The sequence below is a fragment of the Gavia stellata genome, chromosome 9, assembly GCF_030936135.1.
Source record: "Gavia stellata isolate bGavSte3 chromosome 9, bGavSte3.hap2, whole genome shotgun sequence".
Taxonomy (NCBI): Eukaryota; Metazoa; Chordata; class Aves; order Gaviiformes; family Gaviidae; genus Gavia; species Gavia stellata.
In genome coordinates, this window is record NC_082602.1 from 14,066,427 (window position 1) to 14,138,515 (window position 72,089).

Here is a 72,089-nt window from a genome sequence, read left to right on the forward strand (position 1 = left end):
AAAATCAGTAGATCAGGTGTTTATTTTAATATGTTTCCAACCTAAAAGCCTCACGTATGCCAAAGAAAAACCAAGCTCACAACTCTATCAGCATCTTACTGCAAGAATGCTAAAGCCAAAGCACTTATATGGAAGCTAAAATTCATAGTCACACATCCAGAAAAGTGAACAAACTAAGCTTTGCTCACCAGCCAGAAGGTAACTGGATTAGCAACCCTAAAAAACTAATTTCAGAATATATAATATTGAAAATGTGAGCCTAGTAATGAAGTTGTTCTTGGAACCTTCATCATGCTTTCCCCATTCTAGTATTTCCTCATCGTTACTCTAAAGCGTTTTGCTTTCAAATGATGAAGACTACGTTCCTGAGAAAAACTTTTTAATTAAAAACACAGTTTAACACCTGATAATGTAAACAAGCTTTATTTTCCTTGCAAGGAAACTCTGTTGACTATGTTGACATTGTTGAATACTTAAATTTACACATCAGATCACAAGCAAAATCCCTGCTGTACTGGAGTCAATCGCATTTTTGGCATTGACTTCACTACAACCCAGATTGCAAGTGTTGGCTGCATCAGACTGATAGTTTTCAGAGCCTCTATGTTTTTTTTCTTATACTATTCTTTTAAAGCACAAGTAAGATGCCCTGACATTCACGGCGTTAAGAGAAAACACAAACTGTTAATTTTAAACACAGTGAAAAAGTTAATCTAATGGTCAAATCAGAAAATAATTTTTGAAAAGTCTCATCATCATTACATGTGAATTACCTTTGACGAAAGTCACATCGTAATATTGTAAAGGCCTTAGTTCTCAGTCTTCCACAACCTATCAAGCGACTGCATCTTTCTTGAAGAGATTTCAATTGAAAGAGAGGCACAGGAAAGAAGCAGAGACCTAATCACGACTTGCAATAGCCACCCCAGAACTCAGTAGCAGAACCAAGCACATACCTTATTGTCCTGCCTACACTGCTTCCCTTCATATTGCACTCATCTGTGCAATGTTAATGGCATAATACATATTAACGGCTCTGTCAGAATCCAGTGCTACATTTTATACTCTCCCAGACAGAATGTAATAATCTCTTGGATGGAAATACTGCATTTTGATGCACATAACCCATGACTCGGGGAACCTCCACTGCTTTTCAGATTTTCCTGAAAGCAGATACTCATATAAGTATAGCTGAGTCAGGGCTAGGGAGAAGGGCAGAAAACAGTAGCAGCACATCTTGCAGAAGCAAGAAGGGTGCTCCAGGGTAAAAATCCTTTTGTATTACCTGCGTATTCCCCACACTCTGCTCAATACGGGCATTCGTCCCTAGCCTACATTCAAGAAAGCATTGTAATATATTAAAGAATATACTTTTCAAAAGACTTTTTAAACCCTCCCAGAAATTTCTACAAATGTTATGTTACAGCACTTTAGCACCAGTACACAGGTTGTGGGTCCCAAAGAAAAGCTAGCTTATTTAAACAGAAGGACTACATATGATTTCAGATGACTCTAGATAAAGAATCCAGAAAAGTGTTCTGCCACAATGGTATTCCCTGAAATTAAGGGACAGCTGCAGAATTAAGCATTCACTGAAATTCTTTGCTGTGTGGAAAAATAGCTAAAGAATTATATATATTAAAAAACAAAAACCAAACAAACACAACCAACCCCACACTGCCTATCTTTTTCACCATAAGTAGCATTTGTAAGCAGACCAACAGACTCCAATTCTTGGCTTTCTGCCAGATAACTTTTTAGGAGAGAAACATACTGCAAAAGCTATCTCTGAAGGTTAAAAACAAGCTTGACAATAATAGTCAGATGGCATTTATTTGCACAACAAACTCAGTTACAAACCATCAATATTTATTAGATATAAATCTCAAGCTCTCTTGCAAGTTATAACAAGTTATATAAATTAATCTTGCTCAAGATACTCATCAACATATTTTCTAACTTTAACATCATTAAAACAGCATTCACCAAGTACCCCTTGTCATAGTCAGCAGCTGTTTGCACTTAGCTTTCTGCACCTTAATCTTTTATTTGGCTAAGCTAACAAAATTAATATTCTAGCTTCCTTTCTCTTCTCACACTTAAGCTCCAAGGCAAAACTGCATCAAGTTGGAAAATGTAAATAATAATTTATTACTAACACGTAGAACTTGCACAGATCAGAGGAAAACAAAGCATTTGCAGTGTAAAATGCACTGGAGGTTTTTTAAAAAATGCAAGAAATTTGGAAAGGGCTTTCAATTACAATTTAAACCTTTGGATCTTCCAAAGAACAGCTGCACAAATATTTGAGAAAAACTATAGCAAGTGGTACCTTTAGAAAGCAAGAATAGATTTTTATAGTGCTCTTTAAAACTTAAATATTGAGTTGTACAGTGATCTGATATTTTCACCAGTAATCAAGTCACTACATGAAGAATGGAGAGCTGCAGACCAAGTTCCCTGGCTTCCCTTAAGCCCAAAATGAGACAGCATGATATACTTAGAAATTTCTGCTCTGGTCCTAAAATTCTTCTGCCACCAAAGATATTCCTATAGCAACCTCCTGTTAGGAGGTACAGAGGCTGCAATAAAATTAAGCCAGCAGAACACCTGAGAGATTTCAGAGTTTAATTCATCAGCTGATGATATTTAAGCATATGGTCAATGTAAGCATTTTTCTGAATAAGAAAAAATTGAACATGTGCGTGACTGAACTTGAGCTCAAACAGACTTAAAATTTGACTCAAAACTGGCTGCATTCACAGTCACACAAAACAGACTTGAATACACTCCGGCTCTTTCTACATACTTAGTTTTTAGAGCAAGCAAAACACTTAGTCCTGTCTTTTTTATAGGTTACCATCAACACTCGCCGATTGCCCCTACTGATTTAACGTAGAAATGTTTTTGAAGAGACCCACACATTTCCCCCCCTCCCAGATGACCCGATATCGAGGATTTATCTCCAAGCAAATGGCTCAAAGGCAACAATACTCACTTCATTCTTCCCACCCAACACAAAGGCTGCAATCTGTGAGGTGTTTCTTCCACAGGAAACAAATCCAATCAACCAACTAGATTATTCTAAGCAGTTTTAAGAGAAGTTAGGTAAGCTTTACTGGTTTAGTATCACAGTAAACCTTATTAAAGAAATAAATTCTAAACTTTTGCCCCATATATCTTCTGATGGCTGTAACTGAAACACCGTTAATGCACTCCTCAAAGACTTCTGGAAACAGTATAGACATACACACATATATGTTTTTTTAAAAATATAGTGTATGGGAGCATGTAGTGGCTGGAGGGCAACAGCATCATTGTGCAGTGCCAGTAAGCTCAGCGAAACAATTTAGACACATAAGTGTTATCTTCTGCTTATCAAGAATGATCATTTAGCAGAGTTTGTCATTCCTGAAACACCTAGAGAAAACTAAAGCTAAGTTCCAAGTACAATGATTAAATGATGTATTTTCAAAAGAGAAACAAGACAAAGGCAACCTCATCTTATCCCAGCCATTCTCCTTCTTGGAGAAATCTGAAGTTTTAAAAGCTCCATCTCTTTGCTTGTTACTACTTTGTCTTTTAATCTCAAAAAGATATGAAAATCGGTTGTAATTCAAGGCTAATTCAGTCTCTAATTAGTTTGAAATCTTAATAGCCCTGATCCTATGTGTTAAAACTAATTTTTATCATGTTTGATACTTCACGGATGTGTCATGTTCTTGCTAATCTGGATCAGTACTTTGGCAAAATTTTATTATGAGTAGTATGGAGGCAAGAAATTTCAAATATCAGATCATCTTGGTGACAAGGCACCAGAGAGCAAACAGATGGAAATAAAGCAGCTGCGTTTATTCAAGGCATAGAAGCCTTCTTCCCAAAAGAGAATCTGGGAAGATAACCTGCAGTCCTTTCAGAATTCTGCGTATAGGTTGCCTTTAACCTTAGGAAAGGGAGAGAAATACACATCAATACAAAACTGTTCACTCTAGCAGCTTTTCTTAGATGCTGCGCTTGAGAACTATACAAGTAAAACAGAACAGAGATTCTCTTTACTCTTATACCTGGTTTCTAATCAATTGCAGTTTACAGAATAGCAGAGGTAGATTAGAAGAGCATGAAATAAATGTTCTACTGGAGCAAGTCTGTTTTTCTTGACATGACGGGTCTATTTGTTGTGGCTGTCTCACTGGTAGAGAATACACTCAACCCAATGAGATGCAAAATCTTATATTCACATTACATACTCTCATCTTCTGTCATCAGCAACTACATGAAAAGCAGCTTCGAATTTACTCTGGTCTGAGCAATTTGACTTGGATACATTTTAAGATCTAAGGATGTGCTCAACTGATTGGTATTATCTCAGTGTAGCAGTGGGTCAGTGTAGTGGCAAACCACTTTGCCTCTGAAGAAAAGTTTCTTTCCAAGATGTGACTGGTGGAAGCCAGCTAAACAGCCACATGTTCATCAGTCCCATTACAAAACCACCACAAGGCTTGGCACCAAGTGCAGCATTTCCAGGAAGGAAGCCAGACATATATTAATACGGACAGAAGTAGCCAGATTAAGGAACACAGGCCAAGGCAGTAGAGATACATGCTCTGCATCACCCCTCATTAGACCTACCTCAAAAGGATGATGTTCACCCCATCCTTCATATCACACACTGAGAAACTAGAACCTGGATACAACCACTACAACCGAGGGTTGAAACCTGGGCTCCTGTTTGCTGCTCTGCCCTGGCGTGCCTTGAACCCCATTAAAAAGATCGACTTCAAGTATCGTACAGGCCAGAGATTTGACTGACAGATTTTATCTCCACTGAAATTATCATGCCATTCTGAGGCACAACTTGACACGGTCTAGGTCCATGCCACTGCAACAGACTGCATAAAATTAATTTCTGCATCTCTTCTAATCAAATCATTCATTTTAAAAGAATGGTTCCACAAACTTCTATGAAAGGAAAGCAAGAGGACAAGAACATATTATTCAGTCTAAGCTGAATTTGTTATTATGAACTGGACTCCATGCTTCCTTTCACATAACACTCAGCCAACTACATGGTTTTACAAGGTGCCGGAGGAATGTATTTCCTGTTATCCGAAACACATCACTTCTAGAGCACATGAACGACAGTTTGTGTCGAGTTTCTACAATAAACTAAGAGGGCTGTCAAGTTTGATGGCATATTAGTTTGTCACTTGTAACAGGCAAAGCTGTGTGAGCAGATTAGACAATGCTACATAATTTAATAATTTTATCATCTATTCTACCTGACATTACCAGCTATTCTTCATGATTTCATCTGCCTATGAGACTATGTGCCAGATGCAGAGCCTTTTTGCTAAAATTAATATTGTCTACCCATACACAAACACCACTGTTTAACTCATAAAAGGCAAGCTTAGCTTTCAACACCAAAAAAACTCCCTCCAACTTTAATTCCTGGAAACTCACATGTACAAGTTCAGAGCAGCTCTTCTAAAGGGCTAATGTGGAATGAGATCTATTTAGGCAATCCTATTCACATTAAAATATGTAACGTTTACTTACAGACCTTTAATCAAATTCACAGAAGCAAAGCCTTAAATAGTGACCCTCTGCAGGGGCTGAAGTGTAGAGAGAAATTGAAAGGTTAGAGAGAAAGAAGAGGAAAAAAAATTAAAATCATACCATACCAAAAAGCCTCTGACAGAGTCATTTTAAGAAAATCAAATACATAGATGGTATCAGAAGTACTACATGTATCTATATATGTGTCCAATTAGCCTGAAATAAGGAAATAGTTATCAATGAGTAGAACAAGGGGAGGCACCTACATTTAAACCAGCAGTGGTGTCTAAAAAACAAGTAGCAAATCAGCCACATGCACGTATTTGCAAGAAAAATTTAAGCTTGCATTGTAGTTTTCTTTCTAAACACAGGTTCCAGTTCTAGGGCTCCAAGGAAAGTGGGAACAGATAGGTTTAGGACCACAGGAGGAGTTAAAGACACACTGAGTATACTAGTTACAACTGGAATGAAAGTCTTCCCAGGAAATACTGCTTCCAGCATCCTTTACTCTCCGTATTACTCATTTCAAACAGCAGAAGGGATAAAAATAAAAATCTTCAGCTCTGCTTCTTGTGCACTTGGCCTATGATCTAGGAAACAAACAACTTAAGTAGTCAAATATCACTGCTTTCATAAAATAGCTAGGGGGAAAATAAAGTCGGCGGGGGGGGGCTTTTTTTGTCCACAGACGAGAATCCTTCATTTTACACTGCTGTGGGATGCTCGGCACCAATATGCACTGCAAATTCCTGGGACACATAAATTACAAGACCATTTGAGGCATTCAACCCATGGCTTACAGGTGCAGCAACCCCTGTCAGTGCTCGGAACCAAATCCTCTGTTCGCCCTGCCCAAAACTGCCAGCACGCCCAAACCGTCTTAAGCATTCACAACCTAGAGGAACACCACTAAGCTACATTGGGCATCAGTGAATCAGTAGGCATATTACCCTTGCCTTCTCTGCAGGTGTTCAGAACTAAAAACTGCTTTTGTACAGATGCAAGCAATCCCAAGGCAGCAAAATGGGCCAAAAGACTTTTACTCAAACTTCTGCCAGTTGAATCATTGTAGCTAAAATGGCAGCAAATCCAGGAATGCGGATAAGGCATTAGCCAATGACAAACTACTGAAAGAGAGCTGGGTTACACTGAAAAAAATTCCTCTTTAAGTCTCATATCTGCCCACAGAGAATCAGCCTATCAATTTTTTAAAGGGCATTTCTTTTAAATAAACCCCTGTAATATGTTTTATGCAGGATTACATTACTAATAATTTCCATGGGATTTCAGCCATGAGAAGTACCAGTTACATCCTCCCTGGAAGAATGTGTGGAGGTAGGACAAGGGAGAAATCATTATGCTTCAGAGGTTTATGTACAAAGCATCTGCCCACTCACTTTTTTCATGTCAAAAATCCAAAGAAGAAAAACATTTTCCCCCAAAGTTTGCTGAGATCAGAAATTAACAACAACTCCGTGCAAGCAGGAGTACCCCACCCGCAACAGCACAGCTCAAAGTGCACACACTTGTCCTACACTGCTTGCAAGGAGTTACAACTGGGAAACTATTTCAGCCAGCTTTGGCCCAGAGCCACCCAAAGCTATTGCTGCTGTGATGCAAAGTCACAAACTTACCCCTATAATGGGCAAGGGCTTGCTTTGTGTTTCTGGAGACCTCATTTTGTTGTAAGAGTGTGGAAAGAGAAAACCTCATACCCCAACTTAGTGAACATGTAAATCAGTGTAGCCCATGACGAAAGCTTGTGTTCCTCATATTGCAGAAGTGGATGGTGTTCAAATTCAAATGTTCTTATCACTATTTACTCTTAGCAAACTAGTTTGTTTATTTTTCCTTTATGTTGCAGATATCTGTGCCACTTTCCAGCTGTTTATGTAATCCTGACCTTAATCAACGTTGACAGGGATTTGCAACATACCCATTTGATTTTTTCAAGTAACTGCTCTAGGTCTAGGAAGTCTTTCAAATGGGTTAATCTAAAGATATGGAGAAATCCTGATTTACTAAGCAATTTAAAATACAAACATGAAAAAACAGAGTCAGAAGTACTGGAAAAGCCACTCGACTGGTTCTGCTGATGCCTCCCTAGTACAGGTTGTTAATTAGGATACTAACTGCCTTGCTGTTGTATTCGTGCAAGTTCCTTGATCACTAGTTCTGCTTCCAGTTTCCAGCAGAAGTATTATCATGGCTAATAAATTACTAACTGTATAATAGCTGATTACTGCATTACATTTCTGATGTGATGCCACCATATACCGAACAATGTATTTAAAAGTGAAGCTGGCTCTTCTTTTAACCTCTGTCTCTATTACTAAACATCAAAAAGGTGCAGTTACCATTTCAGCCACCAGCAGAAAGTGCAAGGAAGACCACATATGTAGTGAGCATAAGAGACAGAAGTGACAGAAATTGATAAAAACTTCATCACATGGCTGACACCCCATATATCAAAGCCTTAAATCTCATTCTCTGCTTGCCTCCAATTTCCATCAAAGCCTGCCAGCTGCACATTTATTGAGAAGTTTGTGATCTGACAGCCACTGTATTACCAACATTAATGATGCATCAGTCTCTAGAATTACTGGGGAAACAGTCCAATTGATTTTATTATTATACAGAGTTCCTCACATTTCATTTCAGGCAGCTTCCTACCACAAATTTTAGCAATAACTAAAAATGCTACACAGCTGATGCACAAAATGCTAGGGCAAAATATGGTTACCACAGCTTCATGCCACTCTGCTCTCCCTCCAGGAGAGCTCCAAATCACTCAGACACCACTGTGTAACCCATGAGTTATTGGTCCATAACTAAAAGGACTTACACATTATGGTGCGATAAACAGTGCACCACTAATATTCACTAATTAGGCCAAGAAAGCTACAAACAGATACATGATGTCTTCAGCTCCCCCCCCAAAAAAAGCAGTTTTCCCAAAGTCTTATAAATCCCTGCTATTGACACTAGATAAAAATTACCTTGGGGGGGGGAGAAAGAAGGTAACTTAAAAATATATTGTCATATAGACTGAAATTGTTTCCACAGGTACCATAAAGAATGAGTACACACCATAAAAAATGAGTACACATTTTCTTTGCAGCAAATGGCCCACTTTAGCCGGTCCTTTTCATCCTACAAGGCTTTCTTCACGTAAACAAATTACTATCACAGCTACTAAAAAGATACAATAATGCAATACAACAAATCAAACTTGTAAGAGCTTTTTTGAATCATAACCAAGTATTTTAAATACACACATAAGTTGAAATTTCCAGTATCAGTTGGGAAAGGATCTCCATGAAATATCCAGCATCTCTTCCCAGAAGTCCCCAAAGTTACTATGTCTTTTTTTTCTTTCAGCGAGCCTGGCAGTGACACCTAACAGAGAACTATTCCTGTCACTTTCTAGTTTTGAAAGAGAACAAATAAATGCTGTCATAGTTTTATGAAACATCATTTCAAGGCTCCATATCTCCCAAAAAAGCAAGAGAGAAATACAGTTTTCCTTCTCTATTTTTAATCTCTTAACTTCAACTTTTCCAAAGGTCATAAACAAAATGTTTTCAAGCACTTGTATTAACAGTGGTTTACTCACTTATTTTGATAGACAAGGTCTGCAACACAGTGACAAGAGGAATACATCAGATGGAACAAACAAGAACCGTTGCAGAAGTAGAATGAGATCCTTTCCCATTTACTTTTTTCTTTTTTTGCTTGACAGGAGCAATTTAGTCATTTTGAGTTTTGTAAGAAATGAATTTGAGTTATTAGAGGAGACAGATTTTCAAACGGATCAATACGAATGCTTTAAAAAAACCTGCTACATAAGTATCGTATCTGCTTCTATAGAAACTCCTAACTCCATAGCAAGATCTCACATTACAAGCACTACAGAAAAAAAGCTAATCACTAGCAAATGCACTGAGAGTAGCAAGCTGCTTCCAGATGTGTAATGCAGCCCAGACCTTACACAAATAAGTGGTAGAAAATGCTGCTCCATTTTTCTTTCTTGTTTTCTTGCAGTCCACTGTTTTAGAGGCATGCAACATATTCACCCTTGAGGAACATACATGAAGTTGGCTTAGCCTGCATCCTACTCCCAGGCTCTGCTGCTCAAGCAAAGAGCAAACATATCTGGACAGAAGAATTACCTGTATTAATTACAGTATCATCTAAAATGGATCCCAGTCTTAACTGTGCTCCAATTCACAAGTTTAGAGGTAGAGCCCTGCTCCAGACTGCCCACCTGACGCGTGCTGGAGGGACAGTTCATCTGCTATTAATCCCTTAGAGATCACTGCCTGCAAACATGAAGGGCAAATGAAACAGGTCCTCATTCACTTCAGTACAGCAAATGGTTCAGCAGCTCCCGAACAGGAGCAGAAATGTCAGAGGAAGGGGCAGAGCAGACTGGCCCTTCGGAGCAGGAAATCTAACAGACAAGCCCAAAGCAAGAGGTTTAGTGTAGGTTGTTTTTTTTGTTGTTGTTGCGGGGTTTTTTTTTTTGTTTTTTAAACGCTATCTACTTATCCACTTAAACATGTATAAAACTTTCACCCATACTTATATCTGGCATCAAATGTAACAGGTACTTAATTAGCATTCCCTTTTAGGCTATCCAAAACAACAAGCAAACCAGGCAGGAAAACACAATTGGTTTGAGGAAGCAGAACTTTCCAAGTATCTTCCTGATGGCAATGAGCATAAATTTAAATATCCACAGACAGTTTAGAGGACAGTCACAACCAAGCCCTTTTTACTTTACTGGCACAGCTTACATTTACACCACACACGTTAAAAAAACACAACATCACAATCATTATTTCGCAATACATGCAACAGACTGAATGCAGGCAACTCTAATAAGGAATTCATTAACTTGGGAACAAACAGTTCCTATAATTAGTTACCAGAAAATATTCAACATGCATTTACAGGTTTATTCTTGAATCACTAAGTACAACTCTAGGCACTGAGGCTGAATACCCGGGGTGGGGGAGGGGAACAAAAAACCCCAAGTATTTAAACTACCATCAGTTACTCCATTATTCCCTAGATCAAGAACCATGTGACACTTACACTGTTTATTTGCGCATACAGCCGGTCCTGTTTGTTAGAAAGCTGTTTTCCAACACGCAAATTGACGACTTCTGTAGGTTGAACACTAGCATGAGCCAGCTGATAAAAATCACGTCAAACTGGGACTTTTATCTCTCTCATACAGCTGGTGTAGATGCAGGCAGTCATACTGCTATTAATGTTTCAGATTATTAGAAAGACTGCTTAAGTGGAAAGTACTTAATATTCATGAAGTCTCTTTAGCATCTGATTAGGTTCTTGCCCTTCCTCTGCCTCATGCTTCATTTATTACATTTTTACCCGGGCCAAAAACGCAACTATGGGACCACCTTTATTCTGCATTTAGCAGACACTGAACATTGTTAAATTGAAAGGGATTTCTGTCCTTCTGGAAGCTGGAAAGGAACATTTATTCATCAGAGAAACATACCCAGGCTTTCACCTTAAACCAACAAACGCTGTTAATGTACATTGACTTATGGTAAAAGCAAGTTACACTAACGTAATCTGGTCTGATAAGCCATTATTACATATTATTATATTAATAATTAGGCTCCTGGGAACGGGCAGGAAGTACATACTAATGGAAGATGGGCCCTGGGAGGCTGCACTGACCAATGGCAGCCCTAGACCCTGTGTCCTCAAAGCAAGGGTTCACGACTACCACACACAGATTACGTGATGTCAAATAAATCATACCTTATGCCAAATAAATCCCCGGGGGGACTGACGACAGGAAAAACCCATGCCTAACAATGCAGGCCATGATTTGACCAGCATGTCACAGCATGGTTAATTTTATTATCATAGTTCACGCAGCTTTCTGAGAGCTTAGTAAGTGCGTAAGTGTCCTTAAAGTACTAACCTTATTTCCTAAAAAACCTTGCTCCGTCAAACTGCTCCTTAAACTGTGCCTCCAGTAGGCCCCTGGATGAAAATGGGCTTGCCTGCAAGTGAAAATGCCAAACCTGAGCTGCGTCCCCCGCCACGTACCCCTTTAAACCTCTCCAAAGGTCCGATCCCTGCCTTCCCCCCGCCAAAGCTTAAAGCTTTCTGCCATTTCAGTTCCCGAGGTGAAGGCAGGGCCCTTCGCACCCGCAGGCCTGAGGCATCCCGAGCCCCGAACACCCCACAGACGTCGTCTGCCCAGCCCACCACAGACGGCTGTGTGCGAGAACAAGGCCTGGGCCGGGGCGCTGCCGAAACCCCGCCGCCGGCGGGAGGCCGAGCGCGGCCCAGCGGCCCGCGCCCTCAGGAGAGCACAGCTCTTGCTCTTGGTTTTGATGTCCGTGGGCCTAATGTCGACCGCCGCATACAGCGTCTGATCCTTCTGCACAACTTTTTTTAATTACCTCCATTGCTCTCGCTCCAGAGGTGCCGCGGGGAGCCCTTGCGCCCTTGCCACACGGCTCGGAGGGGCGGGGGTGCCCCAGGGCATGGGCGGGTGGCCATGGGCAGCCAGCAGCCATGCTGCAGCCCACACCACCCCCAAGAGCTGGCTCATCTTCACCATCCCTCCATTAAAAGATGAGCAAACTTTAAGGTCTTTTAAAAAAAAAAGAGGTCTCAATTTTAAGAGTTAACAAAAAAAAAAAAAAAAAAGAGGCGAAGTAGCTTTAAGTTCATCTCCTGAGTGGTAATAAATAAGGCCTAAGCGTGGAGGCAAAGTTAACCACAATCCTGGGACTCCATCCAAGTCTCCCATGACAATAGGAAAACATTAGAACTATAACATTCAAAATATTATTTAACTTTTAAAGTCTTAGCACAGTTCAAAGTCTCCTTTGTGGAACAGCGCTTTTGAAAATGTCGGTTGCCTTCCAGAGACCATTTCCTCCTAATCAGGCCCGGCATTATTTAAATAGCGAGGAATACCAGCAAGAATAGGAATCGCCTGGCTGAGCCAGGGAGGGGGGAAGTCCTTAAAATGACTGCAGAATTCTTAAAAGCTGGTAAAAGGCCTAATCCTATATAATGATTTACAAAGTGACAAGGAAAATAGATTTACTGTGACAGTTTGAAAGGAGACCAACATAAATAAAATTACTGCTCACGTGGTCGCAGAGTCCCCGCCGCCCCCTCGGCAGCACCCACCACGGGAGGCCTCCACCGGCCTGCGCCGAATCTTTTCCACCTACCCGGGCCTCCCTCACAGCCAGCACCAAGGAAAAAAGGAACAAGCAACTTAAAAAGCAAATTACTTGCTCCAAAAGTCAGAAATTCTTTCCAAGGCACAAGCTTATTGATTACCAGTGCAGCAATTCACCTCTTTGTATGGTAATCCCAGATTTAAAAAGAGAAAAAAAAAAAAAAGAGACAACTAATTATCCCTCTCTCACCCCACAAAAACAACAATATAAAAAACTTATACCCAAGAGCTTTGAGCTTCGGTTTTATTCATTAAGTTCCTGACTGCAGCACCGCAGCTGCAGTACACAGAGGCAGAACACGGTGCCAAGTATTTGCAGACCAAGCACGCTAAACATTTCTCTGGCCAGTAAGTGTGATGTGGGTCAGGAAGGCCTGGTACTACTTATTTATGGCCTTTTTGATATATAGAAGATGCACAGCCACATTTAACTATTTCTTCACTGAAGGGCAGCCAAGGCAGCGGCAGGACTGCCAGCCTGTGTCCCTCCCTCCCCGCACCAGGCCCCCCCTTGCCGTGCAGCGGTCTGCACAGCGCCGTTACACGGGTGCTGAGGGGCAAGCTTTCCTCCGCTGAAGCGAAGCCATTCAGCTTCCAGCTGCGCAGCAAAAAAGCACCCGAGTGCACTGGCCAGGGACCAGCTGCTCTTCCCTGCCTCCACGGCACCAGGCAGCTGCGGTGCCACCGCCACTGCACGCAGACCCCCCAACATCAGCCCACGCCGTGCCCTCCAGCATCCCCCCTGGCTTCTGCATCATGTGAACTGGGGGGGGAACCCCCCTCCCCTCTGAAATGGAGGCACACTCCTCCTGGATGCAAGGTCCCTTTATACCGCTTTGCTCGCTGCCTCCTCGCAGCCCCATAATGTGAAATTACGGAATAAATGTGACAAATGCGTCCTCCCCACCAGAGCCATGCCAAAGACTGTAAGCAGGTCATTAACTGCCAAGGTCATCTTGTTTGTGAAAAAGAAAGGAAAACATGACCAATAAGACTAATACAGTAAACCAGCAATGACAGCAACAAGGAAACATAATCTTAATGCTTCCTTTAACCCTTGCTTAATAACACATTTGAAGTCATCCGATTCAATCATATGACTTTGCAAATTGCCATTCATTGAGAAGATTTTGGGTAGATTCAGCTCAATTTCACACTTACACCATACACACACCCCAATATTTTGTGCAGGATCTCTTGTTAAACCTTGTCTCCAAGCAGAAGGCAATGAATTAATCCGGCATTTCAAAACTTGTCATCAGGAGAGCCACCCACCCTCTCCTGCTCATCAGCTCTTAGGGCACGCTACTGCCTCTTTGAACGGCCGTGTGGGACCCACCTGGGTGCAGCAGCAACACCCCTGCCTATCCAGCAGACTCCCCAGCCCCCCCTTTCCTGCAGGGAGCATATAAATTTTTCTCCATCTGAGTCTTAACTACTGTTTGTCCGCAGACTTGTAAAATACACAAAGAAATGCCTAATGAGACACTGATCTGGCATCCAAATGTTCTCCCCCATCCATTTCCCCAGCGGGCCATTGCCTGTGCAGCACACGCGTTGAGGCTGTAATTTGTTTGCCAGCTCTCCAAGGAAGGAAGGAAGGAAAGTGGGCGGGTGGGTGAGAGCCGGAGTCGGCGCAACATCAGCACATGGCTGGCTCGCACATGTTTTCAGTCGCTCACTACTAAGAAAATATATACGTACACACACGCACAAAACACACTCTGAAGGCCCAAATGAAGACAGCAGGTTGCTAGGATAACATTGGTTCCTTCACACCAGGAGCTAATAAAATAAGTAAAAACCACAGCTCTCAAGAGAAAGACTGATACATGCTGAGCTTTTGAGACCCTACAAAAATGCAACACTTCCAATTTCCAGGTAGCCCAACACCTGTACTTCCAGGGACCTCACAAATTACTTAATCTTACAGTAGCACCGAGAAACTAGCTTCTGCGCAAAAACTGGGGAAGTCCACGCAAGAGATGGAAGATGGTATAATTAACCCCGTTTTATTACTGGGACACGCAGGCAGTCGGAGTCTAAGCAATCTGTTCAAAGTTACTTGAGAAGTCTGGAGGGGAAGAATTAGCTGAATCAGACAACCACAGCCCCGAGTTCAGTGACCCAAAGCCGAGCCTCCTGCCCTCTAACTAAACACTTAACTCTTGCTGGAGAGAGCCCGAACATGTAGACAAAAGACTCCCGCAGGTTGGTAAGCCAGCTGTTACCCTGCCTGCTGCTGCCCGGAGGAGTTACCCATGCGGCTGAGTTTACATTCTCTGAACACATCTTGTTGCGGTACTGGGCCTTTAAGTATTTTTTTTTTTTTTTTTTTTAAGAAAAGTATTTTTGAAATTAAATATTTTTAAAACCTGAAATAGGTTCCAGACCGCAAATATTTACACACATTCTTAACTTTACATACAAGGAGTTCAACTAAGTTTAAATAACCATTTTTATGTCTAACCTTAACCATGTACATTAATATTTACAGAATCGTGACTGTGATTTTCCTCCCGTGTGCTCAGTACATCACCTGGTTCTTGAGTGGCTGGGGTCAGCGAAGCGAGCTGCTTTCTCAGTTTCATGCATTATCTCTACCCTGCGTTGCCTGGCTTGCTAACAGAGGAGGAGCAACATGGAAATGCAAAACCTAAAATCCCAAGCTGCTTTTAAGTGGTTAGTGTTCTGCAAAAACATTATCAGAGACTGAAACTCGAGTAACTGTACCTATTTCCAAATCTCACACAGATGAATTTGAGCAGGGTACTAAATGGATGCTGTAAACATATTTTACTCTTTTCCTACAAAAACCTACATAGGAGTGAGTTACATCAGAGTTAGAAACAAAGGCAGCTCATGTGCCTCAGTGGTGATTTCCCTGGTGTGCACACAGATAAATCCTTGATCTCTACAGGCAGGGGAGTTTAAACGAGTTTCAGGATTAAAAAAAAAAAAAAAAAGAAAAAAATCAAAAACTTTCTAACTTGGAAACATAAAAAAGAAGTTTTGGGAGCAGGAGCAGCAGTATTCCCTTCCCAGATCCCCAGAGTAGAGCACAGCACTTCACTCCCAGGAAGCAGGGCTAAGCCTGCTCTTTGCCTTCCCCACCTACTTGTGGAATACAGAGGAGAAAAAGAAAAAGAATAAATAAAAAAAATTGGCTGTATGCAGCTCAACTTTCCAGTTGTTGAACATCATACTTTCTAGCCTCCTTTTTCTTCAGCATCAGTCATAAGAAACATTTAAAAGTATTAACTTAATGATGTTAATATGAACGTTACTTTTAGAGGTTTGTTTATGCATTTGATAGTGCTTGTGCTTAGCTACTTTGTTTCCTCCCATACACCAGCTCATCTGCCAGTTTCCTCTGTTTGTGTAGAGCCTTTGATAGTGAAATAGGACAGAAAAAAAATTAAATGCTTTAAAGCGTACACATTCTGGCTTTAAAACCACAAAGCCTGGCAGAGTGATTCACTAACAGTCAAAATCCCCCAAACAATTTTCTCTTTAAAAGAAAATTCAATATTTATTTTGTGCTTCAATATAAATAGTGTCTTCTATAACTTTTTATTATTTTGTAATACACCAAACTCTCACCATTAGTTTCCAAAATCTGTACAGTTCTTGCAGCTACCAGAACACAGCATCCCGTCAAATTCTAGCCCAAATTTCCCTAATGTGACATTAACGGATGCAAACAATCTCTTGCCTTGGATAAGGCTAGAGGAGGGAAATCAAATGCCTGTATACAAACTGATTTCAATAATATGCTATGAGAGTTTAATGTATTAATGAAAAGGATTTTAAACAATACAATTTCACTAAATTCAATCAGTGCTGCTCAACAGATACAGTTACAAAATATCACAATAAATATTAATGGAAGAGGCTTATGCTATGTTACTCTTAGTATCTTGACGTGAAGAAAGATTTCAGTATGGTGATTTGTTCAGAATTTAATTAAAAGTACCAATCACAAAAGGAAAAAGGAAAACCTCTACAAAAATGAATTTATATCCTTGCTTTTTAAACTTGAAAAACTTCAAAGCATTTAAAGATTTTTGGATGCCTCACTTGACATTATTTGAAAATGTCAATTTTTCAGAAATAGCATGCATTGCACTTAATGGAATAGGGGCCTGTTTCAGGCATTTTCAAGAATCAGTTGCTTTAGAAAAATAAGCATTTTTCAAGAATTCAGTTTTTATATAAAAATAAAATTTTGACATAAAATGAAGGCAAGACATGAGGATACTCACAATCTGTTTTCAATGATAAATCATTTTATTTTTTGCTGAGGTCTGAGAATAATTTTGATTTTTAAAAAAATTCAAAAACTTAACTGGAGCTATTGAAAGCTATTTTACAATAAAGGTTGGCAGTACAGAACATCTACATACAAAGTTATCAGGTGTATTCTGATTTGAACATGATTTTCTTCATCAAAATCTTTATGCTGTATTGTACCCCAAACAGCAATCTACTCAAAATCTGTTCACAACATAGGGACAAAGCCTAGAACCAGGTCACCTGTATGTGGATGTACTTGTTAACTTCAAGTATTACGAATGTTTCAGAATACTTCACTGAGATTACTTAAAGCATCCACAGTTAAATGCCCACAAATACTGGCCAGTTTAAGGTTCTCACTTGCTTTTATTTGGGGAGGTTGTCTCCAAAAGCTGAAGACAACTGTTCTATGCATTTCTCTTCAACAGGTCCGTGGCACCTCATTCGTGTAAAGAGAGAGAACATCCTTTAATAACTAACATGTGCCAAATAATCAGGGACATTTCATTCCCTCGGACCATAAGGCACCCCACAGATACAACTCATCTACACCCACGAGCCAGCCAGAGCCATTTACTCTACAGCCCCCAAGGCGATACGGCCACTTGCGGGCTGATCCGTTAGCTCAAGCCCCCACACTTGGGGCTACAGAACAACACTAAAAACAGAGAACAGAGAAACACGGCACACCATGGTCCTTAGGGAACATAAGGAAAAAATACTCTAAAATCGCAACTGGCATTTAGACAACATGCTTAGTTTACTAGTAAGGGTTATCTGTAATATCCTGGTGCCCAGGAGATCCAGCCACCAGCCAGGGCTCCCATCACACTAGGCACTGCACAACGTGCGAAAGGCACCATTTCAGTGCAGCTCCTTCTGCAGCGCTTGGGCCCCCCAAACACGACTCTAAAGCTGCAAAAATTGAGCAGGGAGCGGGAGAGGCACGGAGCCAGGGGCTGCTGCCAGCTGGCCTCGGCAGAGGCCGCAGCTCCCGGAAGGGAGCCGCCTGCGCTGGACCGCCTGCCCCGCAAGGGCACCAAGAGGAGGTCGCCCACCAGCCGCTGGCTCCCTGCAGGAAGGGTGGGAAGAGCAAACTAGCAGGAATACTTCAGCACTGCAAATGGGAGCCTGGCTCCCCCTTCCAGGTTGTAGCCTTTGATCTTACTGTGCACTTTATGACAATACATTGCAGCTTTTTCCACCACGGATGGCTGTGCTCGAGCTATCCCCTAGCCACACCAACTGCAGGGGAGGATGGGCTTCAAGCTTAGTGCTACCTCCTGCCAGATTGTACAGTGTAGAGTTCCCATGACCTGGTTTGACAGAAAAGGAAATAATCCATTTCAGTTGAAAAGCAGTTTGAAAAAAGAAAAAAAAAAAAAAGGGGAAAAACCAGCACGACCTGCAAGATCCACATTAGGGCTTCCAGTCTATGGAAACCAGAGTCACCTTCTGCAAACATTTCTAAGAGCCACACGGCAGGGGGGCTTGGTCCAAACTGGAGGAACTAGCCAGCGGGACATACCACAGCTGGTTTCAGTGCCAGCTCACACACTACCTTCCACCTTGCAGGAGGTACAAGGGAGCTTCAAATGGCTCAGGTTTTCCAGTGATCCCAGACTACCCATCCCAACCCCAGGAGAGCACCAGAACAAGAACACTCCCACACAGTCCGGCCGGGCACGGGGAGGCACAAGGCTGCTGGGGGACTACTCTCTGTGGCGGGTAGCCCTGGCCCTGCCACGCTTCCCCAGTGCCCTCAACCACAAACCAACAATACAGCCGGAGACTGAGCACTTCCAGCATCACTTCACTTCTCCAGGTCGCATCGCTGGAGATGGCAGAGGCCTTCAGCCTCCAAAGCTGATACGCTTGATGAAGGGCTTTAGGCAGGAACAAGCTGGAGTCAGCCAGGGGCACGGTCCTGCAGAGCTAAGCTCTCTCTGGTTGGTTGGTTCTTGTTTTCAGGACTCCTGACCACTTCTGGGGGCTGTGCTAACAGACAACAAGTGGTGCCTGATGTAAGGTTACATACAATTTATGTTTTAATTTAGTGAGAATCTACCTGCCCCCACCAACAGATGCCCTGGTACTAATAGGAAAACAAGTTTATGCAAATTGAAATATTACGGTTTTAATCACTTGATCCAATCTATTTATGAGCTGGGTTTATTATTTTCTGCTAATTGTGAGGTTGTGGATCTATCCGACTTTCCTAGGCGGCAGTGCCTGTTAAAGCCCTCTTTCCCACCTCCACGCCTGCCACGCAGCTTGACTTCCCAGTCCTCTGCTGCTGCCCGCGTGGTGCTTGAGGGGCGATTTGTGCGGCCACACAGGGAAGCAGGCTGGGGAACTGATCCAAGGGGCGGGGGGCGAGAAGGAAGAACCTATACAGAAACACAAAAGGGTTTTTTGTTTTCATCTTCATCAGTTCACCAGTCTGATTCATCATGCACCTGCACAAACATTGATGCTAACGCAGCGTAAGGGTGGGAATAACATGCAGCAAGGAACCAAGAGGCTTAAGTAATCCTGACACTGTGAAACCACAGCCTGAGGATGGAAACAGGGATTGTCCATCTTTCTCACAGACTAGCGCGTTTATACTAGGCATCATGGCACAGCTCCCGCAGTATTAATGCTATTGTTTATTCCTGGCCAGGAGAAGTGAATGAGGAAAACCATGAAAGATGCTGCCCCATCCTCAAGCCACCCACCCTGGCGTAGCGATGGCTTCTTGCTCCCATGTTTCCCTACCTTTCCCAGTGCCCATCAACCCCATGCCGGTGGCGTGGCCAGCACCACCTCTAGGACACATCGCTTCTCACCACCTTCCAAAGGAAGAGGCAAGTGGCACAGATGGGACCTGGCGCACCCACACACCTTCCCCCTGCAGCTCCTGCCGGCGGAGGGGATGGGGAAAGGGCAGGACCGTGGCCATGCCAGGGACACCACAGTCAAAGCCCTGTGCTGCTAGCAGCAAAGCTGGAGCAGTTGCATGTACTCCAGCTGATTCTCTAAAAATCACCATGCCACCAGCCGATGAATGGTACCCTTCAGCAATTTCAGTATTAAATCAAGCGAGGCTGGAAAGAGGTATTCGGTTCAACAGAACTTAGACAAAAATGCACATGAACGTGTGTTTGAACACATTATGTATGCTACATAAATATCACAAAAACACAGAAAAATAACTTCTCTCAGACAGTTGTCAACTTCAGAAGAATATTCTGTAGAAGAAAAAAAAAGCGTTCCTGGAAAACCAGGCTGGTGTACTGTTCCCAAGTGTGTGCAAATGCTCACTGTTGTTTGGGGTCTGCAAGGTGGCTGGAGATGCTGGGGGAAGGGTCACAGCCTGAAGCCTGTTGAGCTGAGCCCAAGGGAAGGGCCCTGGCCCCCCCCAGCCTGGCTGGGGTGTTCCCAACAGTGCCTTTCAGTGATACAGAGACCTGGCCGTCATGCAGACAGTGGTACCAATGGTAGCTAATTGAAATGAACCTTAACAAGGAAATAAACAAACAACAACAACAAAAAAGCAACACAAAAGAAAACTAAAAACATCCCAAAAAACCAAAAGCTTTTTCTCAATGAGTGACCTGATCCTGCTGTCCAGTGGGGAGTGGGGGGGTGTAAATTGGGACACCTAATTATCCCATATTTAAATAATTCTGTTTAAAGGACCATTTCTTAGGAATGTTGTATTTATATGATGTAAGTAAACAGTTTGAAGTACCAGAGGAAGACAACTACACTCTAACCATAAGCACAGTATAGCAAAACTGAAAGCACCATCTCAACGCCTTGTAGATATTCAAGTACAGTTCTTACAGCAGGGACGGGACACCACTGCCAGGCATACTTCACTGCCATCGCATCTACAGTAGCAGAAGTAGTGGCAGTGCTTATTACGGCTCCCAGTGCATACAAGAACGCTGCATTTTGAAGCTGTGTGCTCCCCCAAGGCAGAGAGCCAGGTGGAGCCTCGCATCTCTGCCAGCCACCCCGCTCCCCACGGCTGGAGCTGCCTTGCCCACCGCAACAACAAGCTCATCAATGTTAGCAACTTCCCTCCCGTCACAGACAAACTGAAAGCATATGAATTCAAACAGATAGTCTTCCAAGATTGCACATTAAAGCTATGAATGTCTGCCAACTGCAATACCTTTCTGGAGTGCGGCATTGATCTCAAATTCACTTACGTGAGGCAAGCAACAGTAACTTCTGGTCATCAAAAGTTCTAAACCTTTAATTTATCAAAATTGAAGTCAATTAGCCAAAAGCATCATTTTAGCTTTTTTTAATTTATTTTTTAAAGAGGCATATGCACCTCCTCCCAACTCCCCCCAGCAAGGGCTAACAAAGCAAGCTAGTTTAAAACCAGCCAAATACATCCCCTTCTCTCCACCTGTCAAGAAGACATCTCCAAAGTCTCCGAGGAAACAAAATAAAGTAACATGTCAGCTGCAAAAAGCATGGGGATTTTCCTTCGAGAAAGAGAAAACTCGCACTCGAAAACACCTTGGATGAAAACGAAGGTCCAGCATACAGTATGCAGCTTACACCACTCAAAACACTTACCATTCCTAGTCAAAATACTAGAGTTCAACGGCTTACACCACCGTGACTACCCATGCAGGGGCGAAGTCGCCCACATACAAGGAAGAGGTGGTTTCTGAGCAGTTATCAAGAGCGAGTGCAGTAATTCTTACCTGGAAAATGCTGTTTGCAGCTGCTCACCGATTTGTCAGCGCACACGTTGCTCTCGCCTCATGATTTATGATGCTCTCTCCAGCACTGAGACTTCTATTACTGTCCTCGTTTATTGCCTGCAGCTGTCATTCTCACCAACAATTCTACAGTTGTTTGTAGGTGAGGTATCAAAGGTATTTAGTGCGCACCTAGAGATGTAATTTTAATCAAACCTACTCACAGGCAGTATTTAAATGTTAGAACTACTGCACAGAGTGCAGCAATTAATGTGGACTTGACCAACCAAAATTATGACAGCCAGAAAGCGTTTACTCATGAACGCCTCAAAAGGATGGATGTCCAACAGGCCTGTGAACACCTGCTGATTTGTAAAAGAAGATGAAAACAGTAGCCCTAGATCACAAAGCCTTCTGACAGGCATCTGAATGCACAATAAATACATTAACAGAAATTCAGCAATTTCCCTTTCTATGGCCAAAACGTCAATAAGGTGGTTAATACAGCTACACCTTTCACCGCGTAGTTTTCCCAGCCAGCTATTTTCCCCTTAGACTAGCTAGGTTTTCCAGCATCTCCTAAAAATCTGCTGAATCTGCCCATTTTAGAATAATGGCAGTGGAGGGGGAAGCAGTTTTTACATTCTACAATTCCACTTTTAAAAGATCTCAGTGTGTTTTCTAGACGTTAAAAATTTGCAAATCAAAACGTTCTGACCCACTGCAGTCCTTACTGAACTTTTTGAGGAGCCAGAAGATGCTAGATGATTTGAAAAAGAGGCGAGCAGTGTTACTAAGCATGACTACCAATTGCACCACCCTGCTTTGAGAGAGGGTGGCAAACAGCCTCTGGGTGCGAACTGGACCTGCCACCACCAAACTCGGCACGAAAGTGCAACACAAAGTAAAAAAGGAGTCCTGGAGCTAAAGCTCCAACTCCTGAAGTCAACTAATTATAACAGCATCTGTTTATTTAACAAGTTTTTGGTGCTTGTGATTCAGGATGAAGCTTGAAAAAATGAGCCCTAAACATGCCCCAAAAGGCAGATTTTGCAAAATAATGCAAGTTTATTATTATTTATTTTATAGGCCTGGCTTCTGGTGGCTGAATATTTTAAGGCTGGCATCTTAAATTAGTCTCATCACTACTTTAAGCACCGAAACCCGCTTTCTGTATTGTAAGTTCTTTTCTTCAACACCGTCCACGCTGCACAGCTTGAAAATGGCACTCAAGGCAACAAATTGTGAATTTACAATCAAAAGGTAGCCTGAAGGCCATCACTGTCATAGTCAAGCTTTATCTATAGCTGAACAGATAGTGCCAAAATACAAACTACCCATTAAACACATAACTCTAAGAGGAAAAAATGATGATGCATTTTACTCTATCATGATAAAGTACCAAAGAACCGCTGGTGTTTGGAAGTTGTTAATACTTGCAATGTATACAGGTATTGATTAATCCCATTACCTCTCCATGCTCCAGTCCCTTCAACCAAGATGATGGGGTCACATTGAGGGAAGTGCATAGAAGTGAGCAGTCACTAATTGTGAGCCCACATTACACCATTAATTGGTGCGCAACAGCCTGCTTTCAGAAACAAAACCTGCTTTTAAATAGAAGAAATAGCAGCACATTTCAGAGTTCAAGAATAGATGACCTTCAAACTATTCTGAAGATTAATTTCAGTCATTTAAATCCACAATATACCATTTGTCTTCCCATAACACTTATTAGGAAAATAGGTCTGAATTGGTCATATACACTTCATTAGGGGGGAAAAAAAGAAAAAAAGAAGACACCATGCAAAAGCTGGACTCACCCATGTTTTTATACTCTTTTTAAAATTATTTTTTAGTCCAGGTTTTACTCCACCCCCTGACCCCCTTCCTATATGTAACTGCAGAATGTATATATTTGGGTGGAAGTAACATATCTATATAGAGTACATGCAGTATGTGCTTTACATATGTTAGCTTTGATAATAGAGAAAACATTTTCAGTTTAACTACACCACTCCACTCCTCTGCTGTGAAAGGTCCGTCCAAATGGAAAAGTTGGATCAAACTACCTAGCACTCACCTGATGTGACTGCAATGCACAGATGTCTCTGGAAGTCAGAGACAGAGGATCCTTACTGTTGAAAGCATCCCTGAGATTCCTCACTCCAGTCACTCAGGAATTGTGGAATTGAAAAAAACCCCACCAACTAAACAAACAAACAAACCAAACCTAACCACCACACACAAAACCCCCATTCAACCAAAAACTTGAAACTTCCTCCATCAATCATTATTTTCTTAATACTGGACAAAAGAATATTTTACTGGCAACAGGGGGGAAAAAAAAAAAGTCTTTTTTTTTTCCAAACCTAACACAGCTGAGAGGACATTTAAACTATAATTGCTCTTAGATTCAAACACAGATTCACATCCTATCCTCAGATGATGTCTTTAGGATCTGATCACTCATGCGTGTATGTATGGTTCTTCACTGACAAACCTGACTCCTCTACTTGTGCAACTTGCATTACTCACAGGAAAGCCTTGGCAGAGGCAGGCCAACATATGTTAATTACTGGGTTGCATTATAATAGGTCTAACATCTTGTTTCCCATCCAGGGTTTTAAAATAAATGGAAACAACAGTCTCTTTGGATACCAAAGCATGTATTTTTGTATCTCAGGCTAAAAATATTCTACGTTAAAAACACAAATAGATCAACTGCCAGAGAATTCTTTCCTCCCCGGTGTTTCTTTCGGGGGTTTTATCCTTATTAAACAAAGAAGCCAGGCCATCTTCAAGAGATGTTAGTGTACATGCATTCGCCTTTCATTTCCTACAAACTATCCTTAAGTCAGGTATAAAAGTAAAAAGCGGAGCTTGACTCCCCAGTCTTTTGTTTCTTCTATAGACAGTTCATCAGGTAAAGTTAGCTACCAGTTTCTACAGCAAAATAAAGCATAAATTCATGAACACTAAGGAGCATGAATAAAGCAAAGATATACTTAAAAATATATTTTTCATATGACAGGAGATATGTACTATGTTTCTTCATTTTATGATTTAATACTCTGGGATATTGCTAGAACAAGATGCTGGCAACATTACAAGTATTTTTGATTTACATTTCTCTTTACTGAGAAAGAGGCATTGAGGGCCATAGCTGCAATTTCAGACAAAGGACTGAGACTCTACACTGACAGGCTGTTTCTTTTTGGGTGACCAAACTCAAAAAGTTTTAAATCTGAATTTCAAATCATATGACACCATAAAACTGCCAGAAACATTAGAAGTTTCGTTGAATTTTTCAACACACTAATATTGTAAAGATAGGCACTGGTATAAGACTTTCTTTCACAAAAGGTTTTGCAAAAAGTTCATGCATTGAATAAATAACCTACACATGCATTTAGGATGCAGAACCTTTTAGGATACAGTGGAAACACCATCTCAGAATTTTTACTTTCTGAAGTGATTAAACAAATCTAATGAGACAACTATCACGCGACTGTGCCCAGAAACCTACTAGGCATCACCCTCTCCTCCTTCCTCACCCGAGACGCCCTGGGCGGGGTGCTGCGCAGAGGCGGCGCAGGTCCCCGCTCCCAAAGGCTGAGCGCCAGCCCGGAGCAGACAGATGGTGGCCAATAAGGAAACTATCACGCCGTCTTACTCACCATGGCAGGGCCTGGGTGCCGCGCAATAGCAGCCTGACTATCGACTACTTTACTCCTCATTTCAGCTTGTTAGTATGTTTACCTGCGTATGTCTGGGGCTCCCAGCTACAGGGCAAATAGACGCGACAGCTGTATTAGGTGTACCGGTCCAGTGTCACACAGGGCTCACGAGGACCCACCACAGCCAACCGTAGCGCTGGAGCCAGATATCCAAAGGTTACAAAACAGTGCTCTAAACCCAGCGTACTAACCACTGCTCAGCAGGAGCAGTTGTGCTCTGGGTTAGCTAAGAGGAAACATGCCAAACTCTTCAAATTGGATGCTCAACATATCAATTAGTTAACAAAGGAAACTTCAACAGTTGAATCCTAAATTTCACATATCTTTTGCATTTATTTAGAGACAAAACGACCTTGATATTTTGCTTAAGGATAAGACAAGCACAGTCCTGAATTTAAGGTGCCCATCTGCTTCCCCCCAGCCAATTCCTCAAACCCAGGCTCTGAGCCCTCCAGCAGCCGCCTCCTCCTCTAATCCCCCGCAGACCCCACACATCCCAGGCACCTGTCAACCGATTACAAAGAACAACCTGCTATGAACAAGGGTAGAATAAAAACAATTGCAAATATTTTGATTAAAACGGGTCCTGAAAATGGGTCTGAACTGCTAACCATCCACAGCACCGTCCCCTGGAAAGCCTTTGCAGAAAGAACCTCTGCTTCGCCCAAGCCTGTGCAGCGCCGAGCATCACCTGGTCTGTGCCTCAGCGGGGCCTTTCTGCTCTCTCAACCTGCACCGCTCCAGTGAGTGCCACCGGCAGCAGTGCCCATCAACTCCGCACTCCCTGCCGCACAGACGTCAGAGGACATGGCGGTTTCACGTGAATGTTTTAAAATACTTACCTTGCCTCCTGTTGCTGATTCCTTCTGAATGGCCTTCCCTTTATTTGTAATTCACACCCGAGGACCACTCGGTATGCAAGGTTTGGTCTTGACGGTAAGCGTTTATACCGCTCAGAAAAGTCTGAATATGGCATCTTTCATGTGTAAGCTATACCTTTGTTAAACACCAGGATTAAGTGTTTGTTATTAACAAACATTTCAAAGGTTCCCCCGGATTTATTCTGCACTCTGTCTCTCGCCGGTCACCAACAGCTGCTGTCATAATTTTACTTGTCCTTTGGTAAAGAGTAACAAGGCCAAGTGAAACAGCGACTCCCGAGTTACACATAAACAGGCAGGTGCCCGCCGCAGAGGTGGGACTTTGTTTATTTGGGTTTTGAAGCCCTTCTGGGTATCCACCTTCCCACGCAACTCCTGTCCCCGGCTGCCGCAGGAGCTGCTGCCGAGCGCAGGGCAGCGGGCGCACAGAGCCCCAGCCTCTCCTTCCAGTCCCACCCCACAGCAGCAGGGAGGGTGAAAGCCAGTGCCGAGCAAGGCTGAGCCTTCTCCCGAGGGCTCCCCGCGGCAGCGTGAATTGATGTGGCAGAGGCAGGTTCAGAGCCAGAGCCGCAGCCTGAGCAAAGTCGAGGGCAGATGACCGGGAAAGGACACGCCACCTGCCCCCTTACACTGTCCAAAAGCTACGGGAAGAGGACGTGAGCCCAAACGTTTTAACTCGCAAGGCTGCTTTAACCAAGTCTTAGAAGGCTCAGCTAGTGACCCAAAATAACTTCTCCTTACATAATACCGTTATGATTTTAATGTGCGAGATGTCGGAGATTTACAGTGCAAAAAGCCAAAGCTATGCATTCAGTTGGAAGGCTAGTAGGCTCCCATGTCTAAGGGTATCAAACTCCAGCTGGACTGCAGCCCTATACTTTTTAAAACAGTGATGTAAATTTTGGGAGAAGTCTCATACTTGAGAGGACAGGAGAAAACTGAATATAGTTCCTGAAACAAATTTCTTAAAGGAGAACTGATAGCTGCTTTAAGTCTCGCCAGGTGAGACGTATCAGAGTAGATGTCTCAGAAGCAAGAAAGAAGTGGCTTGTGAATGGGATGAAGTTGAACACTAGTTTGCAGAGAAACAGCCTTGCTAACGCAACACACATTGAATTTACGTTTTCAGTCACAGAACTGCTACCCACATTTGCACATATGTACCCACTGCAACTCAGGGTCTTGATTTTCTGTGAAATAGAGAGAATACCTGTATCTCACTGGCAAGCTGGGACTTCATGGTTTTGTAAAGCACCCGAAGGACAGTGAACTGAACATGCAGATAGTCAGGATCCCAAGATCATTTGCAGGATGACAGTTCACTGGCCCAGAGTCTTCTTAGAACAAGCATTCCAGTCTTTAAAAAAAATTGTTTAATCAAATGTAAAGTGCATCAACCTGTGCTAAGTGGAGGAGGGAAGAAACGCTTTCTTTAAAAAGGTTTGGGGGAAGCACTGGGTTGCTGTAAGGGAGGCCAGCATAAGCTGTATACCAGCTGTAAACAAGTTAACTTCTGTGATCCCACTGCCGGGAAAAGGGTTATAAGAGCATTAAATAAACACAGAATTTACAAGAAGGACACCAAGAGATTGGGTAGACTGCCTGACAACCACATCATTCTTCTCCCTGGCAAACCTGCGGGATAATAAACCCTTCTCTCTTTCATATATAGATAGATGTATAAACAAACTGCTCTTCCGAGAATTCAATGTCAACAAAGTCTCTGAAACCACTTTTTAAAGCTTTTCTCCTGCCTTTTTTTTTGGGGGGGGAAAGGGGAGGGAGATAACCAAACGGGTCTCCCGTTCACCTATGAATACGTTATAGTTTTAAAATGACAAAGTTACAGTGCTTGTTGTCAAACTACTTCAGCTGCAGGAACTTGTATTTTTTGCAATGTATTTTAAGAAAAAACATTCTCTAAGAAAATCTTCCTGTTTATAAGGCTTTTTTGTCATTTACAACAGCCAAAATCTTAGAGATATGTGCAGCGCTAAAGAAGACCAAGGTCTACGTTAAAGCAATGATATGCAAGATATTTCTTCCTTCCAAACCACCTATGGGGCACCCCACCTTCTGGCAGCAGGCACACCAGTACCGCTCAAGCCGGGCAGAGGGGCAGAGGAGGGCGGGCTGGACAGTTTCGCTTCCTTCACTGAGAAAGTGGCTGTGGTTGGAGGGGTGGGAGTCCTGCAACTGAAGACATGAGCCTTTCCTCACTGTCACCCAACTCTTTTGTGGTGCATTTTTTCCCCCATCACATTCTCACACCTCTAAAATAACCAAAGGCAGATGGTAACTTTTGAGCCAGAGGATGTACCAGGTGGGTGTTGGACAACAACCAGGCCCAAGAGAACAGCAGAGGGGAAGGATCTGAGCTTCAGTGCTACACCAAAGAAAAGCTGTAAAAACACCTTACAAGCTTAAGATGATTTCTACCTTTGGCAAGGTAGAAATCATGATCAGACCAGGACCGCCCCCCCTTCTCAGCATCAGCGTGAGACCAGGCAATTTCCAGAGAAGTCCCGTTTCAAACCCTCTCACGCACCAGGTGCCCAGCAGTAAGTCAGCCTCAGCATTGCCCTACACTGCTCCCCCATCCCACGATGCCCTTATTTACACAGTAAGCCTGTATTCCATCAGTTCATCTGTTTTTGGAATGGGTGTTCAAAAACAAGAAAGGAAGAGAAACCTGCACTTCAGAATTTACGGATGGAGATACAGGAGGTGTGTATTTCAGGGCAGCCTCAAAGGCTCCGCTGTTCTCAGAGGGACTCCGGAATACAGCCAAGAAACAAGCAGATATTCATCAAGGGAACTGTTTTTGCTACTAAATGGCCAATTGAAGCCCCTACTATTCTGTCATATATCTATGTCACTGCAGCCCCAATAAACAAACCCTTCTGATTAGTTATGAGACTATCTAGAAATCTCCAAGAGCATTCGCTTTGCCAGCTGGTCAGTCATTGCAGCCCTGCGGTCTCAAAGGAATAAAAAAAAGAATAAATCCGAAGGACAACACAAACTTGATGTCAATGTATTGCTTTTTCTCTTACTCCTCAAACATATATGGTTTTACCTAATCAGCAAAGATGGCAAATGATATTTCAGAGCTGCATTATGAACAGGGCAGAGTTTATCCACATTTGTGCATTAGATCAACCAGTTAGAATACCCTAGTTAATGCTATCCTGACCAAATTAACTACTAAAATAAGCCACCAGAAGAGTTTACCAGTTACCAGATAAAGAGGCGAGAACATCAGAACAAGAAAAATTTGAAGATGGCCAAATAAAGACAACAAACAATACCCATACTGGTTTTGCATAACACTTTCAGATGCACAAAGTCTGTGGCTTTCATTCTTGTGCTAGCTTTGACGACACATACATATTATCTATAGGTGAGAGTTGTCCCTTTCCAAAGTCAGACCCACAGCAGTGCTGCTTTTCTCCGGCAAAAAAAGGCTTACAGCAACCTCAGATCCGCTGTGCTCGCAGCCAATACTGACTACTAAGAAACTGAAATATGGCTCTACAGGGAGAGAACACCATCATTACCCATGGATCAGGTAGCCAGAGGATTGCCTGGGTAGGTTTCACAGGACTGATGAAGGATGTCTTAGCATGAGAACATTGGGTTTATAAATCAGCTCCCCACCATCCACTGACATATAAATATTAAGTGAGGAAAAGCAAAATAAAAAAATAAAGGGAAAAAAAAGCAAATAACAAACTCCTTATGAAGACAAACAATGAGCAGTAGAGGCAATCCGAATCCACAGTTTTGTGAAATTTCCACAGGTTTGTAGTGTCGTGTGTATTAATGGATTTTGAGCAATTTCTTTTCCTCCCTCCCCCACCCCGTGCTGAGCCAACAGCCTTCTTGCTTCACTTTGGGAATCAATTCAAAGCTGCTCTGCAGAGTCAAAACAAATGCTGGATTACCAACCAAGGGATACGCTTCCCACATTTATCTTAATGGAATGTTAACATGATAGCTTGTATGTGACTACCTCAATATTAATACACTAGACAAAATACAAAACAGCTCGATTTATTGGATTATCTGTAGAAAGGACAGAAATCTCTTTTCGAGCTTAGATATTTCATTAGATCCTAAACCTTATTTAAAAGAGCATCAACCATCCCCCCCTTCCCCATTGGAAGGGATTGTGGTTGGCTGTTCCAGGATTCAATACAGGAGTACAGATTACTACTTCTATCCTCTGCTACAGGTCTAAAAAGTATAAGCAACTGAAGGAAACAATACGTGGCCCGGATCAAATGATCATCCATGTGGGCCTTCAGAAGGGCAGGTTCTTTTAAGAACGAGTCATCCCCTGTGGAGTAACTTCATTTCTGTTGACACTTACAGGAGAAATTAGATGGAAAGTGATTTTGTCTGCCTAACAACTTTCTTCTTTCTACTAGATACATAATACCCAAACAGATTTGCCCTACTCCATAAAGGGAAGGGTAGAGGCACTGTAATGAAGCCGGCAAACCTCACCTTTGCAGGCAATGTAAACTTCAGGGTATCTTAAACTATTAGAACCAAAACTAACACATAACAAGTGTAAGACCATCTCCTACTCTCATAATACACTACTGCCTCCAACAGTCGAGCTGTAGAGATCCATTACAACCCATTGCCTGGACATTTCTCTTGCAGCCTGTATCACCTTTAAAATATTCTAACATTAACCAAGCTGAATGCTAATGATCATGTGAAACCCAACAGAAATAAAGAAATTGAAAATTGCTACAGAAGTTTTTGCTTTTAGAAGAAGTGGGTCGGGGGGGGGGGATCAATATGACAAAGCAATATCTCAATTTAGAAATCTTTTGGTTTTAAGCCAAAGACACCATTTTAAAGCAGAAATGATTTCTAATACCACTGACAGCCTCAACTTCTTATCAGCAAGAAAGCCTACATACACCTAAATTCAGTGAAAGGAAAACATACAATATCTGAGCAGGAGGTATATCAGTGCCCATCTGTGTGGTCTGTATTGATGCACTGTTCACCGTGCTTTCCCATAAAACACACCTAAATGGATAAAGAGGGCTTGTGTTCCTCGTCCCACAACAGTCAGTTGACAAGAACAAGCATAAGCCAACTCCAAACTCTTCGGCAATATTCTTGCCACTTTGCTGTAATACAGGATAGTATTTCACAAAAATTGGTCTAACTAGGAGTGAACAAATCAGCCAATTGCATAGCGGTCAAATTTGTTACCACAGGCATTAACTGCAGTCCTACTTATTTATGAGAAACAGGCTTCCCAGGTAAAGCCGTAACAATCCCAGCTCACTCCCTCCGCAGCATTTGATCACCCACGTTGCTACAGCAGCACAGCAGGCACCACCAGCTCCTGGCCAGCCACTACACCCATTTCTCATAGTCACGTTATCTTCCGTGCAACGGGAAAAAGGCTGGATCCCCGCTGTCCTGAACCCTATCAACAACATTGTGGAAGGCAAAAGGAATTCCAAGTTTGTTTCCTTTCTGGGATATATTTTTCTTCCTTTTCAGGAGACAAACCAGGCTTTCCAGGCTGCTAGTACAAACATCAAGTTGCTAAAAACCAGCCAACATTGTCTCCAACTATAGTATCAGTGATATAACTGCCATCCGTGAGGGGTTTTTTTGGTGTTTTGTTTGTTTGGTTTGGTTTTTTTGTTGACACAAAACCTTTGGAGTCTATAAAAGTGGAAGAGATTTGGGGTGAAGGGCAAGCAACTCCCAAGAAAAGTTACGAATGGAAACGAGCTACAAAGCCTTCTCTCCTTTCCACCCCTCGTAACCGCTGCTGATCAGGACCAATCTTTCAGATTATGGAGAAACTGATCTATTATCTTTTGTGGGTTTCTTAAAATATTCTAAAAACAGAATTGTATGCCACATTAAGATCGCCGTTTTGTTTCATCTCAGACAGCACAAAACACTCTCTGTATATATACACAGCAACTCACTTCTTTCCTGAAACAAAGTTTTCATTGATCCTTTGCCACAGACTCAATTATTGTTTCTAATCATGATCAACGTTTATTTAAGGTACTGTGGACCGTAAACAATGTAAACAATAAAAGCATCCGTCCATGTTGACATGAGTGTCATTGGCAGGTTAGACACCTATATCGACTGGTCCCGAGGGCGTTCTTTTTTAAATTCTGAAAGCCGAAAGTAAATTTAAATCACAATTTACAGAATAATCTTTAAATCGGCCACCTTTTGAGGTACTGTTATCTTGAGTAGATAAAAATCACAGTCTGTCAATTAAATCCCAGGAAATTTCTCATTGTTTTAAAATGTAATCCTAAAGACACTTTTTATTTTTTAAAGCTTTTTTTTCTTTTTTTAATGTGGGAGATTCTGCAAAATTCCTGGTCCTCCTCACACGCATGGGGAGAAATAGTCATCTTGTAATTTGGCAATTACAGATACACAAGTAAAAAAGTAGAAATCAAGGCATTCTAAGTCAACATTTAAAAAGTAAAGATAAAAAGAAGAAAGGTCCTTGACTGTGGGATATTTGGAGGATTTCAAGTCATGTTTTCCATAGCGTCATTTTAAAAATAAGCAGCCTTTTCTTTCTCTTCCCCCCCACCCCAAACTCCGAGGAAAACAGTCACCAAATGCACTGAACTAGCCTCAAAGTCACACGTGCTCCATTGCAGATCTTGCTTTCAATGTGTCTTTTGTTTGATGGCTGGTGTTTCAACATCCTCAACCCGAACAGAAAAAGGTCAGAGCGAGTCTTCTGGCATTCACAGACCTGCACCAGGCCCCGCCAAGAGAAGATTGATGCCACAGTACATTTCCCCAATCGACAGAAGGAAGCGGAGGTTTGAATCCGAGACCCACTACGTACGTTTGTTAGAAGGGTTCTTATTCTCCCAAAGACCATCAGGAGCGTTCCGTTTTGCTATATTCCTCTGTGAAACTTTTCTGCTGGCGCTGGTAACACTTTCGAGTTAGAGTTCTGTCACCATGCGACATCACTGCCCCAGTGTTATGACCCGAACAGGTTCCCACCAGTAAGGTTTTAGCCGTAGACCCCAGCGTAGGGCTCTTTCTTCATCCCCCCGCCCCGGTTTCGCTTCACCTCTGGGTTACCCCCGGTGCCCTTACGCCTGCCGCCTTCGCTGCCCTGCCTGGGGAGGAGAGGCTGCACCACTAACCTTCCAGCGTGCAAGGCCAAGGTCCATATTGCAGCTAGAGAGAAGCTGTTGCTAAAGATTCCTTAAAAGCTTTGGCACTTCAAGGCAGTTGGAACTACTCAACCAGAGCTGGGAGCCAAAGCTTTGCCACGGCATTAATGGGCTTTTGCCCTTTTAAATTTTATAAGCCTGTTGCCTTTCTGATGCGCGCAGTTTTATTCAGAGTCCTAAATGGCCATTTCGTATTTAAAAGAAAGCTCGCATAGGTAGCACCCTAAAACTACCCCAGGTCATTCATCTCCCCCCGCTTTCCTACTGTCTCTTAGGAAACCTTTGATAGAGCATTTGTTCAGGCTGCCAAGTTAAATCCTCTCCTCTCATGTCAATGCATTGAAAAAAGCAGTCAGAACACCAGCTTCACTCAGGCCTGCTGAAGTAAATGGAGAAAACCAATTCCTCCGGCACTACAGAGCCATTAAGCCGTTTGCAGATTACTAACTGAAGCACAAAAATATACACCGTGCACAATCAGACGGCAATGCAGAGCTATTCCTTAAGTCCGCTTCAGTCTCAATAAACGGCCTGTATGGCTGCAATTTGTAATCATTTGTGCAGCTGCCGTAACTGTTTAGCGGGACCCCGACAACCGCAGACAAAAGGCGTTCCGCCGCGGTGCGGGGGTCAGGCTCCCACCGCCGGGCACGGTTCACCCTTCATCAACGTGGGGACGGGGGCGGCCCCCGCAGGAGAAGGCGCGAGACGCCTCCCCACTCCGGTGCCCCTCGTCGCGGCCTCCGAGGTAGCACCGAAATTAAACTTTACACGTGCGAAACAAAGTTTACAGCCCAAAAACCCGGTTAGAGCAACAACTTCCTCCCCCTGCCTTAGGCTGCCTTACTCCTTCCCCGCTACCGAGCCCGCCCCGAGCGCTATCCCGAGCGGCACGGGGGGAATAAGAGCGTGGCTGGATGGCTCCTATTTTTATGTTTACATTCCTGAAGTGTCTTTTAACTGACTGCCATTCCCCCTCTCCCCGCGAGCAGCTCCGCCAGCCGCCCCTGCAAGCGCTTCCCCCGCTCCCCTCGCACAAAGGCGGGCGGGCGGCGAGGGGCGGCCGGGCCCCCCCGGCCCTCTGCCCCCGCGCCCCCTCCCCTCCGCCCCGGCGGCTTCCTGGACAGATGCACCGGGGGGAGGGAGGGGAGAGAGGGGGGGGCTGCTCCTTCCTCCTGCCTGCCGAGAGAGGCCCCGGTCCCGACTGGCTCTCCAAACCCAGACACAAGGAATTTACACCCAGGCAAGCTTCCCGGAGCCCGGAAAACAGCCGCAAGCTCCCCCACGCGTCTCCCAAGCCCCACACGCGCGGCCGGGCACGCACGCCCCGAGCCGCGGCCGCAGCCCCGGCCCCGGCCCCGCCGCGGGGCTCCGGCCCGCCCGCCCCGACGGCGCTCGCCCCGGCCGGGGGCAGCCGCCGCCCCGGCCCCCGCAGCCCCCTTTGTTTTTGCGGCGGCTCCGACGCCCGCCCGCCCGCCCGCCTCCCGTCGCGGCCGCTACAAGTTAGACCCGGGCCGGGTCCCCCCGCGGCCCGGCGGCCGGCCCGGGGAGGGCATTTCCCGGGCAGAGCCGCCTCCCCGCCGCCGGGCCCGGCTCCGCGGCTCCCCGCCCGCCCTCGCCCCGCTCCCTCAGCGGGGACAGCCTGCCCCTTTAAGAAGTCTCCGCACATTTTCTCCCCTCGCAGAATAAATATGTATTTCCCCCCCCCCCCCCCCCGTACACCTATTTCCCCAGCGTGGTCGCTCCATTGTTTCTGCTCCGCCGAGACGCAACCCCTGCCCGGCCGCGAACGGGGAGGTGCGAGCCGGGAGCGCAAATAGACGCGAAACTTACCTACAGATCGCAAAGCAGCCTTGCAGCAGCAAAATAATAAGGAAGAAGGCAGGCAAAATCCTCTCTCCCCAACTGATTTGCAGCTCTGCTCGGGTATTTTCAAATATATAATTTTGTTTATTCCCCCCCTTTCTTCCTTCTCCCCCCCGCTTTCTTTTCTCTTTCTCCCCCCCCCCCTTTTTTTTCCCCTTGCCCACAGACAGTGAAAAGGAGCTCAATGTTAGTGGGTGAGTAAGTGAATCAACTAGCAGAGAGCACAGCAAGTTGAAGTGTCAAATTACATTGGCTATTCTATTACCAAAGGGCCATGCTTTGTGGCTGCTGGCAAAATCTGTCCCAGATTCCTATCTGAAAGGGAGCTGCCTCCTACAGGGATGTTCTTTCCTTCGCCCTCTCCTTTTCCCTCTCCCCCCGCCACCCCCCCCCCCCCCCCGCCAAATCACACAAAGTTAAAAATCTTAGATACGAGTTAAAATACAAATATTGTCTTACAGTCTGTTTTAAGGCGGGGATTCTCGTTTTAGTCTTCCCGAATACCAGGCACCCAGAGACCCTTCCACTCTGGAAACTGAAAGCAGGAGGGGACCTGTCCTCCCCCCTCTCTTTTTGTATTATTGAACAGGGGGAAAACACCCCGGACCCGACACTCTCGGAAGCATGCGGTGCCTCCGTCTGTATCGTCTTCACGGGAGAATTTTTACGGGGATGGGAGAACTACCGGGCGGGCACGGGGACTACACGGGAACGCCGAGCGACCCCGCTGCTCCGCGCACTCACTTGAGGCGCCCCCCCCGCCCCCTTCGTTGCCACCATCGCCACCCTCGGGGCCGCTGCCGTTCTCAGAGCCCGGAGCTCCCGCCACCCAGGTAGGAGCGGCGTCCTCCCGGGGGTCCCCGCCTGCCAGCGGGGCTCTGCCGGGGGAAGCCGGGCGGGCGGGCGGCGGTGCCCGACGGGGCGGGCCGGGGAGGCGGCCCCGGCGGCGGGGGGGGGGGGGGGGGGGGGGGGGGGGGGGGCGGGCCGGGGCGGCAGAGGCAGGGCCCCCCCCCGCCGCCCTGAGAGCGGCCCGCGGCGCTAACAATAGGGCGGGTTGGTTTTGGTTTTTTTTCCCCCCTCTCCTCCTCAGGAAATCCAGCCCCATTTCCAGGGAGAAAATAACAAGAAACCGTCCTTGTCTGACGAGCACCAATCTGCTAAAAAACATCTCCCTCGACTTCTCTTCCCCTTGATAAAACACTTCCAGGACAATCAATATTTTATGATGAGTTGTTAATAAGCCTAATATATTCATCCCTGCTCCAACGGGGCTTGTTAGATTATGCAATTAAGATAAGCAGTTTAAACAGCACCGTGCAGCTCTTCGCTGGTCACATCCGTCTTGTTGGAGAAGGAGGAGAGAGATCCGGACTTTAAAGGGATGCCGGAGTACTCGGGGAAGGGGGGAGGGTTTTGTTTTTTTTTTTAAATGCGTGCAGCCGGAATCGCGCGTTAACGTCGCTCTCCACGCCGGTAACCCCGCGGGCCTCCCCCGGGAGCGCTCCCGCCCCGCTCCGACGGCTGCCGCTGATTTACGTGCTGATTTGCATGGGGCGGTTCAGGCGCGGGGACGGCGGCGCGCGGGGCTGCACCGCCCGCCCGCTCCCGCGCCACCCCCCCCCCCCGCCCCGCCCCGCGGGCTGCGCCCCCGGCGCGGCCCTCCGCCCCCCTCATTTACGCCTTCGTGGCTGCCCCAGAAAAAAGAAACTCTTCCTGCCGCTCTTCCCTCCGCGGCCGGCCGCCCCCCGCTCGCCGCGGGGGGTGCAGCGGGGACCCTGCGGGCGCGCCGCCCAGCCGCAGCCCCGCGGCGCTGCACGGGCTGGCCCCGCCACCGCCCCGGGCGAGGAGGCAGAGCGGCGGCCCGCCCCCCCCGCCCCGGTACCGCTGTGGCTGCGGGGGGAGCCCCGGGCGGGCAGCGCCCCCACCCAACCCCCGCGGGGGCGGCCGGCCGGTGGCGGCCGGCGCGTCCCGGCGCTCCGCCGCGCCGCTCCGGCTCCGCGTTTTGCGTGCGGCCGCGGTGTCAGCCGGGGAGCGCCGAATAACAAAGACAAGTTTGAGAGCAGCCGCCGCCGCACAGGCTGCCAGTGACGTCAGGGAACAATGCTGCTGCCAGCCAGCCCGCCCCGCGCGCCCGGCGCCCCTTAAAGGCGCACGGCCGCGCCGCGGGGCCCCCCCGGCCGGGGAAGGGAGGGGGCGCGGGTGCGGGGCGTACCCCCTTGTGCCCCCCCGCCGGCGGGTCCCCCCCGCCGCACTGCCCGCCCGGGCGGGGAGCGGCGCCGATTATCCGTGCCCCGCGCGGCCCGGCACCGCCTGGCCTCCGCCCCCACTGAACGCTCCCCTCAGCTGCCGGCACGACGCGGGGGCCGCCCGGGCGGGAGCCCTCGGCCTCCGCCGGGCCGGGCCCTCCGTCCCTCGCGGGGGCGGCAGGCCGCGGCCGTTAGGGGCGCGGGCAGCAGGGTGGGCTGCAGTCGTGGCGAGGCGGCCGCCTCGGCCTGCGGCCCAGGGGCAGGTGCGGGAGCCGCAGGCCCCGCTCCAGGTGTCACACGTACGAGCCCTGTTACCCGCCAAGGGAGTATTTTCCTCAAAGGTCTGGGCCCTCGGGGCCGCAGCATTACGGGTGGCAGAGCCCCGGGGACGAGGACCTCCACACCGAGTGCTTCCGGCGAGTTCGGCCAGGATGGCACCCTCGGCTGCTCCAACAGCGACCCCGTCACCTCTTCCTTCTCACTGTGCGCTGCCCTCCTCCAAGATACCAACCCCGATGATTTTAACCCGCAGTCCACAGATTAAAACAGTGGATACTGCTTAGTCGATGCAGCCCTTAAGTCATTCCACTCCTGCAGAGCGTTTAATGTCCATTATTAAAACAGGCACTGAGTAAACACAGCCTTTTAAGTAACCGACAATGGCAGTGTGGCAATATAGTCGTTTCCTGATAATCCACAGATGTCATCGCATCTACCTTAATAGTAGATTAATTTGCAAATTAATACCTTTTTTTTTTTTCCCAGACACCAGCTTGGTAAGGTGTCAGAACTTCTGTCTTGGACACCGGCAAAGTCAAGCAGTAGGTTTGATGTTTCATTGCTTCAAACCATCTCACAGAAATACAAGATTAGAAAATCAAACATATCTCTGTGCAGAAAAGCAATTACAAGGGCATAGCCCATCCACTGTACTTAAGCGTAACTTCCACTGATGTCACCCAGGCAGAAAGCAGACTGATAACACCGCATTTACTTTCTCAATCTTTTTGTAGTTTTGCTGCAGAATACTTTCCACATCACCACATCGTGCAGGATTTACCAGCTGCATCATCCTGCCATCTTCCAGAAACTAAGTTGCTTAATCAGTAGACCGCTAGGAAAATAAAGGTCTCGCAGGAAATGAGTTTGGTGATTTAGCAGGTGCCATTGTGCCCTCTGAGCCTATCTCTACTAAATGGGTGTTGCCACACACTGTTCAGGGGCACCAAAGGGGCTGGAGGGGATACCCATCCAGAGGGGATGTGCATCTGCAACAGCCTTGGCTGCTTGCAGTCATCAGAGATCAGGCAGCACTTGCAGTGACAGCGAGCGTTAACTGGTATCGCAGCCAGATCCCAGTGCTGTGCCTGCCCCTATAGAGCCCTTATGTTCTCAGCTTCAGGATACATTCCTTATTTCCACCATAGGCCGTGTTAATCACCCGCTGGGTTTTGGCCCAAAAGTGGTTGCAACAGTCAGTTTATCTAGTATATTTATCAGTTTGTTTGTAAATTAAATTTAACTCCCTAAAGATTAGGAGGGCCTTCATTTTCTCTGACCTGTGCTGATACGATTCATGAAATTAGAAAGGTGCCTCTAACACATGTTGATGTGCTTTCTTTCAGCCAGGGACTGGGCTAATCCACAACAAAGAACGAAGCGTTTCTAGAGCTGCTCCAGTTCACTGCCAGTTGCCTGCTGGGGCATAAAGGGTGGACTGGCCACTTGGGTTGGGGGAGAAAAAAAAAAAAGGGTTAGGAGTTTTGATGTACGGCAGGGCTGGCTTGGGTTATTCAGCGTTGTACCAAGAACAGCCCTGCAAAGAAAGTGCTCCATTGGGCTGATCAGCCTAATTTTCCAACCCCGTTGCAATGTCAGAGCAAAGCAAAAGCAGTATTGGCAATACGATCAAGGATTAGGCCCTTTTTGTTTGTTTTGAGAAACCAGGCTGCTTTTCGCAAATGAGCGCTCTTGACAATTTTGAGACGTTGAGTTGTAACTAGCCTTAAAACAGAAGCTGCGCAAGCTTCAGCACATGATCTCAGATCCTGGTTTAACAGCGTTCTGCTGCTGCAGTAGTGAAGCCGTCAGCAAGCAGGCAGACAGACAGTTATCCACATTATTCCACACTCGGCGGTGGGCCTATCCACAAGGGATTAGACCAAATCTGCTAACCTCATTTCTGTTATATAACCTAAGACAGATCTGAACTCTTTTCTCTAGAGGATTGTATGTTAAACCAGAAGATCACCTCCCCCTAACCCTCTTCAGCTGTATTTCAAATTAGGTTTTGCTGCTATCATAATACTGTACCGTAATGAAAATGGAATTGATTGAGATGGCATGTGGACTTTGTGTCTAGACATACCCAGGTTACTTGTGTAGAAGTTTTATCAGGTAACTGCTATCAGTGCAGCTTTTTGCAGCATAGGGTTTAGTGCAGACCATGGGAGACCAAAGGGAGTAAGTGCTTAGATCGCAAGTCTACACTGAGCTATTGAGTGCTACAGCCATTAGTAACTAAGCTGCCCAGTGTAAGAGCTAACTCAAGTAAGCTCAACATGGGCTGCAGGTGTACAATATGCACAAAAGACTGCCTGTGATCAGTGCCAATTTCATAATAGGGTCTGACATTGGCATTGCTTTTCCTGTAGCTATTTGCGATAGTCATGTCGCAGTCACACACATGGCACCGCCACACCTGATGCTCCCCAGATACACACATTTTGAAGTCCCCTGAGCCCTCACGGAACTGTTCATCCATCAACACAGATCTCCGATCTACTCTTCTGTCATAACACATGGGCTTATGTCATGCAAACGCTTACTCAGATCAATAGTTACACTGAATTTTAGCTAATACTGCCTCAGAATGAGGGAGAACAAGTCTTTTTCCAATTTAGCAACAGCATAGAAAGCTGGGAGTAATACTACTGGATGCAGTCAAATTAAACTTAATCTCACTTTCACAGTGGTGTAAGTGGGGCTGCAGCCAGGCTGTACGCATTTCACTAGGCACAGCGAGAAACTGGTACAGTTTATTGACGAGTATGTCCATTTTTATCTTTTCCTTAATAGTATGAGAAAGAAAACAGGTTTTATTTGGATTCTTAAATCAGAGATGAAATTGCTATGCAAAGACATTAAGGAAATTTGCAGTTATGCAACTGGAGTCCTAGAGGAAAAAGTAAACAATTTTACTGAGAAAAACAAATTGAAAACAATTATGAGACATTAAGAGGGAAGTGGCTGGAGGTTTGGGCTTTTTCTCCTCCCCCCCCCCCCCTTCCTTCTGAGGCCTGAAAACATTTGCATATTGTCTTAAATTTGATCCCTCTCTGGTCCGCCTCAACCTATACTGCTTAAGTCACATAGTCATTCGTGACTAAAATGAGGGATTGGATTCCTCCAAAGAAGCTTCAGTGCAACAGGGAAGGAAAGGAGCATCATCAAGGCATTTTTTTAGTCACTGAAGAAACACATCTTGTCTTTTATGGGAATTTACACTCACACCCCCTTTTACAGTCATTCTTTCTGAACCAAGCTGCTATTTATGCCAGTCTTCTGCAAATCGTTCCATGTACTCAGAAGCCTAAAACTCTTCTAGGGGCTCTTCAGGGTGCCACGGTAGGGCAACGTATGCACCTAACGCTCTGGTCTTGCAAGCACAAGACCCAAGTAACTATGACTCTTGAGTAACCACTGAGCAACTTTGCACCCATGGCTCAGTTAAGCATGGGATATACCCTGAGAAGGATCAGAGCTGTAGTTTACAGCCTTGTACTCAGCCTTCATATGCACGCCACACTGGATTAAGCAAGGTGATTTGATTAGTTTGGCAGAGAGAGTAAAGCCTTTAAAAATATGATGTAGGAAGATACCACTGAAATCCAGGATGTATGCCTTCAAGAGTCAAGGATACAGCTTAAAAACAAAACCAAACAAGAGCTGAAAGGATAGGAAGAGAAGGCATGCCATGTGCTTATAACATACTGAAAAGGAACTTACATATGTGAGTTGAGGAAATGCAGCATTTTAACCACGCTGTTTATATAGTGCCAAAAGTATTTTTTTTATGGGGACATAAACATTAGTCACCCCAGTGCATACAATCTTTCCTTCTAAAGAAGACAGAGACACTGCCCTGTCAGAGCCAAATCAAAGTCCAAATTCAAGAACCAAGCACGTCTCAACTTTGAGAAATCTCAAATGAAAATTTGGTCTGGGGTGAAGTCACTTGACTTGTGCAAACCTTGCCCACAAAGCAAATAACTTCTAAACACTGCAACTGAGATTTGTAAGTATTACAGTGACTTTAGTCACTTCTGTTGTTATTAAACTCTTTTCTAGCTACACCATACAGTTTCAGGAGGAAAAAGTGAAAGAGAAAACAAAACCTTATCCAAGTTTAAACTCAGGGGAATGTATTCAGGCAGAATATAGTTAGAAAAGCTGGAAGATGGCCAGAGTGCTATGTGCAACATCATGCTCTTACAAAAAAATACCCAAGGACTTTGAATGACTGCAAACATCAGCACCTTGTTTTTAATCTGCTCCAAATAATGCAATTGGGTAACCTTACATAAAACCAGACATGCATGTAACTACATTGAGAGCGTTTCACTTGATATGTTAGCAGAGATGTCTATGAAGTGGATTCCTGTTTCATAGATGGTAGGGGAAATACTACTATGTCTTTCTATCATTCAGTGATCTTACAGGTCTTTTCCAATCGCAGTGATTCTGTGACTACCTGCTGCCCGATTTTGATAGTAAGCAGGTCTTCTTTTAGCCTCACTGAATTTTAATGGAGAAAGGTAATGAGATTTAAAGAACAACAAATGCAGCCATGTGTAGAGCATTAATGTTGAAGTCCGAGTTCTACTTATGTTCCCCCCCTTGTCTTCAGCTCTTATCTGACCCAGTCAGGAGGCAGAGATGACAAATAACACCAGCACTAAGTGGAGAACTCTTAGGTTGAACTCTGGTCTGAATCTCTGTGAGAGATTTTAGTCTAAACTAGCCAGCCCGACAATGTGAAAGGAGAGCAAACAACAGTAAAATAAGATGGTATTGTAAGGACAGCGAGGACTGCTTCGTATCAGACAGAGCTTGCCAGAACATTATAATGCTTCGTAACACAGCTAATCACGCTAAATAAAGTGTAGCCTTAAACACACTTCGGACTAGATTCTCAATGGGTCCTCCCATTTAGCATGCAGCGTAATTTTTTTTTTTCCTAACCAACTGTATTTTGTACCACAAGGGATGGTTAGTACAATTTTGCAAAAAGAAAAATTCATAAAATACGAATAAATAACCATAAGTTGTTTACACAATTAAACATTCTGGGGCATGGGATTTTATTCAGTAATTGCCATATTGGTCATAAAACATGCCGGAGAGCCCAAAGTATTACTTTATTGCATTTAGCAGCAACAATTAGCCTCTCAATTTTTCACTGCTTTAACAGACAGTATGGTTTTCTAATCTAAGAAGAGATAAAAAATAAAACAAAACCCAGGCTCTTCCTTGTGGCTGTACGCTCCACAGGCATACGTGCAAGTGGCACAAAAGACTATCAAAGCTTGAACTGTGATCTGAAGTGCAGGAAACAAAACCTAAAAAAAAAGCAGCAGACAATTTTCCTTCCTATTCTGGGGGACTACATAGGACAGAGGGAGAGTAAAGAATTTTGTAATAATGCTCTCTCGCAGACGTACCACAGGCAACAAATTCCTTACAGCTGAATAGGAGAATAAGTGCAAAACTGAAGACAACAGGAAGAGGTGTGGTCCCTAATGCATCATTTGCTGTATTTTACTGTCTGTGAGCCAAGAGAAGTAGAAGGCCACTGAAATTCTTGGAGAACAGAAGAGCCCAGAGAACTACTGAAGTAGCAGGCTTCCTAATGCTTGGGATTAAATACTTCTTATAAGAAGGGAAGTGTATGTTTTGCAAGAGAGCGCATTCATGAGCTGAAACCTTCCCCCATCTTAATTCAAAGATTAATTAAGATAAATAATATAATTAAGTAATTTGCAAACACTTGGTTTTCCTCAGTAGCAGACATTCAGCTAAATATGGCAGCCAAGGGGGATGTCATGAGGACATCAGTCATGCAGACACTCGTAACTGGAAGAAGAGTGCAGACGTGATAGAAATTTGGGAATTCTATTTAGGTGAACTACAGATGTGATAGAGGATGTAGGCACTGATGGAGCACAGTTACCTCACAATTTGGATAATTAACCCATGGGTAATCAAGAATTGACGGCATTACGCTAACTGCAGAAGCTACTGCGTCCTGGAAACATTACTAGGAATATCTATCTTGTATTTTCATCTCACTTAGAACTCTAATTTGGACAGTTTATTGACCTACTTTCAGTGTGTCACTGCTTTCAGCATGTTAACCCCCCCATCCCCAAACACCCACGGCTATTTCAAATAAGGGCAAGAAAAAGACAAAACTACAGATGTTGCTTGTGCCTACAATCAATGCATCGCTCCCCCACTAAAGTTTAATAAGGATTGTTAGTACATCATTGTAGCTGGTAATTGTGTAGGTACACATGGTAATTGCATGTATTTGCACTAATTATGTAAATGCACAATAATTAAAGCTCCAGGGTTTTCATGGTAAATTTTTAAGACACTCACAGATTTGTCATGGCAAAAGTGTCAGTCATGTAACCTAGTGGGAAAGGGGAGGAGGAGGAAGCTCAGGAGAACATGCTTCTTGAAATACAGAGATTTTTTACATAAATAAGTGGATAGAGGACACTACTTCATCATCAAACACAGCTGTCATGCCCAGGCACAGTTTCTTTTAGAGTCTTTTATCAGACTTAAAAAACCAACCAAATCTACCATGAAAAACTCAATGTGCTTAAGACTAAAGACCAAGTATTCCCCCACTTTCTCCACCTAATGTCCCAGCGTCTCCCTTTTAGCCAGTGAAAGGCAGGAGGAGAAAGGAATTTGTGCTCTCTTTTTGCTATCATGATGATCACTCACTGCTATTACCAGTTTGCTCCCTCTCCCAGAGGCCTTATCACACTCCACTGAACACGTCACTGGAAGTACCGTGGCGCTGCTTGGATTTGGATCAATCTCCCAGCACGGTGTGCTGCCTTAGCATAGGAGTCCTACACTGGAGCTTACAATTGTTTTTGTCTTGGGATTTTCCCCCTTTTCTACCCTCCCCCAAGACTTCAGCCATTCCACCCACCCTGAAATCTTCAGAGGTGAATTTGCATGTTTCCCCGGGGAAGCACCCAGACCTTCCTGCAAGCACCTCCCCAGCACACCAGGCAGGAGCCGCCCGTTCCTCCCCACCACGCCACGCTGCAGCCCAAGGCTGAGCGTGCCACCGCACAGCTGCTCACCAGAGCCTTTGCTGCTGTGCTCCATGGACCTTTAGGGTCTTGGGGAATTAACTACTCGTTACTGACTTCGGGCATACAAAGGAAATACAGCTTTAGAAACACGCAACATACATCTGCTTGTACCGAGACGGAAAATAGGGACACGCACTGTCCAGCTGTTTTTAATCACCTCTGACAGCAAACCTGAGCAGCTTTCTTAGAACAATCCTGTTACCCTTATGCCAGGAACACAAGGGGCTGTTCAAGAAGCACAGCAATGTAACAAAAGGTGCTATGAATTCAGAGCAAAACTAAGCATTTCACACTGAAAAGCTTTCCATTTCAAAACACATTGTTTGATATCTTAATCACGTAAGTCAAGGGCTATTTTTTTAGTCACTGAAAAGTACCTGCATTCATAGGATTTAAACCACTTGGAAAGCATCAACCTGACTTGTACTTCACACAAGAATACTTTTTACATCAGCACTCATTTGATTTTGGGTGTGCTTGTTGGTCCCTACAACACAGCTACAATCTCACTTGTGTACACAGCTACCCATCTTCCCTCATGGACACCTCAACAAATAGTCAATGCAAAAGTTTTAAGCTACTAAGACCTAATAGCTTAAGCCAAGACACAAAAGAGAGCTTCCTCAGGATTTGCAACACAGCTTTGAGAAGATTTACAGGACCCCCACAACACGTTGTTCCTTATTTAAAGCTAACCCTATATACATGGGCCAAAAGCTCTATGTTCATCACGCCTACCTTTACTGCACCCCAGCACAACACCAACCATACTTCTTACCTGTAGAACTGAAGACAGGCCACTCTGGGGTAACAGGAGATACAAAACCATGTCCTACAACCTGGTGATACCCATAAGGCTGAACTACAAACCTCCAAACTCTTCCCTATGCAGCATACCCAGCTGCTAATTTCAGGAGGGTTTTTAGTACGGCTGTTTCAAATTGGCTACTCAGCCACAGCTGGGGCAATAATTAGTTCTCTTTTTAATACTTCGTGGGCTGGAGGAGTTGTCAGGAATTCAATTTTTTTGTTGTTGTTGTTTTTTAAACTTATTTTTGAATGTGTAATCTGCTAATTGTTTTCTGACTTAAAAAACAAAACAAAAAAACAAAACAAAAACCAACCTAAACACCAACCTAAACGCAACAACCCCTCCTTCCCCCCAAATGTCCAAACCCCTACTTTTGAGAATAGGACTAACAAATGTTCCTGCACTTACTTAAAACAAAAGGGAAATAAATTACTAGAACTACAGTTGAATTAAAATAGTGTATTTTTCTGATGTTCTAAACAAGTTTCATATGATACAGGTGCTTTTTTTAAAAAATGTGGTTTTGAAGACTTTCAATTTTAAAGCTAATATTAAAGAAAAAATGTAGCTATGTAATAAAAATTGATCAAATCTAGTACAAAATTATTTTAAAAGCAGCTTTTAATTGGTGGGGTTCAGTCAAACAAGGGAAGCTGTCTGGAACACAGACTTTTTTCTACTTTGTTTCTAAATAGACATATTTTCAAGGTTCTTATTTCCTATGTTAATAAGAATGTCTATACTCATGCTTGATAGGGATTAAAGATGGTAAGGTGTCCTTTTAAAATTTTCAATTTGCAGTAACATGTTTTTTAATTAATTGAGAAATTGTTATGAGTACAGAGGATTTCACACAATTGCAGTCTTTCTGAGAAAAGAGAAATACTGCTAAAACAGTTGTATTAATTTCCTTTAAGTTTTCAGTAAATTCATCTGTTCTTTAGATAATGGTTGGTGAATGTCTAAAAACATAGAATATGTGGTATGTGGGCATGAATGGAAAGCAGGCGAGTTGGGTTACAGCTGGAGCACATTTTCTGTGCGTCTGTAGGGAATTTATTTCAGCTTGTCTTTGTTGTACAGCAGCATTGTGAGGCTAAGTTAGAGCTCTAACTTGTGTTAATGCGAGACCAAAGGTCTGTCGGATATTTATGTCTAGCGGCAACTTGTATGATAAACGCTTGCTTCCAGCATCGGGACTACCCAAGCTGAGTAAGCCTGCAATCCAGTAAGGTCCCTTGGACCTGATGCTCCTCCGTATGCTGCCCAAATATATTTGCATAGGCAGGAAAAACCTAATACCTCCGTTTGGGGAAGATTTACAGGTCACAAGGAGAAAAATGAATTTGTCTGGGCCCTAGGGATTTTTTAAAGGACTAGTGAATTAAAGGCATTTATGATACCTATTAATATTATTCATATATGTCCTTTTGGTATCTCATACTCCAGCTATGAGCTGCACATGCTAGTGATGCCAGGCCTGGTGCAAACACAGAGCTGTTCTCTTTGTATTGCCTAAATGTCACTGTTGCTTTTCCAGTATGTTTCAAAGCTCTTTTTACCAGCGAGGTCAGTACCAGCATCTCCATTTCAGAGGTGGGAAAACTGTATCATCAAAAGGTGAAATGACCACAGTCACCTAGAAGACCAATGGAAGAAGGAAATGTAGACATTTTAGTGCTAGTCCTGCTCTCTCTTTACTTCTGCAGTGCAAGCACCTTCTTTTGGAAGCATCTCTCTGGTCAGTGCCTAATTTATGAAAACAATTTTGGTTAATCAGATTAGCAAAAGCTGTTTGCTGGTACAGCTGACATTCACATTCCTTAGCAAGAAGAGTTGCACTGTTAACTTGTTAAAAAATCATGTCCACAGTGTCTCAGATTGATAGCTTGGACATGAAAGTATCTGCAGTTAGCAAACAGTTTATTTAGAAATTAAACATTTGTGTCATTCTTTTGGCCTGCATGAAAAATATGAATAAATGTTGTTAAATACAAATATATGCATATCAATGTACATCACAAGTGGTGGTTGTGAAATGAACTCATTGCTCTGAGATTCTCACACGAGAAACGCTGACACAGCAGGTTATTTGGTAGGGACGGTTGGCATATACTAACCGTGGCTGTTTCAAGCCTGTTCACTGTGAAGGTGTCCTTTACTGGATATTTGCAACCCAAACACTCAGCAACAGAAGATATTAATGCAAATCTAGGCATCATGATTTACTCAAAAAATCGGTGGCAGATGCATGACCAGAACCTGTACCTGAACCTGTTCCTGACAGGGAAACTGCATTGTCAAGTGCCTTGTTCCAACAAGTCGGCAACCGTGGCTGCATATTTTAAATCCCTGTGTTGAGTCATCGTCATTTAAATGGAACTTAAACCACCTGAGCGTGTCATCCTTACTAACCTGCCACAAACTGTCTCTGGAGTTTTCCCTTTGCGGAGCAGGTGCAGACCCATAAATTCATCCCTAGCAGGACCCAGCACCGGGCAGCTATTTCCTAGTTGCCAGATCAAAATATATGGCTATGAAGGGAAGCGTACTAACAGTTTTTTGTTTGCTGTGCTTGTTCTTCTAAAGAAGAAGAAGAATGCTATTGTTCTAAGCAGAATTACACTTGTTCCACTTTCCCTTGCCCTCGACAATTTAAAAGCAGAAAAGTAATCATTTAAGCCATTTCTTTAGCTGTGGGGGTGTATTTTATTTAATCTCTATACGTACACATTTTTCCAGTATACATGCTGAAACAGCAGCCATTTGATTTCCTGTTATTGTTAATGATTCTACATTTTTTGTGAGTGTTTTGTTGTAAACAGAGGCTCATACAGCAAGTTTGACTTGAATTAATGGCTTCCTGACTTTTGATGAAATTCTTTTTACGACTGCTACTTTCCCTTATTTCCTTTCTGGAATTTTTTCTTTTCTTTTGGCAGCTGGCATGCAGCAGTTAGTTACCCTATCTGATGGGTAGGGGCCCAAATAGCCCAACGTGTAGAAGTGGCTTTAAGACCACTTATTACTACATAGGCTTCACCTTTAAAAACCTGGAAAATCCCCAAACCCATCTGGAAGCACATATAGCATACGTTGTATGGCTACTACTATTGGGTTTTGTTTAAATACTGAATAAAACTTGTAGATGCAAACTAGCAACTACAATTATTTCTGTTCAGGCTCCGTAATCTCACGTGATGGGGAGTGCAGCAGTTACCAGTGACACCTCCAACATGATGTCCTACACTGGCTTGATAGGGTTTGAGGATTAGATCAGTGGAGTACAAGGTACCCTCATCAAAATCCTGAAATCACAAGGCACCTTTGCTAAAAGAAATCGTAGTGAGAAGAAAGTACGAATTCTCCTGCTGCCTGTTCTGCTCTATCATTTTCACAGGTGAGAGAAATCCCAGTTATGGGCAATCTGCGCTAATGCAGCTCATTTTCTCCTCAGTGTTGCCTCCTTGTATGATATTTTAGAATCAGTCCTTGGGGACTGAAGGGAGGCTTTGTCTGGCCCTACAGAGTGGGGAAGAGACACGCGAAACAACTGGCCTCTCAAATGATGGAGATGGAAAAAAGCAGAAGAGCGATAAAAAAATTCCCTTAGCCTGATATTAAACATCCCTCCTGTCTTGTTTTAAATTGATCTGGAAAAAAGGGTAGAGGAAGTGACTCTGATCTTTTCAAATGTATGAACAATCTTTTTGCTATTTTATAGGTACGTGGATGACACATCTTGCCAGAGCTGAATTCGCGTAATTCATGTAATATTTAGACACCTGTAGTGGGATTATTTTTCTGTTTTAATTTGAAGAGCCTGCATTTCTCAGTCTTTTTGCTGTTGAGACTACTGAAGAACTTAGCTATTTCTCTGGGGAAAACGTATGCCAAAAAAACTGGCAGTCTGGCCCAACAGTACTTACAGTCCAAGTATTATAAAACATACGTAACAAGAAGGCTGTTGCTTTCTTTTCAGGGAAGCTGTACAATGAATCCCACAGGGCATCAATGGGAGCAGAGTCAAGCCTCCCTCCATGTCAGTGTTTTTTCTTCGCTTTTGTGACATGAAGTTAAGGCCCAAATTCTACAAAATGCTCAACAGGGAAACTCATGCAGCCCAATGGCTTCTCTGAGGCACTGTTTACATACAATTTGTTGCAAGATTAGGATCAGAGGCTCTTTTCTGCCTGCCCGTCTACCTCCTTGGGTCTTATTTTTCCATTGTTATGTTTTTCTTTTTAAATTGTTTTTACTAAAGTCAAGTAAAAATTGTTGGTACATTTTAAATCAGTGTCCGCTCTGCTAATTGTTGGGCTGCCAAAGATGAGCCATGGAGAGTTTGACTTCAGAGCAAGATTCAGGCTCATATACAAAGTGACTATATTATATGAGATATGTAAGGACCAGTTCCACAAGACTGAATCAAGCCCAAATGATTTGACCAAGAGTACAGCAAAGCCATGAGACATTCACGGTGAAAACGTGGCATCCAACTTCAGCCGTCCTCCTTCTGCAGAGGTCAGAGCATTTATGAATATCAGTCAAGCGGAGTAAGATCTGCCCCTTTTAAATGGTCTATTACCATCCACAAGTGCTTGATAACGCAGAGGACATACCTCTGCTTTCCTGGAACAGTGATGCAAGCTAAAACTACTCCTCTGAAGTCAGTGGAGTTGCTCTGAGTCTGAGTGCCAAGTGGTCTATGTCTAATCTAGCTATACATTTTAGTTTGATGGTAAGATTTCTACTTCAGAATTTTGTTTTCATTCAGAATCTGAAGAAAAAAAGTTGGCACATTGAAGATTTCTTGTGAAAACTTGGAAAACCGTGCTTGTCATCAAAATATTAAACAGTAATAGCAATATTGCAATACTTAGTATACTATAACATTAGAAACAAAAGCAACTGAAATGAGTCAGCATGAAATGTTTTCCTCTTATCAAAATAAATGAGAGTGCTGAAATAATGCATTTCTGCTCTCTGCCTTCAAAAATGTCATTGAAATTAGCACATTCTCACAAAAGATTTGGAATTCACTCGAAGTGCATTTTCCAACTGAAAAGTGTGTGCTCTCCATCGACGTAAACGGCTGCAGGAGGGAGAAGGAAATGGTAAATTGGGCCCTCTGGATTTACACGGGAGTGAGAGCAGAAAGTGCTATACGGTACGTGTTAATGGGTGTTAATTCACATGTACCTGCTTACGGAGATCTGTGGGCAGCTCTGAATATTGCGGTATGTCCAATTTCTTTCTGTATGAGTAAAGAAGAATATGAATACTTGAAAAGCCGAAGCCTGCCCTGCAGTAGAAAAGCCAGCCCTACTACAAAGAAATTCTTGTGCCTCTTTAATTACCCTTCTTCACCTATAGGTGGAATTTCCACTCCAACAGCTTTAGCAAGGAGCCTGTTAGCCTGGGAGGAGATTTCTGTTTGTCTTTGTACAGCAAACACTGGCTCTGTTGTGCAGCGCCAGTTTCTGATTCTAATGATTTCCTGAATTCATTCTCTTCTGTACCTCAGGGAAGGAAGAAGTGATCCTCTTGAAAATTCAGATAATTGCTTTTATTTGATTTTTATTAAACCTCATTCAAGAATAATATGATGGCTTTTTTTATTACATTGTTCATCACTGTGGCATTTTTAAGTTTGCTTTGCTAAAAGAAACAGTTTACTAAGCCAAAGATTTAATTTCAGGATTTTTGCGGAGAGAAAACTGGGAGCTTTTTTGGAGGTTGTTTTGCTTTCAGAGACTTTCGTAATATTGATACCTATCTATTATTATCTCCGCTTTCTTTCTTTACCAGCCCAGGCTTCTTCCCCAGCCCCAGCAACCAGAGCGTGCTGCGGCTTATTGCGTGTGCACCTGGAGCTGGCAGGGCCGGCTTCGCCCCGGCGGTGCCTGGCTGCCTCTGAGGCAAGGCAGCGCAAGGGAGGCTTTCTCCCCCGCTATGGCTATCGCATCTCCTGCGTGAAGCCGATACCCGCTGTCGTGCGCAGACGGCCGTGGGGAAACAGCGGGCTCCAGCTCCGGCGGAAGATAAGCACAGGGTCCGGCACAGAGCTGCCGTCGGGGTTATCCCACCACGCAGCTGGGGGAAAGCCACCCCCTGATTTTGGCTCAGACACAGGCTCTGGCGTGGCAACTCGGTCTCCCCGCTGGAGAGCGGGAACGTGCGGCAAGGCCCTGATTAATCCATCCCTCCATCCGTCCATCCATCCCTCCCTCCCTATAAAACTCTCCTGTGGCTGATGTTACAGGTATTATTCCCATTGTACACATGGGGTGACTGATGCGAAGAAGCAAAATGCATCATCTGCGCTTAGCAGAAATAAAAGTAGCCAAGCAATTAAAATTCAGGACCAACAACTTCATATTGCTAACACTGAAGAATATGGGTTTGGGAAATTTAATCTATTTACCTCTTTGCTCCCAGTGTGACATCATCTACTGTCCATTAATAAGTCACACACAGAACTACTTGATGTGCAGTTTTATGAGTGCTATTATTTTAAGAGTTGGTCATTTAAAGGTAAGTGTTTAGGAACATACACTTTTAGAGCAAGTTTTCCCCTCTTTCCATTTTATCACAGGAAATAACGTCTCAAAACACTGTGAAGACTTTGTAAAAGGCTCTTTTTAATCTCAAAAAGTTTTTAACAAGAATCCAGTCATCTTAGTTAATCCCTTTAAACTATGTCAATATTTACTTTTAAGTGGAGTTTCAAATACTCAGCTGCACTCTCAGTTTAATTGGGACAATTCCCATTGACTGGGAATTACATCTGAATACTACAGGGGTTTACCTCGTGTCCTTGTAGTTACAATTTGTGATGGCAGTAAGGATGATGGGATGTCCGTTGTTAGCTTATGCATCTGTCCTTGAATAAGTGGGTCCCCCAGGACTGTCAGCTGTCTTTAGTCAGCTGCTGGGCTCCTGCCACATCTGTGACGTTCTGTACCCCCCCACAAGGCTTCCGGAAGGGCCCACGGTCATTAAAATAATCAGTGTGGGATTTATAAAACAGCATGTTCACCCTTGTCTGTTCATCCATATCTTTTGGAAGAAATGTGGCAATTTGGCAACAGCTTGACCCCTCCTCAGAAGGGTGACGGAGAGGGCCAGTCAGAACCCCCACCACCCCGACGAGGGTTACGTGCCGTGAATGAGCAGCTCCAGCGCGCAGCTGATCGCCAATCGCAAGGCGCAGTTTTGTTACTGAAAGCCTGTGAATACAAACAGGACTTCATCAGCTCTTACAGGGCAACGGGCAGCTACAGTTGGTTGAGCATAGGTGTTGTTGACACAGCTAAAGACCCTTAATAAGCCCTGCAGCCACTTCCCATGGTTATCTGCAACCTATCATTTGTGAGAAGCATATTTTTAATGCTACTGGCACCTAGACCTTTGTTTTCTAATTTTAGTGGAGTAATGGCAACAGACCTTGCACTGCAAAGCAAAAGACAGGCAGATGGAGCACCGTTTCATTATATAGTTACCCTAGTTCACCCTCCCTTTCTTGAGGCAAGGGACAGGTTATTTCATACCACATGGGTTAGCTTGCCTTTGCCCTTCTCTCATAGCAGATGTGTTTGGATCAGAGGAGAAGTCGGTTGGTCCAAGACATGGCTGGCATTACATTCTTAAAGGTATCCAGTCATCGTGTCCTGCTCACATCCTCAGAATTAAACTGATCACCAGTTTTCTGGGCAATAAGAAATTTTCCTTCCATTTAAAACTGGATTTTCCTTTGCTTTTTTCTATAACATGGAACACGGTTGCTGTCTATAATGGTTGGGAAGTTTTATTCAGCAAGTCCTCTGCTACTGCGGTGACACAGGGTATTCATGGTACCTCTGATCCCCTTGATCCCCTTCTTGTCTGTCAGTGATACATCATAAACAGGCTTTTTTTTTTTTTTTCTTTTTTTTTAAACTAGAGGTCTTATTTTTCCTGGGGAATGGTAGGAAGCATTTCCTTGGCTGAGGATGTGGAGTTGTCATTCTGAGGAACCTCCTGTCATTGGATATCTCCTGCACCATTGCAGGGTTCATTTTGGATGGCTCAGGTGTCCCCTCCAACAGGCCCGTGTCCCCAGGCAGGGGAGATGTTTCCTATCTGGTAGCTATATGGTAACAGGGAAAGGCCTCAGCTCACCCTCATGGTCCTCAGTGTGGGGCACCATATGGATATAGAGGAGGCAATGGCTGAAATAATTTAAATCTTCCCTGGCTCCTCAGGGTAACTCCTGGCCTAGGTCACCACGTTCCTTGTCATTTTCCTGACCATGTCTTATTCGATCGCACGCTGTTTGCACTTAGTGAAGTGAACTGAAAATTATAAAGCTACAGCAAATATGAGAAGACAGAAAAAGGTGAGTAAATATAAACAGTGAAGTGAAAGAATGTGACTGGAGAGCAGCGAGTGCTAAATGGCATATTTCACAAGAACTTAAGTGCGCACTAGAAACCACACACATCTCTGCAACACAGCTCTCAATTCTCCAGGTAGTTACCTTTTTCCTTCCAGATTAATGCTCATTTTAGGACACCTCAGCTTCCGCTACTGCTGGCTCTAAGCTATTTATTTTCAGAGAGACTGACTTTCACATCATGTAATAAATTGCTGGGATATATGGCGCATGCAGAGAACTGCTGGGTACATTTCAACTAAAAACCAGACTGGCTCAATCTCTCTGTGTAGACATATTTCTTTTTCTGGGAAAAAAAAAAAGAAGAAAAAAAAAAGCTATAGATAATTTTGTTGGGTTTTTTCCTCCCACAACAATAACTTCACAGAGAGAAAAAACAGAGTGGTAACATGCCCTCTTTGCTATTTTTTTCCTTTCTGGGAGAAGTTTGCTAAAACTAAACATTTTCAGAATTATTTTAAGCTTAAATAACTTAAAAGTAGATCTGGATCTGGAATTTGATTAAATCAGAAATGAACGAAACCTTTTCTCATTGCTTCGTCCTGATGCTAAAGATTTTCCACATTAATGTGATGCAATATTCTGGGTTTGTGAGATGCCCCATAGAGTGACTCTGGAGCCCCCCATCCACTGTCACAGCTGTAGCAGTTTCTGCCATACTTACAACTCTTCCATGTTCTAACTGCTTTGCAGTCTAAATGGGCAACAACACGGCTTCTTTGCTTGATCTCTCTGGAATAACTTAAAAATAAACCAGCACATATCAAATAAACCCTACATGTTTTGTCTGTCTCAGATTCTTTGCCATCTGGAGCAGTTTCCTTAGGGCTCAAGAGTCTTTTTCCTGAAGACCACACCCCCACCAGGCTACTGAAGCATGCTTGTCTCTTCCTCTCTCCTCCCCAAAAACTTCCTTTTGAACATTATGAGTCAGTTATATGTTTCCTTATTATTGTCTGGTCTCATTGTTGGTCAGAAAACTGTCCCTTGTTAAGGTCTGTTGTCCCTTAACGGTCCTTGAATAGATGACAATCCATTTCAGTGTACAGTGTATCCCCACCTATGTTAACACTCAGAACAGTAGAGCAGCTTTGCAGCAAATCTCTCCATCATCCCCATTTATCCTGCACTGGTTTGATTTGCTGTTTCGGTGCACGTGAATCGTATTCCTTTTGGAGGAAACTAAACCAGTAGCTCTGCTTCAGATGCACACCAGTGGTGCTTCAACCCCTGGCAGGGACAAAAGAGATCCTTAGGATACATTTAAACCACACGGATTTGGGATGTCCAGTCCAGGAAATCAAACTAAATATAATCTGAAGTAAAATGCCAAACCACATGCACTGTCGATGTAGAGCCCTCACAGCCAGTTGCACTGTCCTACTGATCTGCTTTTACTGTGCCTAATGGCTTGCTAATGTAGACAAAGTCAAAGGCGCATAAAAGGTACAGCAGTTTCATATCATCAGCTTCCTAAAATCAATGAGTTCATAAGTTTCTGAGTTCATTTAAGCTCCTGACTTACTGCAGCTAGCAATATACAGATGGTACAGTCTACAGTACCTACAGAGCTGAATTTGGTAGATGCCTTAATTTGATGTTACAATTATTAATGGATTTGTATGTGATAAAAAGATGGGGTGAGCAGAGATCATCTATCAATATTTCACCTACTGGGAGCTGTGATTAAGTCCTTGAAGCTTTGAGATGTGGTCAGGCTGTAGAGCAGTTTAGGATAGCAAGTGAAGACTGTTATCAGGTCCAATTACTCTCAAAAGGAAATTGAGAGGCAGAATATAATTACTTGAACTGGAATGTAGCCAGAGTGTTGGAGTGATCATTTGCTATATGATCATTAATGAGTGTGGTAGAAAACTGTGGATTTAATGCCACGAGGTAAATATTCACTCTCACCAAGGAGTATGCTTGTTAAGAATAATATGGATGCAGTCATAAAAGAATGTTAATTGAATCCTGTATATGGGTGAGCATTCATCTTCTGAAACCAAGTATCAGCACTAACATCACTCAAAATCCACAGAAATATTGCTTAACATCTAGTGGGGGCAGGGAATCAGAAGGGCGCTCTATCATTTTTTTTTTGGTTCTGATGATAAGGTATAAGATGAAATTTCCATAGTTAGCACAGAGTGGCCTCTTTTGGATACTACAGAAGTAAAGGTATATGGATGCAAGAAACTTGCTAAACAGTATGGATTTAAGGAATGGCTTACCAGAAATTCTAGATATGAAAAGAAGCTTTTGAGGTTTAATGGAAGCCAGAGCATTTAACAAATAATGTACTATCTTGTCTTTTGTCCTTCTGCTGTCCTGAAAGTAATAGCAAGATTTTGTATGTCAGTAGTGTCTTTCATGCATTTAGATTACCATTCAATTGAGCTTCATAGTACTTCAAAACAGAAGCATAAACAATATATGATAATTGCTTTACCTTTTACTGCAGTGTAGCAGATACATAACCACATTATCAATAGAGGTGTGAAAAAAGATCAGTGCCTGACAACGGTTAAGGAATTTGAAAAGGTAAGAACCCAGTTTATATTTTTAACATTTGCAAATAAAAGCTTTAGTCCTATGACTATTTCTGTGCAATACTTAGGTCATCAGCTACCAAGATGGTCACACACATCTTTTATATCCAACCTACCAATTCATACTCAATTCCCATTAGGATGTTGGGCACTATAGCAGTTGCCAGTCTTCCAGGACTTTTAAAATCCTTTTCTAGTGAGAGATAGTTTGCTTAATCAGTGCTCACAGTGGCCAGTGGCTCTGCTTCACAGCTCACCCGAAGAAGGTGCACTGTGTCTCCTATTGCACAGGCTCAGTCAGAAAGGTCCCTCTGCTGAAACCTGAGAGCTGCATGCATAGATGCTCCTAGGAGAAATAGATTAGAAGGGGCATCTCTGAGTCTTTACCGGCTAGAGGAGCACTTTTTTTATGAAATAGCTGCTGGGGAAGATCCTGGAATGATGTCACTCAGGTCAAAACTAAAACCTAACATCCACTAATGTAGTTTATCACGAGTCTCTTTCCTTTAGTAGAACTGAAGTTCCTCAAGAGGTTCCTGTGCTTGCCAGTGTTTTGCAAGGAGGTCTTGACAGACTGGGAAAAACTTTGAATCCAGCTTGTGAAGCTCCTTGGTAAAAGAACTGGCCACTTAAGATACATGAGACTTGATCCAGAACTTGCTCAAGTCCATAGGATAGTCTCTTTCACATAGGGAGGCAGGTGAGGCTTTCGTTCAAACTGATGAGCTTGCAGGAAGGTTCATCCAAACCCACAGAACATGGTAAAGACGTTCGTGAATGAGACCAGGGGAGTGAGAGAAATAGCAGTCTCTCCTCTCACTGCTTTCCTGGAAGTCGCACGAGCCTTTTTTGTGCTTCTGGAAGAGCGAGAGGTAAGAGACCTGCTTGATTTGAATCAAAAGAATCTTGTTAAAAATATTCAAGCCTCTGAGAGAGCTGCTTAGATTAGAATGATTATTTAGTCTGGAAAAAAGGACTTCATTGCACCTATCTTTAGGGGTCCCAGAGTGCCAGCTGCAACTCCTGAAAAAGGAAATTCCAGCCAGCACAGAGAGTGCTCCTGTTCCCTGTGCCCAGGAGTTGCCTGCTCATGGCCAAGGCTTCTGGAGGCTTGGAGACCCTCTCACTTACAGCTCTTTTACGGAGTAAGAAGGCAGCTGTCATAGACAAGTGTCCTTTCTGAAAGAAAGGACCAGACCTGCCTTCTGAGGCACCACTGACAACTTTAATAACCTATCTGTCAAAGACAACCAGAAGAAACCAGACCTGGAATTGGCAAAGACACCTTAAGGTCAGCCCTATTTCAGCACACCACATTTAGTAAGGGATCAGGAACAATAAATCCCATCGTGTCTTTAATAGTTCAGTAGTTTGCATGCTGGGAGAGGAGAAAGTCTGTGGTGTAGTGCATCAAGTTTTATGTCATTCTTTTACTTCTGAGCCTGTAAAGGCAGCTAACAGCACTTAACCTGACACTGCTGCTATTGATAAACAGGAAAGCGTTCATTAAACAGCATAACTCTGAGGAGAAAACTTAATTCATCAAACCAAGTTCAGCAAAGGGGGATCCTTTATAGCATCATTACATGAAGGGTACGTTCTTTTCCTTTTTAACTGAAGCTATGACAGGTCGGTCCCTGAGGCACATTGTAACGGTGGTGGCCATCTCACAGGTTGTGAAGGATTTTATTGACCACTAGGAATTTCATACTGCTGCCTGGAATAAAGAGGAACTTTATTCTAGCAGAAATATACAGGATATAGTGAGCAAACATGGGAGAGCTGGAACATGCTGCCTTGTACAGAAAAAAGAATATAATCCTGTGAATCCACTGCAGTAAGTTAACTGCTCCGTGGTCTCTGGTGTTTTGTGGTGTTGGATGCTGGGCATGGGCAGCTGACATGCAGACACTTGCTCCGGTGTTAAAATATGAGTCTATGAGAAGCAGAAGATGAAGTAAGACCTGGCGCAGGTGGGTTGGCTAGAGAGAAGAATTTGAAATGTCATTGTAGTTCCCAAATTTCCTGGGCAGAGCAGCTGACGTGATTAAGAAGAGAGAAGGAGGCATGTGACTGTTTACAGGTATGAGCTTATAGAAAATTCCTGCTTCCACATCCTTCTCCTCTGAGCTTCCAAATGTGCTCTGTTTTACTTCTGCTCTATTGCAGCCGAGTACTCATGCTAAGGCCTTGGAGCAAAGCCACAGTCTAGCCTTTTATTTCCAGCCTCATAGTATAGATGCATAAATAAAGTAAACCCCCTTATGGCAGAGTAATCTTCAAGAATGCCTCAGCTTGAATAAACTTTTATACCAAAGCTATAACCCTTTACTTGCAAGTCAAACCAAGTTCATCTGATTTATAGCTTTTGTTATTATCATTATGGACCACACTGAGAGTGACCAGGTTCCCCCGTTTCCTGGCAGATAAAACACCATGTGTGAAAGAGATAGTAAGAGGCAGTTGAGTGGAAGTGACAGCGTGCTGGCCAAAGCCCTCCCGACACAGGCGAACTCTTTGACTGCCTGGTCAAGGCATGGTCACGGCCCCTTGGGGTTTCCCTGCCGCCTGCCGAGGTCCGTGGCAAAACAAAGGGAAAACCAAATAGGACATAACATTTAAGTTTGGTTTTAAAATTAAGATGCAAATCTGCTACACAAATATCCTACAGCAGGCAAGTCCAAAGGGAGCATGTTTCATTTTGGATCAGCTTAAATTTCTTAAACTAACTTCACTGACATTTGTCTTGTGATGGTTAATTTACTTATGTCTGCTTTACCATGGCTGCACTAAGCATAGATAAAGTTCTCCACACAAGGTTTACGCTAGCATGGCAAATCTTACCCTGTAACAAAAACATTTTTGTATCAACCTTGCGCTGCACATCAGCAACAGCCACTACTGCCCACAGTTATTTGTTCTTGGCGGAGCATTTGCTGTGTCACAGGCAGACCGTGAGGAAAACGAGAATAACCCTTTTGCCAAGGAAGATGCAGAGCGGACTTGAACAGCTGAAGGGAGGAACGGAGGCAGTAACCACCTTGCCGGTAGTGTTTAGCTGACCCTGGCTATCTGCTTTTCACCATAAAATGTTAGTTTATACTATTTTCATGAATATGGGTATTAAAAATATAGAAGGATTTCAACACCCTTTGAAACTCTTAATGATTTTGGGAGTGGAAGGATGAAATTACTGTAGAAAATTAATCTAAAAAGTTATCTTTTTTTCCAAAATTATCCTTTTCTGATCAGTTCTAATCCTCTCTCTCTTTATAAAGCTGGAGGAAAAAATGAGTTTTGTAGAGTACTTGGAGGAAGGTATCAGTTCTCAGTCTTTGTTTACCAATAATCCCACACCCCAAACAATGCCTTTACTTGGAGAGTTATATAGCTCACTTACTAAAAAAAGAAGTTTTAGAGTCTCCATTTATGATACACTCTTTCATTGGTAGCATCACAGTTCCTATCACTTCTTATGACTGCTTCTGCTTTTCATAACAGATATATAGATAAAACCCAGCATGTTCTAGTTTCCCTTTCTATAACCATTAGAAATACACATAAACAGAACGGTAACATCAAATAGCTCAGCGTTTTTTTCCCTTCCACTGTAATGATCAAGAGGCTGTCGGGAAGCAGCAACCACCAGCTCCCCGTATGGGTGACTGAGCGTGGTCTGTAAGGAAGGACAAGGGTCAGTCTCCCACCTTTGGGGACGGAGGAGTGGAAATGCAGAGTAAAGCTCCTGCTCACTTGTGGGCAGGAAGGAGGGCAATTTTTTCTGTTCCAAAGTTAATTGCAACTTCAGGTTCTCTCTGAATACCTTTCAAGTACCTCTGCTACAAAGGCTTTGGAGCCACTGTTATTTACAAAGTAGGAGAGTGCAACCAATGCGGACTATAAGAGCTCTTTTCTAAGACGAAAGCAAGAGGTCTGCACTCTTCCAGCATCTTACCAGGGTTAAAATTATGGTGATTGCACTTGTAGGCAGGCAAATAGTCATTTAGCATGCCATTTTACCTGTACAGTCATGGAGCCTGCAATGATTAATGGGTAGGATAATTTTCTGTATTTCATTTTAAAGCGTTGATGCTGTAGGGCTCTTTTGAATGCCTGGAAGTTTAACCATTTTCAGCCACGTGGCTGTTACTGGAGCCTGTTTAATATAAACAAACAAACAAATAAATAAAGCCTTTCTGGTTAGTCCTCTGCATATTACACTATGTGTGAAGACATCCTGGTATATACTGTCCCCAGACACTAGACGAGTAAATGTAAATTCCAACTTTAGTCCAGTCTTGACCAAATAGAGCAAAGAAAATGCACACCAGAAAACAACCTGCATCATCTTGATCTTCTAGAAAATTTTCTCCTTTCTAGTTACTGGCCGAGATGTTTACATTGCCATCACTTTGCCTTTCAGCTGCTGAGTGAATCAAGTTGCTGGTACTGTTCAGAATGATTTCTTCCTCTCCCAGTCGTCTTCTTACAATTACAATGTTAAGTTTTCTGAAAATACTACCAGAATCCTTCAATTTTAGTATTTAAAAGTAATTGGGCCAAATTCAGGAAGGAAACAAATAGGTACGGATCTGACCTATCAACTGCAATTTAACCTCAAATAATACATGGATAAACTGCATATATATGAACTATGAAATCAAAGAATTAATCTGCCACACTCTATGTAAGTCCACTATATCCATGATTTATTTTGAATGTCTTTGGGTAGGGTCACCTTCTTTTAGCATGCCAGTATGCATGATCGTTTGTGCATGTAGAAGTCGATGATATCTGAAAGAGCTGTGGTGCTGGGATGAACCCTTTGAATTCTTTTACGGTGCACCTTTAGATTGTCTTCACACCAAGATTGGTACCTCCATGAAATAGAGGCTGCGTAAGAAAAGCCTCTGGAACAAAAGCAGGAAAACTGGCAAAAACTTCCTGTTCACTGTGACCTGGTACTTTCCCAATACAACAAAGAAACCTGGACTTCCCTCTCCCTGTTGCCCGGGATGGTCTACTGTGCAAGATCCTTTACTTCACCTGTAACACTTCTATGATGGTTTACTCAACTCAGTTCTGTCATCACAGAAGGATTAGCGGATTGCTAATTTCTAACACATCCCTTCCTCAGGCGGTGCTTTAAATAGCTAATCAACTCGTTGGGAGTTAGACACCAAAACCATTTGTTTCTTCAAATGCTACTAGGCACCAAGGTTCGTCTCCAGCTACCTTTGTAATTTTTGGCCTAACTCTGCACTCGCCACTCAGAGTGTCTTCAGTTGTGGAAACTGCCAGCGTTACAAAATTCAAACAGGCTCTGTGTGGTGGTGTCTGACAAGATAAGAAAAGTTATTTTGTGATTTCAAGATAGTTTGTCTCCTCTGACAGCTTTCATGTCAGTGTTAAGGAGTTCTTGCACAGCATTTTTCTGCATTTCTAGTTTGGGAAACAGGTGGGTTTTTTTAAATGAAATTAGGATTCTCAAACAAAAAATACTTAATTTCCAAATATGTACATTTTACTACTGCATTTCTGTCAGGTTTCACTTTATTGCACTGAAAAATATTTCATCAGAGAAGAAAAAAATCACATGATACAGCTCTCCCAGAAGCACGGTTATTTTTGTGGTTAGCTGAAATGTTGAGAAATGGTAGTGAGGAAGAATGTTCTGGTGTCCTTGGGATGGTGCAGAAAAAAGCAAAATCCCCAAAATAAGGCTTTCATTCTCCAGTTTCATTCTGGCTAGCTCTCCTGTAAGGACATTGTTTCCTGCTCAGGAAAAGGCTCTGCCTTCTCTTTAACAGAGATGGTCCTGTTCTCATTTTCTTTATTTTCTGTTTATTTTGGACCAGCACATCTAAGACTCCCATAGTATGTTACCATCATGAGGACATAATACATGTGTTACCTGATGCAGGCAATGCCCCTCTGTTTTATCTGTATCTATTCCAGGATCAAAAGCTTTCATCTAAGCAAGGTGAGTGCAGTATGACCTGTAAGACACTATTGCAGAAGAAATCTCGGTTCATACTGTCATAGTTTGCATTCTTGAATGTATTCTTCAGCATGCAGTCATGCATGAGGTCTCCTGCATGTCTATGCCGTGAAGCGGTGCCTCCCTGAACTTTCCTAAACATGTTCTGGAGCGGTCATCATATGTGCAATGCCCTCTGTTCAGACAGCAGTGGTGGTCTCTGCTCTGCAGGGTTGTGCTTTTAAAGAATAAGTCTCCCAAGGAGTATGGGGGCAATGAGCATGTAAGGCCGCGAGGTGATGCTTGGCCACATTCCGATAAAATATTAATGAAATCAATTGGAAATCAATGTAAGTTTTACTCCTCATGTCAGTGCTAGAATTAAGCTGATGTTGAACACTTCTGAAATATTTGAATGCGCAAAGCTTTACTTGGTTGCAAGGGAGAGCCGCATAGAAATGAATCGCCCTGCACAAATCTGTTGCTGAGGTTGCTACACGCTCTGACAACAGCGTCTACTTCCACAGGCTAATTCTCATTCTCCTTTATGATCACTTCTAGCAGCTCTTTTCCTCCTACTGCCTCTACAACTGCAGTACGGCAGTTTGCTCTGCCCCGCATCCCTGCTAGCTTTCCGCCGGTCCGGAACCCGTGCAGACAGACGCGTTCAAAGGCCACATCTCAGCGTTATCCTGGGGGGCACCACCCGCCCGGTGCTAACGCCGGCCCGAGCGCAGCAGCGCACACTCGGACCACACTGCCTGTGAGAGCTGCGACGTGGGCTTTCCTAACTGCTAAAGTCCTTGCTGTCAGGCAGGGGTGGAGGTGTACTGTAACCTTAAAGTACTCCTGAAAATTAAAGGAACTATGGGTAAAATGATTAAGAAATTTTCTGTAAGTCCAGTCATGCCCCTTTCCAAGTTTTCTCTGTTAAAGAGAAGGCAATGTGTGTTTTTTCTGAACAGGACACAGCGTTCTCTGTTCAATGGTGTGCTCTGGAAACTAGGTTTACAAACTTTTGCTGGCAGCTTAGAAAAATATAACAGCATATTTACATTTCCTCAGTACGGGTCCTAACTTTGCATCGGGCAGGTGAGTTGTGGTAATTTTGGACAAAAGTACTGAAGGCTGCTGGAATCCATTTTAACAGCTAGTATGTTGAACTTCTAAGTGAGATTGTGTCGGTAAATCTTTTCAAAAGACTGAACTATTTTTTATTACATTGAAGATTTTTTTCTTTATCAGAATGAAGGACTGAAGAGGTTTAATAAATGCTCTTCTCCCCAGAGTCCTTTCCCTTTGAAAGTTTTACCTGTACTAACATCTAAGGGTCCAATTCACAGACCACGGACTTGGTGAAAATGTTCTTGTTGAATATAAGGAGAGGTCTGACCCAGGACCAGGGGAGAAGACCCAAAGCCATCATTACATGCAATGCTCATCAGCCTTAGGTACCACTGAGCAGACCATTTTAACAGGTTTTGTGCGTGGGGTTTTTGTCTTCTGTGTTTCTGTGGTCTGTGACTGAATTGAACTTTACAAATATCAAATAGACCTGTGGTCAGACTGCTGTGGCTGTAGCATGTACAAGGGAAAAAGAGAAAGGGGCTGTTCTGAAACTTATAATTTTCCTCACTTTGTTTTCTGTGTATTGAACTTTTAACATTTTAATATCCGTGTCTATCTTTAGAGGCAGCTGCCAGTCTTTTCGGCTGCAGCACTTCACAGAGCACAGCTGTACCATGCTGGCTTTGATGCACTGGCTTTGTCCTCTGCTTATTTTTGCTCAAGTAACTTCTGCATGTAAATATATTTTGCTCCCTGTGCTGTAAAACTGAAGAACCACAGACTAGTCAAAATGGGGGAAATAGCCTGCCAATAATAAGTGGATTTTTCAGAAATGTGATTTAAGAAGACTTGACTGGAAATCAGTTAAAGTCCATCATGGAGTATTTGAGCTTCAAGACATTTTAGTATGAAGCTGAGGCAGGAGAAAACACCATCAGGGTCCTTTACAATGAAAAGATCCAGTGTTTTTACAAAGAGATAAAAGCAGATTTTCCAAGGACAGAACGGCACTCCCTCAGACTTTTGCACAGGATTCAGACTAAGCAACCTGAAGTTAATTGAGATTTTTCTTTCTCTTTTCATTCTGCTTTTCACTAAACCCAGCAGTCACGCTGTGCAAGATCTGTGTGTTTTGTGTAAACAGCAAAATCAAGGTGTTCTCTCACATTTCTAATAATAGTTTTAACCTCGCTTCTGCAAATGTCCCAAGACTGGGGACATCAATGGTACTGTAATTTGCTTCTCCCATCTGTGTTACCTTTCCATATGCAACTGTGCTTCTGATGTTAGACAAAAATTCAGTCTGTTAATTACTGAAAAAGGCTTATAGCAAAGAACTAGTCATGTCAGTCACATCTTTGGTCTCCTGGCTCATCCTTACCTACCGTTCACAGTATAAGGCTGTTCCAGCAGACGGGCTGCTGTACATTTTAAAACAGTCATCAAGCGCAGTACATGATCATTGCATAATTAAGAGACAAAGAGACAGCAGTTGTATTGCAAGTCACCATGTGCCTATACAATGGTTATTTGAAGCCATTTGTTGTGTAATTGCTTGAAACTCTCTTGGAAATTGTTGAAGCATTTCAGAAGTGTTTTAAGGGGATTGCTTTAAAAGATTAGTGGTTAGAAATTAATAAATGCAATGATTTATGGGCCTTTTTCCCATTTTATTAACAAAAACCTAGAGTAATTCATTTTAACAGTTAATCACTGCTTTTTTTTTTTTTTAAGAAAGGCCATAATGTATATGTGGGTGCTGAAACACAGTGCCTGTGTCAGACTCTCTCCTGTTACCCACTCATGGACAGATATAGTGAAAAGTGATTTTTCCATTCTAGGGCTCTCTCTTCCATGTTTTATGGCCAAGTATCTTTTCCCTGTGGCTTAATATCCTAATTCACTTAATGTGGACTCATCCTCAAGGTCCAAGTCTTTCAAGTGCTTTGTGGGATATTATTTAGTGATGAATGTAGGAGATGGTAGGTGACAATGTATCACATCCACTGACAAAGAGTACACAGCGTACACAAGAATAGTAGGGTTGGCAAGAGATACCAGGCTGCAATACAAAGCAAGGAGCAACACGTGGCACAGTTTTACAGTGAAACTTGAAATTATCAATGTTTATAGTATAGATTTTAAAAAAAAAGGATAAAAGAAATAAGGCCAGTTGGGGAAATAAACGTCTGGTGGAGGAAAAGTGTGAGAATGGGAAAGACAGTTCTTTAGGAGGTATCAGGTTGCACCTGGAGAACAGAGAAGCTAAATTTAACCAGCAAGGAGAAGTTTGCAACAATACAGCTTAACAGTGTGGTTAAGCAACATAAAACCACTGAAATCAGCCAGAGATTCAGATATTTAACACCTCATGTCCCAGGAGCTGACTCAACGGTAGCCAGTGATACTTCAATGTACGTTTTACAATGTATTTCCCTTGCCAATGTGCTTAGGACAATCTATAATTAGATATAACAATTAGGAGCATGGTAATATATATTTGAGTTGAGTGAATGTCTTGCAGTAAAGAGACACGCTTCTTGCTTGTTGAATTTTCCTTAAGCAAACTGGATCTTTCTTAGAGATTGCCAGATCACCTACTTTGATTACTGCTTTTACAGTTTTCTTGAATTGGAATGATTACTGTTTGTCTGGACTATTCACCGCTCCAACCAAATCTCAGTTGCTGACACTTCCTTAGGAGCTAATCCTTAGATAAACTAGACATACTGCTGAAGCTGGGAGTTTGAAATTTTGGTTTGTGTAGTCCCATTACGTTATGGTTATTACACATGAGGGTTTTTTTTTGAGGTAACAGCTCTAAGAAAGTGAGGTCAGATCTTTGTGCCAGGGCTATCATGTAGGAGTCAGCAAAAATTGTTCTTTTGACATGTTTAGCAGAGGCCAGATCCCCTCCAAGTTTGTTATCTTCTGCTGGCTGCAGCACAGTTGCTAGCAGAGGAACTGCATGTGGATACAAACAGTCCTACTCTGCAGTTCGGGTCCACCTGCCTCCTTTCTCCAATGCAACTGTGAAGCCCTTTGGAGGGATGATGGCAGGGGATCTCTCTGTGTTTGTCTTTTGATAAAGAGTATGATTAGCCATTTTAATCTAGCGTACTGGCTACTGTGGTTAGGTCTTCCAGATTTTCCAAGCTGCCACAGAAACATGTATGAAGATTTAGCTGGGAAAAAAAGAAAGACAGAAATCTTGGAAAGGCAGTAGTGTTCAGGGGACAAAGTTTAATCCTCGTTAGGTCGTGTAATGTTGAACACGATTTGCTGTACTGCAGCTTTGTTAGCCAGCTAACAGCTTGATTTTACGATTGTGCTCACATACAGTTCACATTTTTATTTAAGAAATCCCAATAAAGATAATATGCATTGTGCTGTAGCTATGGCTTGAAAACTTTAATTGCGTTAAAGCTTAATTTCTTTATATGGGACTTAAGCTTTAATAATGTTTTTTTCTTTTATTGATCTTTTGAACACTTCATTTGATACCAAAACTAGAAGCAAGCTGAATCACCCATTGCAAATCCTTAAGGCAGGACTGGACAGTCCAAAGTCTAAACTGAAATCTGAATACTGAAAGATCACTTTTCATCTACAATGGGCTAAAGCAAAGCCTCCATTTCCTCCCCATCTTCCTGAATTTCAGAGTGGTCTGATCCTGTCAGCCTGCGTAGAAGCTTTGGAAGAGATCATCTGAACTGCGATGCCAAACCTTGGCTACAAATTGCCACTTCTTCTAGACAAGAGCATTTTCTGCTATATATCGCAGACCCTCTGCTTTTACTGTGAGGTAATGAAAATGATGCAGTAGAATTCAGATAGCACGAATACCCGGTATCACTTCACCGCCTGCACCAAGTGCGGTTCTGGTAGCACTGTCCTGTTGGGAGAACAAAAATGGCTTTGCGGTAAGTGCAACCGTTCAGCCAAGATAGGCTTCTGATTTCTCACCCTGGCTAACCTACGCAGTGTGATTAAATTAGATCTCTTACATTGTTCACTGACTTCTGGTAAATTACACCTTTGATTTCTGGTCCAATGAAAAGGTGCTAATTACCTTTTTAAGTGCTCATTTAATGTTCTGCAGTGACATAAAGCATGAGTGCAGCTGCCTGCATGCCTGAACCTTCCAGAGGTTTCTCCCTGGCTGCTCGCTCTCATCAGCCTTTTTCATTTTTCCTCTGCTCCTTCCCTCTGTCCCTCCAAGGCACCTGCTGTGTGCCAGTTCTTCTACAGCTGAATAAATCTACAATGTTGTTTGCTACAACTGGCTCCATTTTAACCCATTTGAAAAATAAAAAAAACCATCGGTAACCTGTCTGGGTCTTATTGCCGAGCTCGCATTATGATTTTTCTTTTAGCTGGAGCTTAGCAGATCTCAGTTTGCAAATGGGTTTCCCTCCTCTTCCCATGAGAAAGAGGTTTATCTGGGGAAACATTTCATCCGGGCCTTATGCAGCCTGCACCTCCCTGTTTTATAAATGCTTTATAAATGCTCTCTGCTGTCGCCTCTGTGGCTGGCGGCACTCTGGGGGTCAAGGTGTCCAACCCACCCACCAGGACTTGCACGCAAACATCGCAGGGAAGCGGCTGGAGCCAGGGGCTGTCTGTCCTCCCCTTGCAAGCAGCGCACAGCCTGGGCTCCACATCTCCAAAGCGGTGGGACCCTGGCGCAGAGGGTGGCTGTCCCTAGCTCGGGGAAGGCTAGGACACAGTCCCGCCCTCCGCTTCTTCTCACGCCAGCGCAGGTGCCCTGGACCTCGACGCTGGTGACTCGGACCTCAGCGTCTCAGCTGAGTCATGTCAAAGCTGTGGCTGCTCCCTGGCCTCGGCCAGCTCGGATGGGGACACCAGAGTGGTCCTGCAGCTATTTCCACAGCTGCTCTGTGGCAGCCCCCATCTCCCCTCTCCAGGGAGCAGCTCCTCCCCGCAGGTGGGCCAAGGCACAGCTCCTCCTCTCCTGGTTCTGAACGCAAGTTTTCAGGTGTGGCTTACTGCGACAAAAGTGGAGGCTTAAAATGCCATTGTAAATTCAGTGCGTGTAATTACATTCTCTAAAAAACCTGCCAGATTTTCACAGCTTGTATTTAATTAGGGGAAAAACCCAAAACACTGCTTTTTCTTTTGCTAACCCCCAGCCCTGCTAACTCTCTCTGGGGGCTTTCCTGAGCTCAGGTGCAGCAGTAAGCAGCCACAGAGCTGCACCTTGTGAGGCGGGTGCCCCCAGGCCATCGGTCCCCCTCAGCCCGGAGCCAGGAGCTGGGCAGGGTCTGCTCGAGGCTCAGGGTCGCCCTGTCCCTGGAAGGTCCCAGGCTTGTGCAAAGCTGAGAGCTAAAAATGTTTCTGTGTTCTATAAATGGGGAAAATCCAGCGTGGAACAGTGGGTGGCTCAGACGCCTCCCAGTGCCCTGCCTCTGCTGATGAACCCACACTTCTTTTGGAGACGGACCAGGCTGAGGTTGTTTCACGGGAGATTTTTCCCCTGCTAGTTTAAACATTGTTAAGCCTTTTCACATTAGCTTTGTTTGCCGCAACCTGTCTGTTACGGCTCGGCAGGGGCTCTGCTCACAAGTAACAGGCACAGCCACGCTCCCGGCAGCTCTTCCAGGACAAAATGCATTCACGGGGCACAGCCATGGCCGGGGTTCAGCAGGGCTGGCCGGCATATGCTCATCTACTTCTGTCAGATTTCTTTATAAAAGTACACCAGCTTACTTTTTGTTGTCACTTCCAAAGAAGATTAAATATGCCCTAATTTGAACTTGAAGAATTATTTTGCTTTCGCTCAAACATCCAGCTACGCTCTATGAAACCCAGGCTCGTGAGGCCATTGCATGAGAACTGGACTGCCCCCGCCTCCCTCCTGCAGGATCCTACTGCCGGAGGTTTTATTCCCTAATCATTACCAGGGCAAATACTCCCGGGTGCTATGGTGAAGCTCAGTTATTAAAAAAAGAAAGAAAGAAAAAAAAAGTCACAAATCAAGATTTCAAACAGCAGTTAACTTGCTTAACCATCATTTGCTTGCTAAGTGCCAGGGATCCTGTAGATATGTATGGGAGGCAACCCACCCCAGTGAAGCTGCTCCATCTGAATGAGTGTGCGCCTATGCCGTGCACTTGCTTGGCTCTCTGTGTTGTTCCTAGACCCTGTTTCTCCAGTCACCCCCACCGTGACACACGCCATTTGCTACTGCACTCCTTTGTGGAGATGAAGCCCATACAGAGCAGACAGCATGCTTTACCCCTAGGTGCTACACCAGAGACAAAAGAACTTGGATTATATCAAAGTTTGTTCCCTAACCTGAGGCCGGGCAAACAGTACCTCAGCAGGGTTTGTGCCCTCAAATGCCTCCACATCTCCTCATGCCGCACAACACACCTCCATGGAAGCACGCTGTATTTGTACCATGTTGGTGGCCGTCAGTGCAGCTTCTCGTCATTGTGGGCACTTTGAACCAAAATGTCTCTTTTATGTACGCATGTTAAAGTCACTGATGTTGTCACTGGACAGCCTGGTGAGGCCCACAACTATGTATTTTGACATGGCCAATCAACTCCAAAGGTCTGAAGCCCAGAACATTGTGGATATGGTTCAGCCCAATACAATTGACCTGCGGTCCTGGCTTCCCTCTCCGGTGTGGTCACTTGGGATGGGGGCTGAGACCATTTTCCTGCTCGTTGTGATCGAGTCTTCCAACCTAGACCTCCATAAACCCTTTCCTGCATTCAGCCCCTGCACATTGAAATAGTGTTTCCAGACATATATGAGGCCATGAGGATGTAAGGACATCCAAGGATTGAAGTAAAAAGATTTTTTTCTGGAGCAGCACTTCTCCTTTCCAACCTCTTTTGATACATCTGCATTGAACAATAAACCAATGTTGACCTAACCATGGTAGTCTTCAGAATTTAGTCTTTACCAAAACTTTATACAGTCCTTTATAGCTTGCATACCTCTTCACAGCTCTGAAATATGCAGGATTTAGCGTAAATAAGGCTATATCAAGAGTGGAGAGATCTACCCAGATATTAAGAAAGATTATTCTATACATAGATCTACAGAAAATTATTCAGACTGATTTTTTTATTTAGATGTGAATTGGGGAGAGTTGGTAGGTATTCGTGATGTTTATGAGCTATTTATGGCCAACTTGTGAGGTGTTTTGTTGTGGGTTTTTTTTTTTTTTTAAGAAAGAAAACCTCAATGTATTAAAATATCGTAGTGTAGTTGAAATTGTCTTAGGCATAGTTTTTCTCACAAAAAATGTATTCTCACGTTTCAACTAATGTAATTTGGTTTAAAGGAATACTGAGAAGGTAAGTAATTCTTTCAGAGTAGTAATTATTTTTGTCCTGAGAAGCCGTCAGGGTTAAATTGTTAACACACAAGTTTTTTGAAATATGAATGTGATATATTAATGACCCAGTTTGTTCCCCCAAGGAGCCATTTAACTTTTAGCTTTTTTACTACTTTTTTTTTTTTATTTATATTGAGGAAACAATCAAACTCTCATCTGGGACTTTTTTCATTGACATCAGTATGATTGCTTTGGGCTTTTATAAAGGAGAATTAATTAAGGGTGCTGCTTCATGATTGAATTGGATTCAACTTTGGTGGCTAAAGAGGTTACTGCTGAGGTGATAACCTCAGCTTTTCTGAACCTGACAGGAGTCACGAACCAGAGACCCCTCCTGCTGCAGCTCACAGCCCAGCATGTTAACATAAATTGAAATCAATGGCTGTTGGAGTTAATACACCGTGCTGTGAACTGTGATGGCACAAGAGCAGAGAAACTACCTCTTCTGCCACCCCTGCTCCAGTAAATTCTGCCAGAGGGGTGGGATGGCCTTCAGGGAGCAATAGCTTTTTCAGTGGTCCAGAGCCTGCAAATCCCCTTCTGTGTCTTAGCATCTAGCTACAGTGTGAAAAGCTGGATATTAAATATCAGACCGAGCTGGATTTTTGTTAGATTTCTGTATCTGCTAGGCTTGGCTAGCGCAACTAGACTAGTTGATTTCAGGAGGAGTTTTGTGGGGGTTTATGGCTCTGCAAAACAA